This window comes from Besnoitia besnoiti (genome assembly GCF_002563875.1).
Source record: "Besnoitia besnoiti strain Bb-Ger1 chromosome Unknown contig00015, whole genome shotgun sequence".
NCBI lineage: Eukaryota > Apicomplexa > Conoidasida > Eucoccidiorida > Sarcocystidae > Besnoitia > Besnoitia besnoiti.
In genome coordinates, this window is record NW_021703917.1 from 1584697 (window position 1) to 1651921 (window position 67225).

The following is a 67225-nucleotide window of genomic DNA, read 5'->3' on the forward strand; positions in this document are numbered from 1 at the left end:
CACTCTCCAGAACCGCGGGGAAGCAGCCCCAGGGATCGTGCCTCTCCGCGCCGCCCTCCGCCTCCTCTGCGCCCTCCTCCGGCGCCGGCATCGCAATTGGATTCACTCCGCCGACTGCGCTGACGCTCTCGCCCGTTTGAAGATTGTCCGCCGCAGAGACGACCAGCGACGACGGCACCACGCCCGAAAACAGCGGGACTGGAGCCAATGACGCACACAGGGACGGGGCGGCTAGAGGCGGAGACAGGCGCGCCGGCGCCGCCGCGGCGCGCGCATACGGCAAGAGCGACGGCAGGAAAGAATCCGAAGTTGCTGACAACCCGCCGCCCCGAGCTGCGTTGGTCTCCTCGGCACCCCAAACAAGCGACGCGGCCTCCTCTTCCGGCAGCGTGTCTCCAATCGGGAGCCCACACAAGGCTGGAGAAGCGGCTACATCGGAGACCAGGACACTGCCTCCGTGACAGCAGGTTTCCTCCTCTCCTTCCTCTCCCTTCTCCGAAAGACTCACAGCCGCTTCTTCCCTCACGCTCTCGTCATTCTTCCGCCCCTCCGCACTGGGTTCGGTCTCGACGGGTTCGTCAGACCCCTGCGCGACAGTGGCGAGCTCCGCCTCTCCCGTCTCTCGCTCCGCTGGCTCTTCTTTTTCCTCCGCTTCTTGCCCCTCCGCCGCACTCTGCGCAACCGCTGCAGCTTCTACGTCGGCTTCCATGCGTGGCTCAGCGGCACCCAGCAGATTATCCTCTAGACTCGCTGGCAGTCGCTCACTTTCCGCATCTGCCTCTCCCTCTGCGGCTGCGCGCTCTCCAGCGTCCTTCGTCTCCGCGGCGGCGCTCTCGATGCCGGCGGCCTCGACTGCCTGAAACACTGGCGCACACGCAGTCTCCGCCGACTCTGCGAAGAAAAGCGAGGCGCAGGACGACCGCGATGAGGGCAGAAACGACAAACTCGGGGCGCGCGCTACGTCGTCCTCGATGTCCAGCGAACTCTCCACTCCCCCCTGCCCCAGCAGCACAGACGCAAAAGAGATCGTTGCCCCCTGCGCCCGATCGCCCTCACACGCAGGTTCTTGCATATCGCCCGCCGCACTCGACTGCGGCGCTTCTTCCCGCTCGCGCGCTTCTGTCGCCTCTGAAGCCGGGACCGGAGGAGACGACAAGTCAGACTGGGAGATCGCTTGTGCGCTGCCATCCTCCCCTTGCCGAGCTTCGCCGTCATCCACAGCCGTCTGCGCGAGGCCCAACTCTGCTTCGCTCTCCCGTTCTTGCACGACCTCACTAGTCGCTTCTTGTGCGGCAGCTTCACAGGGCACGTCCTCCGCGACCGCGGCTTCGGTCTCAGCTGCCACTTCTTCAGAGATGACGCTCCCCGTCGGCGACGAAACATCACCGCTCACACAAGTAGACGAAGAAGCGGACGCACTCGGAGTCGTGCTCGGACTCGCGAGCCCCTCTTCTGTCTCCGTCTCTTCTTCCGTTTCAGACGTTCCGCTGGCGACCTGCAGCGCTTCCGTTTCCGGGTCGGCCTCTTCCGGCTGAACGCTCGCGTCGACAACTGCGTGCACGGGCTCCACAATCGCCGCGTTCGCGCCAGCCTCCGCCTGATTCGCTTCTTCGCCTTCACTGTCTCCAGCGGGCTCCTCACCGCAGCTGGCGACCGGCAGGGAGACGACCAGCGCCACAGTCTCGATGCACTCGCTGACGGCGCACGCCGCTCTCTCCTCGCACAATAGTTTCTTTTCTTCACCGTCTCTCTCCTCGCCTACCTCCGCCGCGCCCGCGCCGTTGTCCCCACCCACACTCTCTCTGCTCTCGGGAAGCCGCGCATGGGGCTGCTCTGTCGCCGACTCCTCGCGAGGCTGCAGCCGGTGTCCCTTTTCAAGTGCGCCTTCGGCGCAGCCGGCTGCGGCTCCAGAGCCCTTGGCGCCGCTCCGGGCGCCGTCGGCGGAAATGCACAGCCCAATGAAGGCCCAAAGGAGGAGAAGTAGTAGCAGAAGCACAAAGTCGATCGCGATCGGGGCGCGGTACTGCAGACACGCCGAGAGGAGCGACGCGAAGACGACAAACACGAGGAAATTCGGGAAAAACCACTGAATCAAATGTTGAATGCGGCGAGGCAAAAGATTGCGAAAGGCGCGGCGGAGAATGCCGGCGTCCGCGAGGAAGACGAAGAGCTGCTTCTTCTGCTCGGTTGCCATCGCCAAGAACGACGACTCGACTGCGTCTTCCGCGCCGTCGCCTCTCGCGCTCGCTCCGCAGAACTCTCCCTCGCCGCAGACTCTGTCCCCGAGCTCCACCGAAGACGCGCAGGGGACTGCCGAAGAAAACTGGGGGAACAAGGACGCCGAGGGTCGCAGCTCCACCTCTCCACTCTTTGGAGACACGACCCCTGCTCCAGCGGCATGCAGTCCTTTCGACGAATCCTGCGCAACACCCCCCCTTCCACACCCGCCGCTCGCCTTGAGAGCTTGCTCATCATGACTCGCCGCCACACTCCCCCCCCTCTCCAGTCGCACTCCGGTGAACGCGCCCGCGCCACTGTCCCCCCTCACACTCTCTCGGCTCTCAAGCCGTGTGTGGAGCTCCTCTGCACATCTCTCGCTCTGCAGCCTCGTCTCGACCTTCTCCTTCTTAAGCGAGGAGGCGCCTTGCTCCCCGGGAGCGCGCTGCGTCCTTGCGGCGAAGCCCGCAGGGTAGGCGGCCTCCGACTTGACGACGCGCGGCTTCTTGGCGCCGCCCCCTCCCAACTCCGCGTCGGCGCGAATCACACAGGACCTCGGAGCCTGCGAGGGCGAACCCGTTTTGGAGCGGCGCTTGGCGCAGTATGGCGTGAAGAGCGAGCCCGCGGGCGCCGGCGACGGCGCCGACAAGCGCGGGAAGTTGGGCAGGAGCGGGCAGATGTAGTACGGGAGGAGGACGATGGAGAGATGCAGAGAGGAGGTGACGCGGCGCTCCGTCCAGCGACCCGGGAAGCCCTTTGGAGTACTCATCAGCCCCGCGTCAGGGTCGGCGGCTCCCCGGCTCGCGCCCACTGCGCAGTGCGGCGGCGAGACATCGCGCGCGGCACGAAATCCCTTCTTTGCACAGTCTGGCCGCGAAGAGCCCGATCTGCATGCGTCGGGCCCGAGGACCGAGAGGTCCCCGCAGGACTCCCGCCCGCGCGTCGGGCGGCGGCGCAGCCGGCTCCAAAAGTTTTTCCCGTTCTCGAGGAATTTCGAATCCATTCTCCGCGGGCGACACGCGACTCCAGCTTCCGCAGCGGCAGACGCAGCAGCGAGCACCCGAACCGCGGAGCGGCTCACCAACCTACAAAAAACAGGAGACGGCCCCAGCAGAGGCTGGGCGGGGGACGCGCTCGAGCGACTCAGGTTGTTCTGTGTGATTCGCGCTGGGTGCGAAAAACGGCAAGCGACGCGCAACACGAGAGCGTCGACAACAGACGCCGACCGCCATACGAGCCCGGGCGCGCGACGCAGTGGAGGGCGCTGGAACGACCGAAAGAAGGAACAGCCCCCGCCCGTCTGGGTTCTGACAGAGACGGCCAGCGAAAACAGACGAATGGAGACTCGACTTCCAGTGTGGCAGCACAGAGACCCGCGGAGGCCATCCACACACGAACGGCAAGAAGCGGCGCGAATGCGCAATCGTCAGCGTGTTCGGACAGGTTAGTTTCGCTGACGGAAGGGACCATGCAGCCACATGCGTGCTCCCTGGGGACAGGCCGATCCCGCGGAACAGTAAACAGCCTCCGCAGCAAGTTTCGTTTGAAGCGCTGCGCGCGGAAACCGACGCGACCGCGGACTATTCGCTGCCTCTCGAGTTGGCGGGCGACTCCCCGCTGTTGCCATTGAAGCGACCCGCGCGTCCAAACGCGGCGCGTGGAACTCACTCAAAAAGCGTCACGACTTTCTCCTTGTCTCTCTGGAGTTTGTCCGGTCAGGGAGGTTGGGCAAAGTCAAGCGTGCGAACCGGCGCGCAGAAGAACAAAAGAACTCGGTGTTTTTCCCAGGGCACATGTGGTGCGGAAACGCCTGAGCCGAACCCGACAACACGTGCATGGACACACCCGCCCCATGGCGCGGAAGCGGCAACTTGAGCCGAAAGGAAACTCACACGTCGCGTGGAGCGAGGGCACCGTCTTCGCAAAACACGCGCAGCACGCTCCCGCGGAAATGTGTAACGACAGAGGAGAGCCGACAGCGCGGGACAGCCAAACTTTCACGAGTTGCGGGCAGGACCACGAGAGCTGATGTCTGGCTCCACTCGGCAGCAAATGGGGAAGAGGGATGAACGAAAAGAGGCCGTACGCGCGGGCATCGCGCGGCGCAAAAGACCTGAACGCGATATGCAGACACGACGACGATGCCTCGCCAGCAATCGGCTCATCTTCTTGCAAGCTCTGGCAACCGCCCTTTCCTGCATCAGCAACAACGCCTGCCTTTCCGGCAGCGGCACGACTGCGGAACGAGAAAGAGAAGCGACTGCGCGGCAAAAAAAGAGAAAGGCCGTGTGCCAACGAGGATGCCCAAAAAGCCCCTCGACGCTGTGCAACCAGTCGTGCGAAGAAGAAAAGGACCACACGGCTCGGCTGCGTGGAGAACGAAACCCGCGACAGGGCGGAGGGGAAGGCAGCGCGGCGGCGGACGTCTAAGCCGCTGCCGCTGCCGCCTCGGAATGCGCTGGAAACATCACTGCGGGCGGAGGCGACCTTCCTGCTGCTCATGAACCTTGCGTTCTCGCTGCGCGCGACACTGAGGTCGCAGATCCTCCAGATTTTTCTGCTTTCCTTTAGCAAGTCGCGCGACGACTTGAGCGCCACAAGCCCGCCGACACCGGCGTCCACACGCTGCAGTCTCAACGGGGCGCGAAACGCCGACAGCAGCAGCACCGTCGTGGCTACTCTGCTCCACGCCGGCAAAAAAATGTAGCCTACCCCCACAAGGTTGGTGTTGCGGCCGCATGCCTCTAACGGCTTCGGCACACCTGGGGGTTGCCGCTGCGGGCCTTTTATAAACCCCGCTAGCTTACGAAAAAAAAAAACGCACAATTACAGCCGCCGCAGTTGATTCTCCTTGCTGCCGAGCACACGGCCTCGCCTATATTTACCAGCGCGCTAGAAATCCTTGACGCAAGAACCTCCGGCGCCAGGAAGGACGCCACCACGAACGCCGCAGCCTGGCCTCACGACGATATGGGCAGCCCGTTGGGTCTGGACATAAGCGGAAGCTGCCCTCGAGGTTTCCGTAGACACAGTCTTCTCAAAGAGAATGGATCTTTGCCAGGCACAAACATGAACGCGTTTATCAGGGAGAGGCCTCCACACGGCACACGCGCGGCCGGGCGGGGGCGTATTATACGGGCTCAACGAGTCAGGTCCAGGCCTTCAGTTTCCCCGGTGCGTGGCGGATTCCGCATTTGTAACCGTTGAGGACTCCACGTGAGGACGTTCGTGCGGGCTCGACAGAGGACGGAGAGGGCAATCAGGAACACACACGAAACGCGACGCGCCGGATGCAACAGTCAGGCCCTACTACCTTTGTTCGCGTTTTCAGGGCATGGCAGACACTAGACCCGCACAGCCGAGGTCAGCTGGGTGGCGCGCTCGTGGTAACCGCCCGTTGGGCTGCGGAAGCTTCCGGGATGATGCAGAATCTGCAGATTCAGGTTGGCTTCAGCAGCTTGTCTTCGCAGAGCTGCCCAAGACAGGGCTCGCTAACAAACTGGAACTCGCCGTCACTCACTAGGCGACAACACAAGTCCTGTCACAAGGCGGGGCGGATCGCACCTTGAACCCAACCTCGACTTTAGAGGTACCCCTCCTCTAGATGGCAGGGAGTCCCTGCCCTGCACACAGGCCGCGCGAACAGCGGACACACTCTTCAGTTTCTCGTGTGCGTCTCACTCGAGGAGATGATGCCGCTGTAGTATCAAACTGGAGGCGACTACGTAGGCGGCGGGTACAGGCACTTTCGCCGCGGTAAAAACTGGTACGCACAAAGCTCAGGAGCACCATTGCACCGACTTTTTCCGGGAAACTCAGACTCCTCCAGCCGCTCCGGCATGGGAGGGTTTAACAGACTGACCGGTCCCCACTAGCGCCTTCCGCGGGGAAGGAGCGGGATGGGAGGGAGGGGAGCAGGCCATTGTACTTGCGCCCCCTTGCGTCCGCAGTCTGCTACTGAACCATCTTCTTGCCACGCGAATCCGCTGGCCAAATGGCACACAGCCACAGCATTCGGCGACGTTGGTGACATGCAGACAGGAGCGAAGGAGAGGGCGCAGCAGCGTGAACGCATCTTTATACTCTTTCCCCACGGGGAGAGAAGAGACCGCCCGATTTCGCGCAGGGTATCCACAGGACTCCTCTTCCCCGAAATGAGACACACCACCACGTTTCCCACGGCGCCACAAAGTCTTGCATGAAGAACGACAACGAAACATACTTTTTCCCGTGTCCTTCATGACGCGCGCACGACCAGTTTCGTTTCTGCAATCCTATGCGGAATGAAACGACATCGTCTTCCCGTGTGCCTAGTGGAGGCGCGTCAGTGTCTTTCCAACGGTTCCTGCGCGGACACTTTCGCATCTGTTCTCGCCAGCTGTCCTTTCCAACACGTAACTCTTCCCTGAGCTCTATGTGTAGTCGTAGACCAGCTTGAATACCTTCCCCCACCAGCACTGCGCCGCAGCAGGCTGTCTGCCAACAGATCAGAGGCGCCCTGAATCTTGTGTTCTGGCCGCATACCCCCGTGTCTTTAGGGCAGCTAGATGTATCAGTTGACGCATTGCCACGGAGATGGCATGTGGCTACGGGGGCTTAACTCTCGTCCACTATGGTCGATTAGACCGTGACAGAACTGTTCACAGCAAGTGGAGGGGGCTGCCTGAGGATTTGGGACATGAAGGCCTCCCAACGTATGCATCGCTCTCCGCAAAAGGCTCCTCACGCCGACAACCGGGGCTCGCCCACAAGTGCACACTGGGCGGGCCCTTTGTAGATTGCCTGCTGAATGGCCAAACTGAGGAGAGCCGACAGCATGCTTAATCGCTCCCGAAGAAACTGCACGACCCTAGAGAGCTTGGGCTGTTGATGACTTGCCGTTGAGGTTGAGGTCGACTGTCGGCACAAAAGGGCTGCAAACTAGCGCCCTTCCGCAAGGAAATCCAACACCGCGGACAGCCACTGCAATCTCTGCTTTCCGTAGTTTCTGGGACGTCTGCAGGAGCGTCTCCCGTTGCAACGCCTTCCGCGGCGATGCATGCCTCACTTTCAGAGAAGTTGAGCGCCGCTGGAGGATTGGCGACATCGTACCGCGGCTCGCTTGTCGTAAACGAACTGGATATCGATCACTGGCAGAAGAGGGGAAATAGATAGTTTGTCATCAAGTACACTTCACGCTTCTTGCTTACTTTGTAAGAACTGCGTCTGGTATACCGGTCTGTTCCTCATGAGTCTCCCGTCTAAGCCATGATGTGCTGAGCAGTAGCGCATTTCTTTGAGCCGAGTACAGCCACGTGCCACGGCAGTGACCCCACGACGGGAAGGATGAACGATTCATGAACTCAATGCATATGCGCCATGCGAACTTGAACGCCACGCGGTACGTTCCTAGATGACGCGCCCGTGCAAAAAGACCTCTTAACGAGACGACATCCAATCCGTGCCGGATTTCCTCATGCATGCTCATCTTTCTTCGGTGGGAAGGATTCGTGTGCAGCTGATACTTTCTTGTACGTTCGCAGGTTCACCAACGTGGTAGAAACATGACCCGTCTTCACGCACATCGAATATGCAGTTATGCTGCGTCACTCCTGCTGTAGCATATAATTGGTGTTTCTCAGCAGGATCTCTGACGTTTGGTTACTGCGCATAGCCAATCTGTCCGCGACCCTGATCTGAAGAATGAGGAAACCAGTCGCGGGGCACGACGCCTTCCGTTTTCTGTGGTCTCCGTGCCACGCGAGCTGGTCAGACCTATCAAGGGCAACGATTGTGTTTCTAAACGCACAGGTGGTGGCCTCCGGACAAGCCGGCCGAAATGGCTGAATACGGAGACTCCTCACTGGCGAAAGCATTTCGTTCCACTCGCTGACTGATTCTGCATACGGGAAGACTCTGGACAGCGTCAGACCAGTTGATGTGCAAGTTGCACAGAGCCTGTTCCTGCGCTATATTTTCTCCTCTCGTGTATCTTCCTCAGTGGTTTCTCTGGTACGCCAGCGTACCGTCTCTAGGTGATGACTCCTTGCTTGCACAAGCACTGGGCAGACGGTTGTCTGCCCAGTGCTTGCGCCATGTGCGACTTCTGTGTGATGCATGCAGCATTGTGCCTGAGTACGTAGAGACTACCGATGCGGATGCGTTCTCAGAACCCAACCTCCGTCTCTTTTTCTTCCGCGTTTGACTTTTGCCGAGTGTGAAATATTTGCTCCCTTCGGCATGTCTTTCCGGAACGCGGCGATGTGGATGACATGCGAGTGTGCCTGCTGCACGCTCGATTCATGCGCTTCTTCGCTATCGTAAAGGTGTGTACCTTTACGATAGCAATTGCTGATAGACGGTTCTCGTCTCGTGATGCGCACTGAAGAGAGTAAAAGTTTTTTTGCCGCGTACTGCTCGCCTTTGCATTTTTTCCGGATGCGAGGCGTGGAACTCTCCGTTTTTTCTGGATTCTCGTTGAGAGGAAACAGGTTGCAGACACCAGCCTTCGAATCTGCGCTTTGCGCCATCATATGTGGTTAAACGACCTTTCCGGGAAAGAAGGGATAACCAGTGAAAAGTCGATGCAGAGCTAAAAACGATCTAGCGCATCTTTTGTACCACAACTTTTTGTTTTTTTTCGTGAATTTTTGCCCTCAACAACTGCGTGTCTCGACTCTTCTGTCTTTGCGTTTCCGTCATGCCTTGATTCACCTTCGTGTGTTGCGTTCCACGTGGAGCATCGTTGACAGTTCGTCTTCGATCCTCCCGGTTCTTGCATCTTTCTCAAATTCTCGTTCACATTTTGCTTCCAAAGCAGAGGTACGCCGCGTTTTCCCGCCCTCGCTTCCATTCTACGTCGACATACTCCTGTAGTGTCACACGTGGAGGGTCACCTTCGCTGCATGAAACGTTTCCTGCTCTTCTCTCGCTGCATACCTGCGCGTTGCAAGTTCTTCCCAAGCCCTTTTTCACATGAATCCTGTGCTCTGGCGTGGCTTTTCGACGTGCGGAATACGCCTTTCTTCTTGGTTTCTCCTGATCTCGCCTTTCGACGCGCGTTTTTCGTTCACTCGGCGGGGGACGTTGCGGCGAAGTTTCACCAGCGCCCTTCCTTTTTCCTACCCTTTTTCGGGCATTTTTCGCGTGTTTGTCGTCCCTCCGCGTGATTGTCGTCCGTCCGCTCCTCCGTGTCGCCGTTTCGCCTTCCCCTGTGCTCTTTGAAAACCCATGGAGCCTCAGCAGACCGCGGGAGCCGCCGCGCCCCGCCGCTGTCACCTCGCCTGTCGCGCGTGGAGCGGGTTGAAGCAGGAAAAGCTCTCGAACTGGATGGTAAGCGACACGGCACTGAACGCGGAAACCGCACTGAGCCGGAGACCGACACTTCTCTCTACTTCCTTGAGCAACGTCTTTTTCGGTGTGTCTGCGCCGCAAAGAACCCAGAGCACACGCCCCTTACTAGGTCATTGCTGTTCGAGGCAACGGACAGCGTGGCATCCACAGCGTTGTCTTCCGCAGCCTAGTCATCCTTCGCGCTCCCATTCTGCCTTTGGCATCTAAGTAGCGCTCCAGGCTGCGTTTTTTGAGGTATTTTGCTAACTTTTGGGGATTCCAACAGGAAGCGCGAACAGATATGAGACGCTGTGTTTCTGTATCTCTTTGCTCAGAGAGGAAGCTTTTTTTTCTCAGTTCGGTGGCGAACTCGAATGGGGTGTCGCCGGATGCATTGCACGTCTGTTCCGGTGGAGGCTTTGAGGTTTTCGAGTGTGAGCTCAGCGCGATCTCTCTGTACATCCAGAGGCGGCCTGAGCATGCATGCGTTCCCTGTCACGGTTCTCTTGTTCGTCGCAGATTCAGGAGAATTTGCCTTTCCTTCAACTCGACAAGAAGCATCAGGCGGCCTGGGCATTCATGTGAGCTCTTCTAAAGAGGCGCCGCCACGCAGAACTGGTCTCGAAGTCAAATGAGGCAGACAAGACGGACGCGTCGATGTATCGGCGCACTAGGCACCGGCGGTGGCGTTTCCTGTCCGTGTATGAGTATACATGCATGCAGAGACAAACGCATACAGACGCCTCTGTCGCTATTTCCGCATCAGCGTACGGACTCGCCAGCGCCCTTACGGGTACCGGCGCATGTCATCGTACAGTATCCAATTGAGAGACGTTGACTCGATGCGGAGTGGTGCATCGCGTCCATGGGGCGCGTATTTGGATATCGCGTTCCGCGCAGCAGCTGCCCTTTCCTCCTTCCGCTCTGCGAGCCTCGGTTGCTGCGGTTGGGCGGGCGCCTGTCGCGTGCCCATTCTGTCGTGTGCCTGTTGTTCGCCACGTCGCTCACGCTCTGCCGGCGCGCCTCGCCTTTCGCGTGTCTCTCCCCTCCTCTTTGTTTCCTCAGCGACTTCGCCTCGAAGGAACAAGAAGACGCCTTCACCCAGAGGCTGGCAAGCGTCGCGTTCAAAGGTGAGATGATTCACATCCATCCCGCTCTCCCGCGGCCTTCGGCTCGGCCGGGCGCGTTCCTCGCGCCGGCGGAGACAGTCCCCACGGCGGCGGGGACCGCAGCCGGCGCCGCCGGCTCGCCCGCCGGGGGCGCCAGGGGGCGCGGCGGCTGGAAGCGCGGCGGGGCGCGAGGCGACGGGTCAGACGAAGACGACGACGAGGGAGAGGGGCGGTACCAGACGAAGCGCAGAAGACGCGGAGCGAGAGGACGATCTGCTGCGCGCGTTCAACAAGACGAGGCCGTGGCGCAGGCAGTCGGGACCCCCGGGGGCGGGGCGGAGTCTGCGCCTTCAGGGCATGTAGACGAGCCGCACGAGTGCGGCTGGAAGCCGGGGAGCCCGAAGCAGCCGCTGCCGTCGCTGTTTGACATTCAGAAGAAGAAACACGCGACGCGCTTCGCCTCAGGGGTGCACTGGTCTGGAGGCGAAGATCTAGACGACGACGAGGGCGCCGAGGGCGTGGTGCAGAGGACAGCCCCTCTGATGCGGTGAGGCAGGAGCAGACAAGGAATGCTGGGGCCTTCCCCAGAGGCTTTTCTAGTCCTCCACGCGTCGTGGGGCTTGCTGGTTTCGCGGACGCGTGTTTTTGGAGAGACCGAGGCATGGCGGCACGAAGCTCTCTGGGGACGCTGAGGATGTGCAGGGGGGTTCATTCCCTGATGCAGGCCTCGAATACCCGAGGATACTCGAGGCTTGCCACAGCGAGGCTGCCCCCCGCTTGCGTCCTTTCTCGGTGTTTCAGGCCGTCCACGAGGGTGTCCTTTCATCACAGTTTTTTTTGCTTATGAAACAGACTTATAATCCTAAAATCATTTCAAAAGTGGGAAACAGGTGTTTGCTCTGGTCTCCCTGCTTCCGCAGGTTCTCCTACCCCGACCAACTCGAGATGAAGCGAAAATATTTACGCGTAAGCCTTCTGGGCGTTGTCGATCAACGTTCTTTGTTTGTATTTCGTGTCTTTGGCGTATAGGGACGTCCCTTTCGTGTTTTTTCGTCGCCGTCTTTCCTGCCTCTCGTCCCCCTCAGACCTCTTTCTTCTGTGCGTTACGTGAGCACCTCCAGCCCCGTTTTTTTTTTAAATCGCAGCTCAGGGTAACTTCCCTGCGTCAGCGCATGTGTCGGCGGATTCTCTTTTAGCCTGTGCACCCTCTGGCCTCGCAGTGCCGGCCTCGTGGAGTTTTCCTCGTATTCCTCCTCAGGAAACTGCGGGTTTTGTGCAGCAGCCCTTTTTCCGGCGTGCCTGCGGACGCGTGGCTGCCTGCGTACCTAAGAGCCTGCAGCACGTCTAGTTGCGCTCTATGGATCGTCCTGTCCCTCCATTTTGTGTGTGTCTACGCTCTGCTTCGATTCGCCTCTGTCCTCTTCGACCTCTGCGGGCCGATTCCTTTCCGTTGCCCTGTCGGTCTCTGACGGGATATTTTCCGCGCTTTTCCTTTTCTGTTTCACCAGACCAACATTCGCCAGCTGACGAAGGCCGTGTACGCCGCGGCGGCCGAGGTGGGCTACGCAGGGCTGCCGCCGGTGCACGCCGCGCGCGAGTTGTCTTTCTCGCTCGACACCGAGGAGACAGCTGAAGACGCGAAGGAGAACGACCGCACAGAGACTCCCGCGGAGACCGGCGCGGCGCCGCCGGCGGAGACAGGAGACGCAGAAGACAAGAAGATTGGAGAGACGGAGAAGGGCGCGCCGCTGCCGTGGTTCCATCCGCATGTCGCGAGACGTTGGGACGGGTGTCCGGTGAGTTTTCAAAATCTCCCTCATGCGAATTTTAATGCGCCTGCTTGAATCTGTCTCCGCGCGCATGCAGACCGTTCTGCACGCGCACACCGCCCCGAGCCTCGTTCGTGGACTGCCTTCACCTTCGGATCCATTCTTGTTGCTCTCTCCGCGGGTCTCCTATCGAAGTCCGGCGCCGCGCACATGCCCAGCTTCTCTGCTTCTCGCCTTTTTTATCCTTTTTATTTTCTTCCTGCTATTCATTCGTTTTTTCTGCGCATCGTACGCAGGTTCTGCCGACAGTCGCCTCGCCGCCGGAGGGTCGCCTGGGCTACCGCAACAAATGCGAGTTCACAATTGGCTACACGCACGAAGTCGCGGACGTGTACGACGAGAAGCTGCATCAGCTGATTCGCGTGCTCGAGGAGCGGAAGCGAACGCAAGCGTCTCAGCCGCGAGTCGAGTTCTGCGACGCCGACGACGACGCGCCCGCTTGCACAGTCCTGCAGCATCGGCCGCGGCATTGCCTCATCTCCGTTCCTTCGCATTTGTCTGGCGCCGGCGCCGCCGCCAAGAAGGAGCAGGAGGGCAGCGACCGCCGCGGCGCCCGCGGAGGAGGCGCGAGCGAGACGCCCGTGGGTCGGTGGCGACTCTCTGAAGAAGACTACCAGAAGTACGTCGAAAACCGCGCGCGCGTCTGCGTCGGATTCGTCAAGCGCGTGCGCGAGCAGCAGCCGCTCGTCGCGCCCGCCTCTGGAAGTCTTCTCGTGAGCCACGCCATGCAAGAAGTCTGCCATGAACTCCAGGTATGCAAAAACCAGCGCAGTTGCAGTGTGATTCAATTCCTGCGTGGGTGTCTGCTCGACGATCTAGTTCATGTCGACGTACTAGAGCCACGGTTGCCCTCGGGTGTGGACCCCCGGGCGGAGAGATCAGTTCCGAGGGTGCTCCATTCATGAGAGACACCTCCTTTCTCCCCGGAGAGCTCGCTAGCCGTCTGCGTCTGCTCCGCGGCTGTAGGGAATTCGCGAAGAGCGAATCGTTTTGCCGACTCGCTGGCTGTCCCTTGCTGGCTGTCTGCGCTTCAGGCCATCATCCATCGATCGCCCTTCCCGGTGTACAACCGCCGAACGCAGAGAGGTGCGTCGCGCTGAGTCTCGAGTCTTTCTCTGCGCAGAATGTCCCTTATTGGTGCCTCGTGGACGTCTTTGTGTCCCATAGCTGTGACATTTTTGGATAGAAATAAAGGTGTCATACTGATCGATCGTTGAGTAGGCATGATATCTTTACATTTGTCCAAAGGTGTGACGGCTGTGGCGTGTATCGTTGCAGCCCATTCCACGAAGCACTTTTTTTTTGTGCGGAGTCGCTACCCTGGTAGAAAGGGAGTCCTCTCTCTCGACTGGAGCAGCTCGCAGGAGCTGCGCGAGCTTCTTGAGTTTCTTCGGCAGCCTCCCTTTTTTGCTGCTGCGTCTCTCCGCGGCTCTCAGTAGGCAGGAGGGGGCGTCCTCTCTTTCTGGAGGTCACTGGCGAGCGTGTGTGCGGCTGCGTCTTCAGGCGTTTGGCGTCTACTCATGGTTCGCTCGTCTGGGCGCTACAGAGAGCTTTTAATTCTCGTGCAGGTGAAGTCTTTCTCCTCTCCAAACAACCGCCACCTCCGCTGTGGCCTCGCCTGTGCGCGCGCCGCGCTGGAGGGGCGACAAGCAGCGGAGAAGATCGCGAGCTGCGAGGCAGCGCATACTTTCCCCCCGCCCGCGGAGTGTGCGCCAGGCGCGACACGCAACAAGGGGGGCGCCGCCGACTGCGGCGGCCGCGAGGCGAGACAGAACGGCGAGGAGACCGCGAAGGCGACCCGTGTCTCGTCCTGCAACGGCGCCTGCTGCAGACAGGCGTGTATCGAGGCGCTCATCGAAGGCCTCGCGAATAAGGACTTCGACGGGTATACGGTTCGCTCTATCTTCCTCCAAGAAGTGCGTCTCAAGAGCTCCGCGCGGCGTCTGCGCGGCGCGTATCCCGCTTGCGCTTCGATGACGACGAGTCACACTCAGGCTGCAAGGCGCGCGGCGGCGCTTTTCTTCTCTGCTTCGCTCCTCCTCCCCTACATACCTGCCCACGCACACGTGTTGAAAGCTTCACTGAATTCGCTGCCTCGCGATATTCACAAGAACCCTGGCGCAGATGCAAAATACGCAAACGCGTTGCAATCACATGCCCGCGCCGCCCCACGCGCATGCTGCAGCAGAGCTTACTAATTCATATATGATGTAGTATGTGCATAAATACATATATGTATATGAGTATCTATTTTATGCGCATATGCATACAAAAAAATGTTATATATATATCCATTTACGCCTATATCAATAAAAATAAAATATATACGCCCCTGCGAGAGTGATGCCTACGTGTAGGCAGTCAAGCCTCCTCCAACTTCGATTTCTGTGTGTATTTAATCGCGCAACTGTCTAGGCCGTGAGGACGCACCGTGGGCTTGATTTCCGCTTGCGTGTTTTTCAGAGCGACGCCGCCTCAGACTGCATTGACCCCGGGCACCGCACGGAGAAGGTAAAGCGCGCGCAGTTGCCTCTCTTTCTAGCTAGACTTTCATCAGTTTTTGCGCACTGTTTCGACTTGCTACTCGCTGGAATCTAGAGGTCGGGCGTCTTTCTAACCTCACTGTGAGCTAGGAGGCTGCGCGTCGCTGTCTTTTCCGCGCATGCCTGGGTGCAGAAAGCTCTTTGTTTTCCGGAGTGCTTAAAAACGCGTCTCTGCGGCTCGGAATCCGTGCCTATACACACGTGCTTACATATATATTTAAATCTGTTCAAGCATACGCATATGTGTATATGTATGTGCAGCTTGGGAGTGCCTGTGTGCGAACGCGCTGCAGGAAGAGCGTGCTTCAGTGCTTTTTGATCTTCCGTGCTTCACCAGTTCACCTCACGCGTTTTCTGTCGCCCGTGCAGATCTGGGGCAAGGCGTTCATCCAGCAGAGCCTCCTCGGCCTCGACTTCCGCGTTGGGCCTCTCTCCTTCTTCCAGGTGAGCCGCGGCGCGCGCGAACGACATGCAGCGCGGGAAAGAGAGTTCAGCGCCAACATGGCAGCAAACAACATATGCACATATATATTCATATATATGTGCATATGTGCATGCATGTGTGTGCTGAAGCGCACGTGTAGATGCGCGCACATTTACATGCTTCCTCGGCTTCGCAGGATTTTTCACAGGTGAACCTTGGCGTGCGAGACCCCTTTCGTTTCTAGAAGTCTGAAGGTGACGTCGGTTACGAGATCTAGACAACTTAGTTCTTTCCGGTTGCAGCACTCCGCCTGAGAGGCGGATTTTGCGCGTGCGTGGCTGCCCGCAACCTTTCAGGCGGCGGTTGACTCCTGTGCGCGCCAGAGAGAGTCCCAACACACACGTGTGTATCTCTATATATTTATACACCTCGGTGCATGTGCATGAAGGTCTGCTTGTTCGCGCTTCGGCATGCGGGCGTTTTGCAGACGAATATACTCACCTGCGAGCTGCTGTATCAGACAGCGTTGGACTTCTTGCTGCCGCTCCCGCGCGGCACGCCGCTCGTTGACGTCTGCTCGGGCGCCGGCACAATCACACTCTGCGCCGCTGCAGCCGTTGCGCGTCTCGAGGCGAAGGAAGAAGAGAAAGGGAAAAGCCAAGAGCCGACTGCGAACTGCCGCGTCCCCGCCGCCGGCGCAGCAGACGCGGAGAAAGACGCCGCAAAAGACGTAAAGAAAGAAAACGTAGAAAAGACAGAGATGGGAGGAGAGGGCGAAAGAGAGGGAGAGGAGAAGGGCGGAAGCAGAGAATCGCTGCCTCGCGTTGTCGGGATTGAGCTCGTCGAGGAGGCAGTGCGCCTTGCTGAGGAAAACGCTGCGACAAATCACCTCTCAAAGGACGTGGACTTCATCTGCGGTAGGTCTGCTTTCCGGTTCGGACCCCACTTTTTCGCACTCTTTTCTTCTCCGTAGATCCGCGGCTCGACCTCCTCGCTGTCTCTGTGAGCCTCGCAAGTTGGGTTATCTTCTGTTGCGCGCCGGCCTACTCGTTTCGCCGTGACGCTCTCTGCTTCTGTGTGTGAATTCACGCGCGGTGTCAGTCGCTCGTGAATTTGTGGATCTGTCTCTATGCACCTCTCTTGACATTACTCTCTCCGTATGTATGCCTGCTTTCCGTATCTGTCCTTGAAGACGTGTAGCCTGAGTATTTGTTGATGTTTACATATACATGTTTACATATACCTCTCCCTTTACATTTATATTCTACAATTCTCTATGTGTGTCTGCTTCTCCGTATCTGCGCATCTGTCAGCCTGCTATATCTCAGGTTTTCCGTCGGTTTTTTCCTGTTTTTAGGGAAGGCAGAGGACGTTTTTCCGCGACTTCTTCAGGAACGCTACACGGGCTGCTCGGAGCTGGCCGCGATCGTGGATCCGCCGCGCGCTGGACTGCGTAGGAGCAGCACCCGATGTCGTTTTTCGTCTCTTCCGCGTCTCCACGACGTCGTTTTTGCCTCTGCGGGCGTTGCCACGTAGTCGCTCACGCGTCTTCATGCGTCGGCATGTGTAGCAACGAGAGTAGTTGTAGTAGTACGAGTAGTAGGAGTAGAAATAGTAGCAGTAGAAATAGGAGGGAAGAAATAGGAGTAGAAATAGAAGTTGTAGAAGTCGGAGCATGAGTATGAGGAGTGGGATAGAGTAGCAAGCGTAGTTAGGAGCAGGAGCGGGAGGAGGACCAGGAGTAGTGGCGGGGGCAGTTAGGAATACGTTGTCGTAGGAGTAGGAGTGGTAACGAAGTAGTAAGAACGAGTAGATTTAGTAGATGCCTGTGGCGGTTGGCCTCCAGTGGAAGTGGTCCGCCCTGCAGAGGCAGGCTTGCCAGAGCCATCAAAGCCGGCCTTTCAACACAGACACACGCGATAGACTGAAGAGACAGACGCACGCGCGGAGGCGGCAACAAAGAGTTTGCTGCGACGTGCGGAGATGCCAGAGAGCCTCGCCTCGAGCCACACGCCGAGACTTTCCAGGCTGTGTCTGCTGTGCGTGTGCTGACAGATACGCGCGTCTTGGAGGCAATCTTAGACTTCAAGCCGATCAGTAAGTGAAGAGTTTTTTTTCTCAATATCCTTCCTCCGCCCGCCGCCTTTTCTCCTCGCGTCGCTTTCATACCTTCACAGCGGAGTTATCGCGACGCATTCTTCTCGTCAAGAGAGAGTTTTGCGTATTTATCGATCTTTATATACATAAATATCTATATGTGTGTAAATATGCCTCTCTTTCGTATTTCTATCTATGTCTAGGTTTGTTTGTCTGCACCTGTGAATCTGTCTCCATAGATATATAGTCTGCGCACGCTGCAAAGTCTGCGCAGCTTCACTCGCATCTGATCTCTGCTGTTTCGCTCTCGCTGCCTGCCTTCCTGAAAGTCCCGCCGCGTATACCAAGGATGTGGTTTCTCCTCGTTCTGTGCACACCGATAGGTGCCGCAGTTTTCTCTGTTTTTTCCCCCATAGAGTCGCATTTTCTGTGTTTTTTGTCTTTTTCGCAGAACGGCTCGTCTACGTCTCGTGCAACGCCGCCTCCATGGTGGCAAATTGCGTCAAGTGTGTCTTCAGCTTTTCCTCTCTCGCTCAATCCCTTTTTCAATGCAGTGCATCGCCTCTTTCCGTCGCTCTTCCTCGCGGCCCTGTCTCCGCAGCCTTGAAACTGCTGGCCTCCGAAACGCCGCCTCTGCATGCGCCACGTTTCACTCAAACATCTCCGCATCTTCATACATAAAAGTGCATATGTATATGTCCCTATGTGTGTATATATCTGTATCTATAGTTCTAGGTGCCCTCGTGGACGCGTATTTGCTGCGCGTGCGCTGCTGCGTATGGACGCGTAACCCGACTACAACGAGCCAAGCCGGTATCTCCTTGCCTTGTAATCAGCAGCGGCGTTGTCGGCGGGTATCGGATGTCCTTCGTGTCATGTCTACATGTTGAAGTGACGCACGCAGACTAGTCGTATACACGCCGCACGCCACATAACAAATATAAAACTGTAGATCTTTTATGTCAGCAGCTGCTGTTCGCTTTGGGATTGTTTTCTTTGCAGGCTGTGCACGCCGTCGCCGTCGAATCGCGACCCGTTTGTGCCGATGCGCGCGGTACCTGTGGACATGTTTCCCCACACACTCCACTGCGAGGCCGTGCTGCTGCTTTGCCGCGCCTCAGACGTCGCGGCGTGTGCGGCGGAGCTTGCTGGCAAGACGCATTCGCGCTTCATTTCGCTGCCGCAGAGCGGCGCGACGCATCTCGCAGATGGGGACGGGGCGGGAGAGGCGGAGTCGCGTGGAGGCAGCACCAGGCGGCGACGCGCGAGCGCAACCGAGAGGAGCGACGACGCACGCGACGCACCGAACGAAGCCGCGCAGCGAGAAGTCGAGACCGAGGGCCTGCGACGGGGGACACGAGGCAGAAGAGGCCGCGGGGGGCGCAGCGAGCGCGGCGCCCGAGTCGCGAAGGCCCAACGAGGAGACGCTGCTGGAAGGAGCGGCGGTCAGGGCACAGCGGAGCCCGCAGCGTTGGCGCTTCCCCCGGAGGCGAGTAATCCGCTGATGCAAGGCTGAGACACGCTGGCGCGCGCGTAGAGAGAGACTTGGTCCCAGTTTGGCTCCGCGCTCGTTTCCTGCCGGGGCGCGATGCTTGACAGGGAAGGGAGAGAGGCGGTAGGCATGCGTGACCTCTGCACTTTGGCTTAGCCCTCAGGGTCGTTCGCTTGCGGTTGCGCATGTGCCTTAACCGGATGTTTGGGATGTGCATGGAACTCCCAAACTTTTCTCCCGCACACGGCAACAGGTTAGACTAGGGAGGCGCATCGTCGACTCAGCAGCAGGGAAACGCCTGCTTCCATGCGAGCGCGCGACGCGTCACAGCTGATTCGTCGGCATCCGTTCAGCGCTTCGGCGCTGTTGTGCGTCTCCCGCCGGCAGCGAAGCCTGCTTCTAAGCAAAGCGGAAGCGCCTTTTGCAGATGAAAAAAACTCCTAGCCTCTCTGTGTGAACACCTGAGAGGCTGTCGCGATGTATGTGACCGCACGAAAGGCAGCCGCCTCATTCGTACTAGAAATGCGACTCTGGCTGCATTAGAAAAGATTCAGATTTCAGAGTGTGACAATCTGTAGAAGGTATTTGGTTTCGGCAGCGTAGTCTCTATGCATGTGCTGGATCTCACGCGGAACGGATACATGGCCGTACAGCATTGTTTCTGAAGTTTCTCAGCACGATATGCGCCAGGAATGTTTTTACAAATACAGAAAACTCCTCTTGCGCGCCCACAACTCGCGATGCAAACAACAGCGTTGTTTTAGTTCCTCTCGCTGTCTGCGGTTAGTGTTGCGGACCCCGATTGCCTCGAACTTTCACAGCAGGCCTCGCGCCGTCGGCAGAGGGTTTGCGGAAGCTGCGATCACATGCGTAGACCTGCTGTACGGCCGCAATGAGAGATTACACGGAAGCCTCAAATCATGAGAGGATGCCGCTTTGGCGCTGCCAGCTGGCTGCCTCTCGCACGCATGTCCCTACCGCTCGCGCAGAAATCCTCTAACTCTGCTTCGATGCCGCTGGGAATCTGAATTTCACGCCGCCTACGCCTCCTGGTGACTCGCGCTACTGCCACCAGGATTAAAGAGCCTCACTCTGCACGTTCATCAGAGTCGCGTATCTTGCACAGAGTGCCTCACCGCGCGACGGCGCGACCTGCGCTCCAGCGAAAGGCCGCCGAATTGAACACGTCGCACGTTTTCAGTGGAAACAAGAAATGCACAGCGGACCGGATCTGCTGCCACCAGAATCACCAGTTGCGCGCCTGTGTAAGATTGCTGAGCTTTTTCTCTGCGAGAAACGACGCAGCGGAACCTGAGCTGACCACGACCCGAGACAGCTACCTGCGTTGGAGATGCTTTCGTCAGCTCGAGCGCTTTCTTGCGCATTCTCTCTGATCGTCGTCTGAGAAAAAAAACCTGCTTCCCGTCTTCCGCTACCGCGGTTCTCGCGAAAAGAAAGGGATGGCTGGCCGTTGCAGAGACTTCCACATCCTTGTCTCGAGCGCATGCAACCAGCCGCCGGCTGCCGAAAAGACATGTCACTAGGGAAGACAACCAGCACTTTTCTCGCGCCCTCAACCGTGTAAACGTGGTCATCCGAGACTCTGTCTGAAGTCGCATATTGATACGCTTGCTTTCTGCTCGTCCGTGCTCAACTTTCGTTTTCCTTTTCTCTGTTTCCGCTGGAAACTCGCCCGCCAGGTGGCCGTATATACACTCGAGGTGTCAGCGTCCAGGCTCGCGGTGGCATTTTTCGATCCTTCGCCTGGACTTCCGCGTCCGTTTGCTTTGGAAATTAGGACATCCCAGTTCTTGATCTACACAGACGGGGCGAATGAACGCGTTCTTCTGCGGACGAGGCGCGTCCTGCGGGCTCCTCTTCCGGTCCTGTGCGTCATGGCGCTTGCGAGGCGACAAACTGAGCTGTCGCAGCGCCAAGCCACGTGATAGAGGAATCCCCACCTGCGTTTGTGAGTCGCTTACGAGGCTTTCTTTTACGTCTTCGTCGTGTTTCGCACGCATCGCAGCTGCTTCAGTCTGAATCCTCTCTGCTCGTGACCAGCGCAACTGCCCACATGGGCGGGCTGGCCTTGTTTTTAAGGTGGCATTTGACTCGCTTCTTCCTCGCGGCTTCGCCTTTGCGGCAGAATTCTGAGCACTTCACTGGGACGCCCGCGTGCCTCTCGAAGTTCTGCTTTTCGGCGGACGCCCGCCGCCTCTGTCTTGCTGCGAGCCCTGTGTACTGACACAGCGACACGTCGCCCGATATCTGTTCGTTTTGCGAGCTCTTCTGTTAAGCTTATCGTTTTTCCCAGTTAATTTTTCTTTCGCCTCCCCGTCGCCCTCCGCCTTACACTTTTCTCCACAATGGCGACGCGTCCTCAAGGTAATAACAGAAGTACTGCTTCAGCAATTTCGTTTCGCTGGCGCAGGTGTGTGAGAGCGTGTCTGACGGTTGGCTGTCGCTCGTTCCTGCGCCTCTTCTCCTCTGCCAGGTGTGATGCGAGAAGGGAAAACAGAAAACTTCATCGGGAATCACGGTTCCAGCGGTCTCAAACGGCACTCTGTGTCTCCTCCTCTGCCTATGTCTAGCAGACCGTGTAGTTCTTTCGTAGTCGCACTCGCTGCGTCACTGCTTTGCCAGTCAAGTTTGCGACTCTTTTGAGCGTCAGGAACGCACCAGACTATCAGTACTTAAGAATTTCAACTATTTCTTATTCATTGTTACAAGTATCAGGTTCTCCGACAGGAGCGAGCCCTCGGCTTTCTCACCTCTTTCTCAGAGCGACTCTCGATCCCTGCGTCTTTTTTTTGTGCCCGTCATCAAGACGCGTGCTGGTTGATACATAGGCAGCACACACTTCTCGACACATGGATTTGTATATGTGTATGTGTATGTATATGCATGTCTGTCGACGCGCCTCCGCGTATCTTTTCTGCTCCAATTCGTGCGAAGAGATGTCTCTTTTTCGTGAAAAACGCGCGTCTTTTGTCTGCGTTTGCGCAACAGGGCAACTGAGCGGCGCGGCAGATCCGAACGCGTTGGAGTCGGGCCGCCCCTTCCTCGGGGCGACGCTCGATGAGCCAGTTCGGGAGACCGTTGTACGCGAAATTCCTTGTTTATTTGGAACACCCCCTTTTAACTCGAAACGCACACGCCTTGCGTATCTGCAGACACTCTAGACTCGCACAAGAGGCCGTCGACGCAACCGCTGGCCTTCTGCTTCTTTCTTGCCCCCGCAACAGAATCACACATATATGTACATATTCATGTATATGCGTGGATGCAGATGGATGTATATACGTAGCCGTATGCACATATGTATGTATATATATGAATATATGTAGATGTATATATGTTCATATATGTAGACATAAATATGTGTATGTATTTGTAGGTGCGGATGCATAGTCACGGGGCATGTGGATGCACGCGTACATCTTTTCCGTCGCCACAGTCAGCGATGCGATTCGTGTCGCGGAGCCTGTCCGGTGCAGAGAGCAGAGACGCAGACTTTTGTTCGTGCAGCGTCTTGAGACTCCATTGTTTTGCTTTGTATGCAGATGCGCGACTTGAGGAATATCGGAAACAAACTCCTCTACGTGTTGAAGCCTTCTCACATGCGAAACACCGCGGGCGCGGCGCAAGCTGGACTCAGGCAGTGTATGTTCCTTCGTTTGCCTCCTTTTCTCGTTTTTTTGCCTGTCTTTCGCGCTGGGCCATCTGGCGCGGATCTCCTCACTGGAAACCTTCTGGCAAACCTTCCTCGTGCTCTACACACACACCATATATATATTAATATATAAATATAAATGTATGTATACATATATATTTACATATTTATATGTATGTGTGGGCGCGTGCCGTTTCATCCGTGCTTGAATACAAAGCCGGTTGCATGTGATGTGCACACAATCCTATCTGTTTGTGTATCTATCTCTATACCTGTATTCCTATGTCTACATATCTTTATGTATGTCTATGTGCATATCTCTATGTACGTATCTATATCTACACCAGCATATCTATTTCTGTATTTACGTATCTTCACGCAGCTATATCGACGCGTGTGTCTATCTCTATATATCTATCTATGCCTGCCTTGCATAGGCAGCCATACAGAAGGCCGCTGTACCTGTATAGACATATCTGCGTGTCTCTGAGGAAGCACGAATTTTCATCGAGCTTTGCTGAACAGCTCTCTGTCTGCGTGCGCACGATGCGCGTAGCGAAATGCATTCAGAGAGAAGGCGGTGCGAACGAAGAGCGGAGGGAGAGGAAGACTTTGTTTGGTGGTTCCTCAACCAACGGTTTTTTTCTTTTCTTTCTGCGCACCTGCAGGGGATCTTTTGGGCCCGCTTTTTCTCTGTCTCTTCCTCTCTGTGTAAGTCGCTTGCGCGCGAGGCAACAAGAGAGAGAGAGATAGCAGGTCTTTGTTGCTTTCAACATCTCTGCAGTCGCTCTTCAGCATCTCTGCTTCACACAGCCGTCCTCTCAGCTGCCGCTGTTTTCTTATCTTCTTCGCTTCTTTTCTGTGCGTGTCTCCGCTGAAAGGACTTGTTGCCTGCACCTGACGTCACTCTACCTTTCGATTGAGCCTTCCTCTGCTTTTCTGCGTGTCCGTCGGCAAACTGTTTCCGGATGTTTGTAGGTTTAATATCTGCCACCCTTTGCCTTGCCCACCCTTTGCCTTGCGATCGTTCCGTCGGTTCTGCGGCTGCGGCGCTGCGTATTTCTCAGTCTGCAGGCTCGCTCCGTTGAACGTGTGCCGCTCTGCGCTCTGTTCGCGACTCTTGATTCAGTGTATGCAGGCATTCTTTCTCTGCTGCCTGTGGGCGGTTTTTTCGCGTTTTTTTATAGAATTTTGTATGTTCAGGCGTCGTGGGCTCCGCTCCCCGGCACGTCTGAATCTGCGCCGTCGTCTTCCACGCAGCTCGCCCTGCGGCGGGAGCGCCAGCGCGTCGCCTTTTCGCTCGTTTACGTCTTCGTCTCCCTCGGCGCCAGCATCGTGACTGTCAACGCAAAACTCCTGGGAAGCAAACTGTCAGTCGCCTTCGATACAACAGGAGCTTTTTCTTCACGCGGGCTACCAGGGGGGGGCTGAAACTTGCATCTTTTCTTCCTTGAGTGGACGCACACAAGAGGCCTTTTTGTCAATTCAGCTCGGGATCGATAGCTCCTTGCCCCGTGGGCTAGCGAGATTCGCCCGGCGGGCAAACAGACACAGAGTTTTAGAGAGAGACGGACGTGAGAAAGCTTGAATTTCACTTTTTCGCGGCCTCCTAACTAGAGTTTGACCTTTCTCTGTCGAAGCAGACCCGCGGCTATCCGTCTGCAGGGAAAACTGCTCTTGCGCTATCTCCAGCCTCCTTGGGGTTCGAGGACGAGGCTCTGTCCTCTGCATCGTTTGCACGGAGGATTCGATTACCGCGAAGAGACGCATTGCGGCTTTCGAAAATCCCACCATTTTTCTTAACTTTTGTCGCCGGAGTCGTGTCCTTGGCAGGTGATGCCTTCTTGTCCACGGTCACGGTGTCTTTCTTTAGGTCTTTCTTCCAGAGCGTATGCGTGCTGGGATACTGCCTCTTCCCACTCGACATTGCTGCGCTTTTGAATATCTTTGTCTCGCGCTCCTTTACCTTTCTCAAGCTCCTCATCGCCTTCACTGCGCTTCGCTGGTCAGCTGGAGGTACGCTAAAAAACTTAACTCGCAACCCGAGAGGGAAAACGCCGCGCTGCCTGAGGTCTAACCGGCGTGTCTCTGAATCGTCGGCTTCTCTTTGTGCCGCAGCTCCCAGAGTCGCACAGCTGCCCTTCAGGCGGCATTTTTCTTCTCTATGCACGTCCCAGGGCGCTGTGTTTACGCCGTCCGTTAACAGTGCAAGTCTACATATGCATGACTCGCAAGCGTGTGCATCTGTGTCTTCTCCTCTGTCATTTTTTTCCCTTTATTGCAGTGCCGCGTCTGTACCGTGCCTCTGTATGTTGTAGCGCCCGGATGGCGTCGCCACATACGGCGTGGACACTTTCGAATTTTTTCGATTTTTCTTTATTTCGAATTTTTTTGGGGGTCCTTACGTTCTCGCGCGGGGCGCCGCGACCTGCTTGATCTCTCTTTCGCGTGCTTTGCGGGCGTGTCTCAGCCTCCGTGGCGTTCATGGCGGAGATGCTTCCCGAGGAGAAACGCGCCCTCGGCGTCTTCCCAGTATGGCTCTTCTACGCCGGCATGGCGTGGATCATCTGCTCTGTATGACGTCATCAGCCCGTGTGCATCGGAGCGCCGATTCGAAAGTGACGTCGCCGCAGCGAGCCGGCGAAGCCCAAGAAGCGCACGTCGTCGTGACCGAGCGACGGCGCGACTCGGCAGCGGAGAAACCCGCGCGGGACCGCGAAATATATACATATAATATTATATATATTTAGGGGAGAGAGATGTGAATCTCGATGGTTTGACGGTGACTTACGCATGCGTGCATGTGCGTCGATGTTCATTCCTCTGGCACATGTGTGTGTGCTGGGGTGAAGGACAAGCTTTTTCTGTTTTCATGGGGAGTCGGGCTTGGGGATTGGCGCGCACTTTCTTCGCGCTCGCTTCTGTCACCCCGAGAGTCTTCTCCGTTCTCTCTCAATACGCCCACACTGGGCGTTATATGCATGCGTCTGTCGATCTCCGCATGCAGACGTACATGTTCGACGCCTTTGCATGCGGTGCGCAGTCTCTCAACTTTACAGCCCAGTTTTTGGTTCTTTTTTCAAAAAGACGCTTTTCAGACTCGCAGGCTATGCGCGTGGGAAGTGTCTCCGCGTCGGCAAGCAGACCGCACATGTTCTCTTGTATATTATACTATATTGTAATATACTATACTATATTATACTATGTGGTAGTATACTATACTATTATGTGACACTACACTGAATTAGGCTATCCTAAAGTATACCATAATATACTATAATATATTTTATTATATTATACTGTACTATACTAGACTTATCCTATACTCGTGCTAGACTAGTACTAGACTATACTAGTACGATACTATACTAACACTATACTAGTACTGGACTAATACGAGACTATACTGATACTATAATACACTATGCACGTATATATACATGTGTAGATACACCCACATGCATTTTGATCGGCTATAGGAAGCGGCTTCGTGATGCAACGCGCGGAGATCGTGCGTGAGGTCGGCATTCCGCTGAAGTTAAGCGAACTCCATTTGTAAAGAGGATGCGCCCACAAAGACTCAGGCTGTCATGCAGAGACAATTCTTCGCCAGTCGCCCCTGAAGAATGACGACTCGAGCGAGTGCAAATGCGCGCAGAGAGCGCCGCGAAGCACCCGTTTTTCGAAGAGGAAAATACAGAATCATTACGTGTTTCGGCGCACGCGCTGGCGCGAGCAGAAGCACCACAGCATCGATGTTTGAAAAGAGCAAAAGAAAGCGGGTCGCACACATTTTGGACATGACAAACCTTCCAGACATAGAAAAGATAAAGCGAAGCGCGCACAGAGTGTGCCGTTGCGAGAAGCTGCGAGATGCGGTCGTGTAGACCTGAGCAGAGACGCCTCACGCCGCACATCTCCAGAGAAAGAAGACGAGTCAAATAAAACCTAATGAGATGCGAGAAGCGACGCGTGCTCTGTGCAGAGAGCAAACATAGCACTGAGACGAGCAACGAAGGCAGCAGGTAGTCTTTACATTCACGAGGAAGGCGAAAAAGCGCGGACGCCGGGACAAATCTCCACGACGTCAGCGAAAAAATTCGAAGAAATCCCGTCAGCCCCCCTAGAGGCTGTTCTCCGCGACACGCGAATTACGCAATCTTCCAGATCTTCGTGTTGATCTTCTCGCGCATGTTGCCATATTGATTCTTCTTTGCATACAGACTGAATGCAGCGACAAAAACAACGCGGGATCTCTGCATTCTGAATGAACGAACAATCTCTTTGACACCCCAGACACCGGATCTGGGGAGAGACAAAGAGAGTTTCGCCTGTCGCTCAGGAAGTTCTGAAGCAAACAGGCTCCACGACGGAATCACTCGCACCTTTGCACTTTGGCCTGCCGGCACCAGAGACATTTCTGAAACACCGCCACTTTTTTTTGGTTTCAACGAAGAAGTCCTTTCATTCCCCTTCACGTGTGCTACAATTGCAAAACGTTCTGAGGCGGCGTGACGCGTAGAGTGGATGAAACGCGGAACTTACCCTTCAATTTTCTTGAGGTTTGACAGCTCGAAGGCGCTGAGAACACGCACAGAAGATGCAGGACACAGTCGTGCGTGCGGGCGACTCAGCGGCCTCGACGTTGTCACACGAGAATTCGATTTGCAGGAAGCCTCTCCCTCTGAGTCCGCCGAACGGACGCCAAAAAACGCGGCTTTGGCCTCACTCCTGCATGCCGAAATCTCCGCTTGCCGCTGCCTCTTCTCCGCTGCGTCCCGCTCGAATGCGGCGCTACTCCGCTGTAATTTTTGCTGACATTTTCAAGTTTGGCACACGAACGCATGCTTTGGCCTCGCGGGCTTCACCTAACACGCCGATCCCTGCGCCTCGCCTCTTACCCTCAACAGGCCAGCCCATCCGTATGTGTGTTTTCATATACATACATATGTATGAGTATATATATGTATGAGTAGAGAAGCGCGCTCCTATTTACAATATTTTGGAGTTCTTTCTTCGGTTACCCTCACCACATGTGCTGCATGATGTCATCAAAGTGGCCGCCGGCAGTCCAGAGCTCCTGAACCACGTCCTCGACGCAAAGCATGCCGTAGGCACCTAGGTGCGCTTCGACTTTGGCGTTGTCTGTCAAATCCGTGGACTCCTCCTCGCTGACTCGTAGCCGGCCCCTGAAGAAAAACGCCGCGCGTCGCCGCTCAGATCGCAACAGCGACCGCCACAGCAAGCCCCGAACCCGCTTCCGCCAGCGTGACATCCAATTCATATACATACATACATACATACATACATACATACATACATACATACATACATACATACATACATACATACATACATACATACATACATACATACATACATACATACATACATACATACATACATACATACATACATATATATAGATTTGTATATGAATACAAATCATCTGAAGCTTGGCCATCAGATCAAGCAAGAACATGCACATGCATGCAGATGAAAGTATGCATTTTAATGCACGAGGCACGAAGCGAGCAGACGCCAAGATGAGACCTACCGATGAAGTGCCAGACGCTCTCTACTGCGCAGGCCGCGTCCGCCCTCGAACGCTAAACGGCAACGTTACTTCCCCCCCCCCCCCCGCCCCCATCCCTCGCGGCGTTGAGGCCTTTACCTCGTGAGGAACATTCTCCGCACGGTGGCGAGCGTCGGGTAGCCGTAAAAAACGAAAGGATTCAACAGACGCATCTGCTGCATCGCAGCTTCGTCGTTTCGCAAAAGAGTCCCCCAGAACGGCTTCCTCAGCCCTAGTTTCTGCGGAAAAACATACACACAGGCAACTCGCCATGGAATGCCCTTCAAAACATAAATACAGATATATTAGCCTAAATAAAGAAAAAAATACATTTATACATTTATATACCCTAAGCTTGAGTAGGAAACCATAGGTTACTAATACAAAAGACTACTGCATTCGAAAAATCGAATTTACTTTTGAATGGGTATTATTTTTTAAATCCCCAATATATATATATATATATATATATATCCGTGCGTGTCGAAAGGCATATGAGCCGCGTCTGGCCGGCTTACCTTCAGCGCAACTTGGACCTCGGGGCTCCCTCCTTCGCGGCCGTTGCGGACGACAAGAATGAGCGGTCGGCGATCCTGCTGCCGCGGTTTCTTCGCGGGAGTCTTCTTCGCGAAAATGACCCTGAAAATCAGGAGAGAGAGACACACACACACCGGATGAAGACGCATGCATGCTCACGCAGAGAAGGGTTTCGCGGCGATTCAAAAATGCCTAGAAGACAGATTAGCACCCAGAGTCAAGACGCACACGAGAATGGAAGGGGCGAGGCTTCCGCGAATACAACGTTTTTTTCGGTCGCTGCAGGCTCGCAGACGACGACAACCACATACACGGGTCGCCGCTATCCGTTCCGCTCCTCTCGCGACGGAGACGGGTGCGCTATCTGTAGAGGTTTCGGCTTGCATCTCATCTTTGCCCGCGCGCTCAGTTTACTTTTTCCATCGCCTCCAAAACACCCTCTTGCGCCCCTCTCGCCCCAGTCCCGCGCGCGTTTGCTTCCCGTCCCGCAGCCGTTTTTTCTACTCCGCATATTTCACAGTCTTCTTCGTCATTCCATTCCAGCTCCACTCTCCTCTCCCCTCTCTTCTCCCCCCCCTCCCTCCCCCCTTTCCCCCCCGCCGCTCTCGCCGCAGGCACTTGCATCTGTTAGCGACCCGAAGGCACGCAGCCAGCGAGAGGCCTCGAGGAAGCCGATGAGAAACAGCGACACACCTTTTGTTGTCAACTGAGCGCAGCTGTGCGCGCTTCACGAAGTACTGCGCCGATTTGATGACTTGCTTGTGACAGTCGCGGTCCCTTCTCTGCAAGAGCACAGAGAGAAAAAGGCGTAATAGGGATTTGAACGTGTGCGTTCCCGAGAGTGGAGCTGAAAAAACGGGAAGATTTCACAGAAGCGCGCCAGATTTCCTCCGTGCGTATCAGACAGGAGAGACTGCACGACAGAAAGACACAGTTCAGTGAACTGAAACGGCCGTGCGACGAAGCTTCATTACACTAAACACTGCAGCAGCTCTTCGTGCCGGCATCCTCCCATACAGGATAACTGGGGGTCGCGCGCATCCGCGCGAGACGCCTGACAGGCGTAAGGCAGCCAGCTGCGAGGCCTTTAGCCTCGTCGTCTATCCTTGCGTTAGGAAGCGTTTCTGGGAGAGAATGAGACGTCATTTACGTTGGACTGCACAGGTGCCGAATTAGAACAAGTTGCGAGTCGAGCCCCGCACGCCTCGAAGTTCATCTTACGCGTTTCATCCCCCGGATTTTCTTCGCACGCGCCGCCTTTTCCTCCAGATTCTGCTCTCGTCTGCGCAAGACGGTCTGCGCGACTTTGAGAGCTTCGCCGGGGTTCCGCGGACGGAGTTGAAGTTTGGCGCCTCCCTCCACCTGGAGGGCGGACGTATCGACGTTGGACTCTGCGTTCTTCACCATCTTGACGACAAAGAGTACGGAGTTTGTGCGAAAAACGAAGCGCAACGAATCCTTGCGGAAGAAACAGGGGCCTTTGCCAGGGTGCCTGCTGCCTCTGAGCTTGTCGCGTCTCTCCACACTCGAAAAAAATGCAACGGATCGACGTGGGACAGTCACGGGAAGGACGGCACACAGTGGCCTGCGGAAACGTCAGACGACTTCACTAGGAGGAACTTCCACAAACCCTGTTCAAAATTACGGGGAACACGAGAAACAAGTCGAGAGGACTGCCGCTTCACCGGCGATTTGCTATGGAAAACGGTAGTCTGCTGGACTCTTTCGCATGACCCAATGTACATACATGCATGCAATTGGAACAGCATGACCTAGCGTTCGCGACACGAAACCCGCAGCCACAGTGCCAGCTGGCAAGAAAAGACAGAACGGCTTTCCAGATTCAAGGCAAAGCGACTTTTTCCAGTTCCGTCAAAGAGTTCCCTGGTCTAGAAAACGGAATTCACACTGCCCCACTCTCGCGGCTCCTACATGCGTGCCGTACGCACGACGACGTGTTCTGGGCTGAGCCTGTGCACAACGATCGAGGCGAGCCGAAACCTCGACCCGGCACCTCGGATATGCAGTTCTGGTTCAGAAACGTCCAGCAGATAGCATTGTTTGACCTTTTTTCGCTGGGAGACAGACAGCCACCGCAGCACCTGTGCGTGTGTTGCCGTGAAGCAAACGCGCGGGCACCTTTCGTTGCGCGCGGCAGCTCGACCGGGCGCTGTGAATTAGAAAATCCGGTTTTCGCCTGCAGTCCTGCTGCGTCATAGAATGACCGGAAGACGCTGTGGAGGGCGGCTCGCCAGCTCTCTCCAGTGGCGAATGCCAGCGATCCTCTCTGTCCAGCGCGATTTTCTGATGATCTACGACTGTCGCGCAGGCTGCGGCACGTCTGGTTTCTATTGCGTATCGCGCAGAACAGGAACTATGAGCGATGTGGAATGAGGGAAGACCTGCTGAATGCGAGGGCCGCTTCCTGACGTATGCGGCATTTGCGTGCGCAGCAGCGCAGACGTAACGTGGACAGTGACACCACATTGAAAAACGAGTCTGACCTGTTCACCAGCGTGCTGCGAGCTAATGAGGAGACAATGAAAAGGGGATCTTTCCGCCTCGTCAGCGCTTCAGTAGCCTTTACAGAGTGACGAAGTACGCTCCAAGATCGTGCAGCACTCGGTGCCGTTACGGGTAGGCTCGTGGGGCCGCTTCTGAGGTTGACCAACACCCATGCTTCGTTGTTAATGCAGCGTGTGCCGAGAAGTTACTGCCAACTCAAAAAAGCAACTAAAAGGGCAGGTACACTGGCTCGACAAAGCGTCTGAGTCCTCCAAAGCCACAGGCGGCAAGGACTGGCCGTCTATAAGGTTTTCTACGCCTTACCGTGACAGAGCATCAATCGCGCGCTGCAAACGCAGTGGATTTACTACCGGCGTAGCAAAGATGCATGCTCAGTTGCTGCCTGAGGCAGTTTACTAAGCACGCGTCTCTCAAAACAGCGGTGAACGTGGAAGGGACTGGCAGACAGATCTTCCCAAGCACTGTGAACCCCTAGCATCTTCTAGCTCAGCTTGCTCGAAAGCACCTGAACCCTCGCTTTGTGGCTGCCGCGTGCCGTTGATAACTAAGAATGTAAAACGAGCAAGCCGCACAGTAGCGTGGGCACTGCCCAGGGGCGTTGATGAAGACCTCTTTGTTTGGTGTAGATGGGTCTGGCAGTCCACTGTAATGCTCCAACCTGAAGACGGCGTTTGTTCCTGGAAGAGTGACTCGGAATTGCCTATCACATTGTGGCACACGAAGTGCGCCGGCAGTCCAATGAGCCACAGTTGCCACAGCCTCGTGTATACAAGGAAGCTAATCGAATACGCGCCACCCTGCCGCGGCAACTGCTGCTGTACAGACTTGTCGGGTCATACAGAGAGTTTCCACGGACAACATTACCCCGTCCCGTCCTGAGGTCATGGCGTTTCTCGTTCATGTCTTTCCTGCTTTGTCAAACTTCTTCCTCCAACAAGCCTTTTTGTTTCGCTTGCAGGCTGAAGGAACACTGCTGTCGCTGTTTCGAGCGTAGCGTCAACTCAATTGAAAAGAGGGCCGACCGCGTTCGGGGACCCACACACTTGCCCAGCTCAACTGGACAGTTGACTGGCCAGGCAAATGCTCAAAGTGGAAAGCAGAAATCTCTTGATCGCCTGTGCGAGAGGCAAACTTCGGTTTTACCACAGGGTGATTCCTTATCGAAAAGCCTGCTTCTTCCACTGCGGCAAACAGCATCGTAATCCTTCAGCCAAGCGAAATGACTCCTTATGTTGCCTAGTCTGTCGGCAAATTTGGTTACTCCAGCCAAAGATTTCTCGTTCTACTCCTGCTGCGCTTACCTCATTCTGGCAACTATTACGTATTGATATTTAGGGATCTATCTCGGAGCGTAGCGCTGGCAGGAATGGGCAACTAGAAGTCCAACAACCGAATTGTGCTCGCTTGGTTCAGCCATTTGCTGTCTCCAGTGAGTGACAACACCTTCCACTTGCGAGCGCTTCGCTAACCCCATCCTTCGCGAGAAGGCAAGCGATGGGACGTAAAGAAAATCGCGCGCCTTCTGCGCCTGAGATGAGGCCATCGATGCGCACAGGCTGTCCCACTTCGTTCTGAGCTGAGTCTAGTTCACTGCCTGCCCTCACACACCACCTGCATACTCCTCCCTCGTACGCAAAAAACCTCTGTTTTCTGGATCTCCTTCCTGCGTCGATCATGCTGTTGCCAGCCCAACGGCTTTTTCTCAATATTCTATCGCTCAAGACGGCAAGCCGCGACGAACTGTCCCACAATGCCTCCTTCCTCTGACTTTTGCGGTTCGAGGCTCCTTTCGGCAGCCCGCCACAGAGTGAAGAGCGAGTCAACCTTCTCCCTTCTGAATGTAGGAGGCGTGAAACGTCCGAGCACGTCCGTTGGCCGGATTTTCTCCCCTGCGTCTCCAGGACCGCGTGCCGCTTTTTCGCCTCCCGAGCACCACGCCTTCTCTCGAGGCCTGGTCCGAGCACAGCCTCGCTGCGACGCAGATGCAGACGATCGCGAGTTTCAGTCGGCAGCGGGTGTAAAGGGACGGCTCTCAGCTTCTCTGCTCACCTCGCATTCCAGACCCCTGACGGCTGTCGGGGGTGACCAAGGGGTATTTCCACAGGCACGAAGTGGTACGAAATAAGCAAGACGGGAGAAGGGTTGCGCCATTTGTAAATGAACAATAAACACAGAGAACCGCGCGAATTGTCGCGGTATGCAAATGCGATGCTTACCATGTGCTTCAGAGTGTGTGTTGGTCCACACGGACACAGACAGGAGTGAAGCTGCAGGGAGGACTGCAGCAGCGGACACAAGGCCCGGATCGCACTCCGCTTTGCCGGATTGCTTGCCACTCAAAGGTGGAGTATCGGCATCAAAGGAGCAGAACCCCCTCTGTTTTTTCTCCGTTCCATGCGCCGATTCAATTCACCTATCTCTGGATTCTGGCTCTCTGCACCGGAGCCCTCTGAAGATGCTTTGCTCTTTGTCCTCCTTCTCGCGTGGACTTTCGTTGCAGTTCCCTCGGTTCCTCCGCCGTCGTCGGAGCGGCCGGTCGCCGGCTACCGCGGAGGCCTCGCTCGACCCGAGGCCTTGAATCTGCAAGTATGGGGCATAGGCGGGCGGCGCCGGCGGCCTTCTCTACGGCAAGTCGCCGACCAAACTTACTTCCTGGTCCTGCTGCAGGAGGAACGTCGCAACCTGAAGCGCGAGATCGGCAAGCTCCAAGCCCAGATGGAGGTGCTCAACCGCGAGGCTGAGCAGCTGCCGGGGATGAGAAGCAGAAAGGCCGAACTCGAGAGTCAAGTCGAAGACCTGCAAGAGGAAATCATCGTCATCAATGCAGCAATGGCGCACGCCAGAGGCACCCGGCGCCCTCAAGACATTGCCCGTGCTGCTCAGGAACTCAAAAAAAAAAAACGAGGAAAAGGTACAGAAGGGAGAGAGCCTCACACGCGGCAGGCACCGCTAGTGTGCGCAGGATGTGCAAGGGCCTTCGGCAGCTGGAAGGAAAGGAGATTAGCGCTTTACTTTTCTCAGCGAAGCACTGTTTGTGTCTCGCCATTCGTCTGCTCCCTTCCCGCAAACCTCTGCAGCGCGCTCTCTTAGATGAGTTCTACCTTTCCAACCGAAGTCGAGCCGAGCAGCTCTCTGCGCTCCAGGCCGAGTTGGCGCTTCTGACTGAAGACAGCGAGGCAAAGCTGCTCGCTTCCTCGCCTGAGGCCAGACAAACCTACGAAGACCTTCAACTGAAACTTGCGCAGCATCAAGCAGGTGCAGCTTCGCAAGTTCCGCTGGATGGGATCACAATTCCGATACTTTGAGGGATGCGTTTGAGCGTGCCCTCGCTCGCTTTCGCCTCTCTGCGCCGCTGTCCGAACAGCCGTGACCGCAGTGAAGAACGCGTCGTCTTCTTTCTCTGGAAAAGATGAACATCTCAACATCGTTGACATTTCTGTTCTACGAGTGCGTTCGCCTGTTGTGACCGTACCAAGCGGCTGCCTTCCCGTTCTACTCTCGCGGCTCAACTAGCACCTACGACTGCCCCCCCCTTCCCCCGTTTCCAGGAATCTTTCTTGTCTGCGCCTCTGTTCTGTGCCGCATCGCAGAAACCCATCAAGCCCACCAGGAAATGGACACTCTCACAGAGCAGCTGTCCGTTGCGGAGGCCACGGTGCAGAGCGACCCCGCTCGCGCGCAGCTGCTTCAACTGCTTGAAAGGCGGGAATCTCTGCTGAAGCGCCAGCAAGAGACTTCGCAGACGTGGCGGGCCTGTCAAGGCCAGGCGTTCGCCGAGCAGCGCGCGCATATTCTTCAAGAGATCGAAAGGCGCAGAGGAGAGGTTGCCGCTCTAGCAAAAAGGACCGAGAAGGCAGCCGACCTGAAGAGCAGTCAAGCGGAGCGTGAGGCCGAGATCCGAGCGGCGCTTGCCAACAGGGCGACTGAAGCGGCGGAGCAGCAGGCAAGTGAAAAACAGTAGTCCACGCAAAGTTGAAAGCCCGGTGAACCCCCTAACGGCCCGAAACACACACACTCCGCTGAGGATCCTATTCGCGCCTTCAATCACAACCAGGTCTGGAGCCTCTGAAATCAGGCCGCAGCGGCTGCCTTTCAGTGTGGCACGAGGCGGCAGGGTCTGGAATCTCATTTGCGTATTCGACCCTCAGATGTGAAACCGCCTGCTTTCCTTGTAGAAGCTGCGCCTGCTTGCCGAGAAAGATGCGGAAATATCGGCCTTCATCGAGCGATACAGTGAAGCGAGCCGGAAGCGCACGGCTGCGCAAGCTGATGCAAACGCCGACCTGCAAGAAGCAGAGAAGACCCACAGACTTCTCGAGCGACAGCTCCGCGCCATTCCGACAGCCGCACAAGCCGAATCATTGGCGCAGAGAGTGGCGGAGACGACTGCGGCTTTGAGCGAAGTTGAGCAGACTCTGCATGAGGCGAAAGCGCAGCTGGAAGAGCGGAAGAAGGAACTGCACAGAGAGGAAAACCTCGAACAAATAAGTCGAGGTAAAGCACTCAGGATATTGCTAGCCACGGGTGACGCGGTATTGTACGGTGACTTAACGCCGAGAACAGCGCATTCTCTCCATCCTTAACGATGCCTGCGAGTGGGGCGCCAGCCCGAAGGGGCGACCAATAGGCGCTTCCGCTTTTTTGAGGGTGATTGAGAGTGGGCTTGACAAAACGGAGGGGAGAAAGGACGAAGACAATAGACGCACTCTGGTTCGCATTTGGGCGCACACCTCTGATGGTAGTCTCATATCGAGGAGGCGCATGAACCTTGTGCGCGGATTCCAATTTGCAGAGGAGCTGCGCGTGAGTCGCCAGCATCTGGAGGCCATGAAGGCGGAGATCCACGATAAATTCGATAGAAAAGATGACCTTCGCGTGGCCGTTGAAGAGGAGAGAAAGCACCTGATCGAACGCGGAAAAGTGAGTCCTGTTCTCGCGATTTTTCCTTGCTTGGGGCCTCAAAATCCAGGTCACAGAGCAGAGCGCGGACACCTCCTTTAGCTGTAACGACCCACTGCGGACATAGTTCTAATTGATGTGGAACAGGTTGGAAATCGTTCCTCGAATAGTGAACTCTGTGAGGGCACAAAGGATTCGACACGTACGGGCTATGCACGCCGGCGTCCATTCCCACTCTGACTTGCTTTTTGGTATCCTAGTTTCCACTCTGCAGCGTCTCCGGGGTGAGCTTGAGGCCGCTCGCACAGAGGTCGAGACTGCGAATCGAGAGACGGACGAGGCTCTGAGGCGACTCCAGGAGAGCGACATCCATCATCACCTCAAAGAGCTGGAGGCGGAGCTCGAGCGAAACCGGCAGACCGTGGCAGAGCTGCAGACAACCGTTGATCTGCAAAAGAAGTCAGATCCTAGTGCGGCAGTCGCTGCTTGCATGGTGCTTGTGGGAAAAATCAATGAGGCAGTGACCACACAGACACGATGGTGCGAGTCTCACCGATGCTAAAACACTGCACAGAATCACTTACATTGGCAGAACTGGGCCTCTTCCCCTCACGGCGCCGCTGGAAAACTAAAGAGGAAACAGAAATCAGAGTCGTCTGGGCGACGCGCCGGGGTCGCATCTGTTTTAGACTTGTAACTATGAGGTCCACGGCTCAGACGCCTCTTCAAGGCCATTGTGGCGTTCAGCCCTTACTCTTGTGAGCACTGGCGCCTCGAGACAAGGGCGACACCCTAGAGGGCCGTCGCATTCGTCTTGCCGCCTTCTGTAACGGCGCGCCTGCTGACCGTTTCTTCGACGGCAGTGCGGCAAGGGATACGAGCGCCATATCCACGATAGGTTTCACCTTACTATACTCTCCCCGACCCTCTCCCTCCCCTGACCATCACGGGCCGCTTTTGTAGAGCCTAGCTGTTGTCTGGAATCCCGCGGGAAAGCGATGGGCGATAGCCTATTTCCTCGGAGCCGCTGGGCACTGCTGCCTTTTTTCGCTCTTACATGGGATGGGTGTGTCCGGGTAACAGAGGCCGGTGTGGACGGTACGAAGTGGCGGACGAATATGAAACACAATCGGGATGTATCACCATTACCAGATTTCGGTGAGGTAGAACTTAGAGATTCTCCGGGCTTCGATGAGGCTAGAGCGACAGACTCGACTACGAGCTCGAGCTGTGAAGTGCTGTGACTGTCCGCGCTGCGGGATAGAGGCTGGGCGACTCGACGCGGAACGTATCACTAACGACAATCACGGAAACTAAACGTATAAATGTATTCATACTGGGAAGTAAAAGATGCAGCTGCGCACCATTTGTCGTTCTATCACAATTTGGCATGACTCCACTTCCGTCGGAACTGGGCAGCTGTGCTCGTTTATACTCGCGCGTGAACCTAGCCGGACGCGCCGAATCGCCCCGCTCAATATGCTTGTGCGGATGATTCTTTTGTGTTCTGTTCACGACCGCTCCACAACTTCCAGCTGCCTTGCTGAATCTACGAAGCTACGATCCCGGATGCCTTGATCGTGCATACAACAGGTTTCACCTCGACATATCTGGTGTACCAGATAAAACCTCGTGAAATGGCCAAGCTGGTAGGCGGTAGGGGAAACCGCGAATGCCCTAGCGGCATCTCCTTCTGAGACGTCTTGGGTAATAGTCCTGCACACTACCGACATGCACGTCGTGCGACTCTAAGAGCCCAACGCCGCCGCAGTGTGCGTGAGGCTACCTGCTGCTTCAGCGTGATTCTCGTGCTTCGCGGCGTCTTTGTTTTCCATGCACTGACGGTGTGTGAGACAATGCATCCAACCTGCGCGTCTTTTCGGCGCTTTACTCGGTATGCGACGTCAGCTCGAAATCCAAGAGATCGCTCCCTCCGTATGCCGAGATATTTACGCACATGGAACGTGCGGAAGACTTTTTTTACGAGGTAACAACGGAACGGGGGGGCTGCCTCATGGCAGCGTAAATCTGCCGCAGTGGTAGGGGGTCACCGAAGCTTCATGCGGAATTCGCGAAACAGGTTGATGCCTTCCGCGCGGAGCTCGTGCGATAAGCCACGCGAGGATGAGCAGAGTAGCAACGCTGCTTTGCAGAGTTTCCGCGTGTCGTTGCAAAGACGCTCGACTGTGCATGTCTTTGACCTCGCGAAATCTTTGCCGCGGTTGCTCGGTCGCTTTCCTTTCTCGCAACTTCTGTCGGAAGTCCTGAGTCGAACTGGCGCGTGGGTGCTTTTCGGCCCTGGGCGGAATTAAGACGCCACTGCGACAACGGGCAAAATCTGCCGCGTGCATAGTTTGTTGACTAGACCATCGGCAGAAGTTTCTCGAGATCTATTGTTGGGGAGGGCAAACACCCTCGCTGGCGCTCTGCCGTGGTTTTCCGTCTATTTTGAGTTTTGTGCCTTCCGTGGCGCTTTAGTTGTTCACTGTGGGACGTTTGTGGCTCGGTGCAGAAGTCTTGTTGCTCGGGTGTGCGACGCAAACTCCAGAGGAGCGGCGGACTGTGCCGCCATCCGTGCGTGATTCAGTCTTTTTCCCAAATCAGAGCGACTCTCCGCAGTGAAACACAAAACTGGAGTTTCTATCGGTATCAAACTTCCGTACTCCTGCTGCTTGCGGGCTTCCGCGGACTGCGGACGTGGAGGTTTCTTAACTTTCTCGCCGGAGCGTGGTTCTTCGTCGTCATCCTCTGCTCCCTTTCGCCAGCGGCCCTCCCCCGTCGCGTCTCCGGGAGGCCGTTTTTCCACGGGTTTTCGTCTGTGCTTGGACTTTCGAAGGACTGAAGCAACGCCTTCCTGTCGTGTCTCAACGTGTATCGCCGCGGGGCTGCCCGCTGGCGCGCCTTCGCCGCGGTTTTTGCGACTCGAAAACTCCTCTCCAGGCGGCCGCCGCAAGCAAGATGCTGGCAGCCGGCCTGGGGGCAGGTCTTCCCCCGCCAGGCTTTCCGCCTGGTTGTGCGTATGCGCCTGAGGCCGCCGTGCTTCGCTCAGGGGCACCGCAACAGGAATTTCACTCCGGCGCGGCTCGCGTAGCCCGTGAGCTCCCTTCTGCCTCCCCCGCCGCGTGCCTGCATAGTCTCGTGAGGCCGCTGCTTCACTCGCGCTGCCTCAGCGACCCCCCGCCGCGCTCGCCGCCGCCGCCCTACTGCCCTGTGCCGCCTCCCTGTTCTCTCGGGTCGCCGCCGCACTCGCCCAGCTTCTTCCTGCTTCCCCCGCCCTTCGCTTCGCCCTGGCTGGGCGACTACGGGGGAGACGCTGTCGACGCTCGCGAACCTTTCTCGACGACGTGGGGGGGTTACCCGTGCGAGAGCGCTGCCGCCAGCGCTACCTCGTCGCTCGCGCCCGTGCCCCGCTGCCTCCTTTCGGGGTCAGCCGCGGCCTCGGCGCGCCCGCCGCGCACCGCCATGGATCTCTTCGCGAAGGGATGCGTCGGCGCAGCGAGGCCGCTGGAGAGCTTCTCCGCTGAGAGCTGCCTCTCGACTCGGCCTGCGTGCAGCCGCGGCCTCGAAGGGGGGCGTGCGCCCGCGGAGGGAGGTAGGGGCGGCCGGGGCGGCAGCGACCCGATGGAGCCCTTTCGGACGGCGACCGCGAAGCATTTGAGCGTCGTCGCCAAGCACCTCTCGACGCAGGGCAAGCGGACATCGCGGACTGCGACGCCGACCGATTCCCCGAGTTCTTCTGCCTCATACTCCTCGACTTCCGCCTCCGCGTCGTGCACGCCATGCCTCTCGTTCTCGCTCAGTGCGTGCTCAGCAGGCCCCCCTGCCGCAGACGCCGCCGCTGCCGCCGCCTCGCTGCTGCGGAGTGGATCTCCCGCGGCCGCCAAGCGGCGCGGCGTGATGAGAGACCTCGCTGAGTCGCCGCTTCGCAGCGCAGCCGCTGAAGCATGGCCCTCCGCGCAGGTTCAAAGTCTCGTGGCGCTCGCAGAGAAGCTCTCCGCTCTGCAGCGCGCCGTCAACGGGCTCGTGCGAGGTCTACAGGGCGGCACGTGCAGCAATGGGCTCTGCAGCGGCCCCCGAGGAGACGGGGCGACGCCGCAATCACATCTGTTCTCTCGCGCTTTTTCTTCGCTTCCCTCCCGCCCCCCGCCCTTTGGCGCCCCGTCGTTTCCAGCGAGCCTTGCCTCCTCGGGCTCTCCTGAGGAAACAGCGCAGCTGGTCAGTGACGTCTCCGTCGCGGTGTCTCGGCTTCTCGCGCACCTTGAAGGCCTGGCGGCCGCTTCCTGGATAGGCACAGGCGACGCAGCAGAGTCCTCGCTTCGGGACCTTTCTGCCCCCGCGACGCGCGTGTCTTCTTTCCACGGCAGGACGGCGAAGACGGCGGCCGCGCAGGCGAGCAGCGATGAGCCTGTCGCTCTATGGCCAGGAGACTGCGGCGCTCCCTCGCTTGAGGGCGGCGTGGATGCACTCTGGCCGCCGCCGCCGGAGGATCGCCTGCACTCGGTGGAACGCCTGGTGACGCCTGCCTCATCCTCTTCGTGGAGCCGCTTTGACTCCGCCGCAGGCCGCGGCAAGTCGCTCGCGAGTGCGTCTCGCGCAGAGGCGCTGCGGCCTGCAGGGGTGGAGTCCGGCGGCGCCGTCGCGAGCCGCGGGCGCCCGCGCCACCGGCTCGCTGGCCGCCGCGCGCCGACCGCGCCCGGGGGCCTGTCGCTTGCGTCTCGAGAGGCGCTGCGAGAGGCGGAGGACGCGCAGCTGGGCAGCCGGAAAAGGGAGGCCAGAGGAGACTCAGGGAGACGCAGAGAGCGAAGAGGATACAGTGAAGCGGGCGGCAGCGACGCAGAGATGAACGCGTCTCTCGAGGCAGGCGAGGATCGCTCCGAGGGGGGGGGCGTGGCAGCCCAAGAGAGAGGCGAAGAGGAAGCGTGCTGCGACGAAGAGGACGCGCAAAGCGGGGGGCGAGCGGAGGAAGAAAGTGAGCAAACGATTCAAACGGAGACATTCCTGCGGGCCCTCGCGCTCTGCCTCCCGTATCTCTCTCTTCAGGACCGCGTCGGAGGTGAGCTTATCAAGGCTTTACATTTGGGGGCCTCGCGCGCGCTTGGCAGTTCGAGGCACTCTCGTCTCGTTCTCGCACGTGCCTGACTTTTCGCGGCCCATCGAGCGTGCGTGTCTGGATCTCCGCTCTCTCTTGTTCGAGATGTGTGCCTGGATGTGCATCTGTTCCTTCTCTGCATCTTTGCAGGCGTCGCGCTGGCGAGCAAGGCGTGCCTGCAGGTGGTGTGGAGCGCGCCGATTCACTCGGCCGACTTCTGCGCCTCGGGGCGGAAGACGCATCTGCAGCGCCGCCCGACAACGACGCACTCGCCTCCAGTTGCCTCACGCTTCTCGTCTTCTGCTTCGCTTCCGCGCCTCGCTCAGCCTGCCTCTGCGTGCGCGCCTTCGGTTTCCGACGGCGGGGGGGCTGCGCCCGGCTCTGTGCAGGGCCCGCAGGGGGTCGGGGGCCCTGCCGCTCGGCGCTCGGATCTCGGCGGCGCGAGTGCGCGCCCTTCCTCCTCGTCCTCCGTCTCCACGCGCAGCGACCGCTCGGCCGCGCAGCCACCGCAGGCCCCTTGCCCTGCGCCGCGCGCCTGCCTGCGGCAAGATCGCCTCGACTCCGCAAGCCGCGCCTGGTCGTCGTCGTCGAGCGGCTCTCAGGAAGGCGAGACCGGAGGGCGCGGGGCGTGGGCAGGCGCGGGGCCAGCTGCTCCTCTTGTGGAGCCGCTGCCTCACCTGCTTCACGAGATCGACGGCGAGCAGCTCCTCATGCTACCGCTCTTTGCGCGCCGCCTCGCGCCGCGGCTGACCCGGCTCCAGTCGCTCTCCGCGTGCGCGGCCTCCGTGCCGCTGATCAGCTGCCTGGGCGCCACACTGCGCCGCCTCACCGTGGACAAAGCGCAGCCCGCGCAGCAACTGCACATCCTCCACGCGTGGATTTGCGCAGCGAGTGAGTCCGTCGCGGCCTGCTGCGACGCCTCAAAGAAGCCTGCCGGCTGACAAGCGAAGGCCAAGGGAGAGCACCTTCGTGGCGCAGGCTGGGGCGCCGCGCCTGTGTGAAGCTTTTCGGTCAAACAGGCGAAGCACGGAGGACGAAGCGCAAGGCCTTCGTGCTGCGGAGGTTTGCAGCGGCAGGCGGAGTCGCGGGGGATATGTGTCTTAGCCAGGCTGGTCAGCGAGAGGTGGCATTGACATGCGTATCTGTTTCTGCGTGCATGTGAGGAGAGCGTCTCATCCTCGGCTGCTTGCCCTTCTCTTCTCCGAAGCGTCGCGTCTCCGTAGAGTTCCCTGCTTTGGGATCGAGCCTTGCACGAATCTTTTTGTGCTTGGTGCCTCTGGCGTGCGCTGTCTCCTCAGGTCGCCGATGCCCTCGTCTCGCGTCGCTTTCGCTCTTCTGCGACGCGACCGTCGGCTCGCCTTGCATTTTGGCTCCTTCCGCCTCTCGCGCGTCCCTCTGCTGCTTCTGCTGCAGCTGCTTTTGCCCGGGCGGCGGCGCGGGCCCGTCGGGCTCGCGGCTGGGCGCGGACGCTGTGACCGCGGTCGCGCGGGCCCTTCCGGCGCCACCGGGCCCAACTAGCGGTCGCACGGCCCGCGACCTAGGGCGCGACGGGGACCGGGCGCCGTCGGAGGACGCCGGCAGGGAGAGGGACACGCGGCGGGGCGTGCGAGGCGAGGAGAGACGCAGTCCGCCGCCAGGACGAGACGCAGTTAGTCTTCTTCGAAGTCGCGGAAGGCGATTGTGCGCGTTGAAGGAGCTGAGGCTGGAAAGCGTCAGCGCAGTCGACGTTTTGCACCTTATCAGTGAGGTAAGGGCGCCTAGTTTTCGCGGAGGATAGTGTTTGGACTCAGGGATGGGGCCGGCGAAGTTCTAGGCCGCGCGTTGTTTCGCATCTGGAGCGACCTCCCACCCTTTGTGCACAAGAGCAGTAGGGCCCTTCCGACGGGTTTCGGCGTCGCAGCGGCGAGTCGTCTTTTGGCCCCCCGGGCTTCATTCGCGGGAGCAGAGAAGGAGCTGCGCTTGTTGACCCGCGGCCTTTCGCTGCGCCGGCGAATGATTCTTCACTCTGCATGCGTCATAGTCTCTCGCGCTTCCTCCTTTTCTCTCTGTGTGCCTCTCCTCAGTGCACGATGCCCTCGCTGTACCGGCTGGTGGTGAGCACGACTTCGCTTCTTTCTGCCTCGGACTTTATCAACTTCCTCGACGCGCTCCACCTGCGGATTCTGAGAGACGCCGGGGCCGACGTGGGGCTCCAGTCGTCTTCCTCTCTGCCTGCGCTCTTGCCAGAGGTCTCCCTCTCCTCGTCTTTCTCTTCTTCGTCCTCTATGTCCTCTTTTTCGCCTGCTTCTGCGTCTTCTTCCTCCTCTTCGGCTTCCACGTCTGCGCTAGCGGTGGCGCAGCCCGCGGGGGTTGCAGGGGAGGGCGCATGGGCTCGCGGTCCCTCGCGACGGCTGTCGCTGGGCTCCTATTCGACGTCGTCCTCTGCGTCGCCACGCCTCCAGCCGGCCGCCTCCGCGGACGCCTGGACGCGGTACGAAGTCGCACGCGACCACGCCCGGGGCGTCGCCAGGGCCTTCGCGACCGCGGAGACAGCTGCCGGAGACAGGAGAGTGTGGGGCGATGGCGGCCACGCGGTCGACGAGGAGGAGCTGGCTGAGATGCGCGAAGCAGGCGAGGGCGCATGCAGCCTACGCGAGCTTCGGCTGAAATACGGGAACAACCTCTGCTGGACGTCGGTAAGCGAGGAAGGCGAACGCGAAAATGGCGCCGGAGAGACACGTGTGCAGAGGCAAGAGGGGGGTTTAGGGTTCTCATGGTGGTTCCTGAATCCGAGGAGACAGCTGTGGCTGTCTGTGGGGGTTGGGCTGTGGAAACGAAGATCAGACCGGCTTAGGAACACTCACGTGCCTCAGCTGTGTGTCGTGAGCTGAGGCCGAGGCGCTGTGTGGAGGGCTGTGTGCCCGCTGGAGCGCAGGGCGCCGAAGTTTTGGTTTTGAACTTGTCTCTCGTGCCTTGTTCGACTTGCCTGGTGTTTTATTTCCTTGTGCCGTATCCCTCCTTGGCTTTCGCCTCCTGCCTGTCTGTGCGTTCCCCTCGCTCTGGGCGCTCTGGGCGCTTTCCGCCTCGACTTGTGCCTCGTTCTGCCGCCTCCGTCTGCGTGTGTCTGCAGCTCCTCACGTCGCTGTCGGCGTTTTGCAGTTTGCGGCTGCTTGATTTGTCTTCGGCCTCGTCGACGTTTGGCACGGGGACGCGGTTTTTTCACCCGTCGGTCGCCTTCGCGTCACTGCCGGTTCATGAGGATCTCTCGTGGACGTTGCTCGCGCCGAATCTCCGCGTCCTTCGCCTCACATCCTCGCGCGGCAGCCTCTCTTCGCCGGCGACCTCCGACGTGAAAAAACTTCTGCGGCGCCTCGGTGAACAGCTGACGGGCCTCGCGGCCCGCGCGCCCAAGCTTCGTCTGGTGTACGTCCACCTGGCTGTCGACGCCTCAGGGTCGTGCCCTGCTTCGCCGTTCGGCGCGGCCTGCGAGTCTGCTTCGGGCGCGTGCCCGTCAGACAGAGAAAACATGACGACCGAGGCGTCCGCGGAGCCTGATGCGGCGGTTCAGGGCGCCGAGGGCGCTCTCGCGGCGCCTGCCTCCGCGCCTGCGGCGGACGTCTCGTTTCGCCTGTTCTTGGAGAGCCAGCGCCGACAACTCGCGCGCGATGCGCAGGAACTCCGCCGCCAGCTGCGTAGCGAGGAAGCGAAGTGGGATCTCGCCGCCGCGCATCCTCGCAGGCGCTTCAGCTTCTGCGTGTGCGTGAGCTGCCAAGCCGTGGAGCCCCTGCTGGAGGGCAACCTTCTGCCGATGAGCGCGCTGCTGCAGAGTGGATCGCTCCCTGTGGGGCGGCAGGCGACCCCGGGCACCGCGACACGAAGAAACGCTCAGGACAGCGGAGAGTGCGCCTCGCCTGCGTCGATGGCTAGGGGGGGCGGCGCTCTGGGGGGAGGCGAAGAGACAGTCTCCGCGACCGCGGCCGAGAAGCAGAGCGAGCAGGGGCTCGGTGACGCACCGGATCCCCGCGCCTCAGGAGAAGTCGCAGCGGCCGCCCTTCAGGGAGGCACGCAGCAGCTGGACAGCGCGGAGCGCGAGGAGAGAGAGACGCCGACGTTCTTGGAGCTGTTCCCCGCCGCAGACGAGACGGAAGAAGAAGACGTCCGAGATCTGTTTCTGCGAGACGAAGGGACCGACGGCGCCGCAGAAGACGACGGCGACATTGTCGCCCGCGTCCGCACCTTCGCGCTGGCGGATTGGCGCCGGCTGAAGGCCGCCTTCGAGGCGCTGCCTCCGCCCGACGCGGGCACAGAGAACGTTCATCTGGTAAGAGGGCGGAGAGCGAAGGACCTCTATGCACTCTGGAGAATCTTCTAGACCGACTCGCCTCTGCGAACTCTCACATCGACGAGGGGGGATGTGCTGATTCCTTAGCGCCTTGTCGCGATGCCGCCAAACGCGTGGTTCAGCCGCGCATTCGCTCTCTTTCAGTGCGTAGTGCTACCCCCTCCGCCCCCCCCCCCCCCCTGTGCCCATAAGGAGAAGCGGAGTCTCTGGTTTCGGTCGGCGCTTCGCATTTTTTCCGCTTTCTCTCGGGGTTTTGTTTTTGTTCGCGGCGCTGAGTGGAAGACGGGCGCCGGGCTGCGTGTCGCGCGAACGCTTGACCAGGCGACACGCCAGTTTGAGGGAAGTCTCTAAAAGGACGTAGGGTAGTCGGCGTCGAGGCGTCTTTATGTGAAGACTTTGCCTGAAGCGGTGAAAGCCAAAGGATTTGCGCGCGCGCCACGCATCGTCCCTTTGGCGCTTCGGTGCACATTCCACGCGCGTCGGCGGCGTGTGCGTCTGACTCTTCCACTCCGGCCGCGTTTGAGGCCTTTTGAGGCTCACGGAGATACGGTCTGAGTAAACGAGGTCGCTTGGTTGGCGGGTGAAGACAGGCAGCGAGTCTGAAAGGAGGGCGCTCGCTTCCGCGTGTCTTGACTTTTCTTGTTGAAAGGCGGCTCGCCAGACGAAGAGAGCCTTTCTTGTCTACAGGTTTCCCGTTTCTTCGCCGGTGTTCCTTGACTGCGGGTGGATCCGCCGCTCGGCGGATTCGGTGCCGCGGAGGTGTTGTGCGCCTGTTTGGTGTGAAGCGCGAAAAATGGAATTCAAAAGGGGAGGGAACGGCGCCGTCGCGTGCGCGCCGAGGCTACGTGAAAGAGACTACGTTTCTCAACTTTTGAAGGGTTTAAACGCGCAGACGTCTCGTCGCGCGCGGAGGAGCTCTTGCGGGTGAATGACACAGTCATTTTCGGGAATGGAAACTCGTCGCAGCGCCATCAGCCCAGTAGAAGATTCATCTACCTACCACACACTCGGTCTAAAGCTCGTTACGCGGCGTAGTCGCACGGTTTGCGGCACTTCGAGAAGGAAAGCATGCTCCAAAGGACAGGGATCCTCAGCAGGCAGTCAGTGTAGTACATATACATACATAAAATATATGGGATTATATACATATATATCTATATATATATGATTATATGGCCGCGAGTCTCAAACTAGGGGAATAGGTTGACATGCGCCACGGTCACGTTATCCGTTTCTGGATGTTTCCTGCCAAAGCCCGGGTGCGTGGCGTGTACACCGTTTCGCGAGGTAGCTCCTGTTCAGTTGACAACTTTTCTCGAACGAAGGCATCGCCAGCGCCTTGCTGCGGCGCGCTCGCGCCAGGGGTCGCCTCTCGCTGACTGCCGGCGCGCCAGGTGTGCAAAACGGGACATATGCAGCTTCGCCGCTCGCTTGAGCGGCCGCGAGACTTGTGCCTGGGAACCCCAGCAGTGCCAGTCTGAGCGACGTCGGCCGAGGCAGAGATCCGCGGTCTTGGGGTAATTGCAGCAGCTCCGCACGCCTTCCTTAGTACACTCGTCGAGGAATTGGCGTTCACTCGGCGCGTTTCAGTGTCTGAGACATGCGAGTCACGCGTGAGTAGTTTCCGCGGAGCCCGGCGCCTGCGGGAGGCTGTCCCGCGGCGACTGGAAGCGGGAGTAGTGTTCCGACGGCGCAGACATTCGTCTGTTGGCAGTCCTGCGCTCGATCCTAGCAAGCAAGAAGCCTTCGGAATGTATGGAAAACAGGGGAGGGTGCTAAAACGGGGGGGAAGCAAAGATGTGTGTGCAGGGCAGAAAGCGAGTTTAAGGCGATCCTGGAGAGCCGCATGTCTCCCCGCGGAGACGGTGTGCGGGCGTGGTGCATGCAGGCAAAAGCTTTTCGAGACTCGGCGCGTATCTGAATCCAAGAAGCAGACGGAGATGGTCATGCAACATGCTTCTGCTATCTGTTCGCACTTCTTTCGATCTCTCGCTATTCGATTCTCTGCACTGGCGTCTTCTTGAATACTCCGGCGTCACCCGCGAGACACAACACACAACTGTGTCTGCGTGCGCAGACACTTCATCCGAGCCGCCGTCGCTCTGTATCTAGCCACATTCCTCACGTGTCGTTCCTCCGGATATCTCCTCGTTAACGGAGCCGTTCCTGTTGGATTCTTCCCGCCCAAACAGAAACTCCGCTCCAGCAGAGGCGCGTCCCCCGGGTTCCCCAGTGTCTTCACTCCTGGCGCGGCTCTTCAGCTGCCGGCAACTTTCGCGAACCGCGTTATCTTTGGCATCTGTCCTGCCCTCCTACCTCGTTGTCCTTCTTTCTGCTTCTGGAACTTGCGTAATCGGGTGAAACAGACAGCTCAGATGAGGTCGAAATGGGTAGGCGCTCTCAGCGAGCACGCGGATCAAGGTTCCTGTTGTGCGATACGAGGGCGCGCCGCAGTCCCATCTGCGTCTCTCTTCTTCCCGTCTAGGTCACTTTTCCAGCGCACACACGGCGTGTATTCCATCAGTCTGCGTCCATGACTCCGCACTGCGGTCATCTCAGCTTTCTGCAGAAAAACTTCTGAGGGAGCGACCGACTCCGTCAGTCTGTGCATGTATCCACCCCCCACAGTGATTGGCGCGGTTAGGGAGCAGCACCGGATCCCTCCGCGCTGGAGAGCGGAAACAATGATGTAGCCTTCAGTTTTGATAATGTCGTCATTTGGGCCGTCCCCTCGCGTCTCTCCCCTTTCGAGTGGAGCCCAGGAAACTGAGAAAGAGAACTTCCCTGCCGCCACGCAAGTCCGCCCTGCTGGGGCTACGCGCGAGCCAACTCCGGTATTCACGCAGGCCGACAGAAAGCTCTCCGCCATGAGCGCAGCCCAGGAGGGTGACGAACTCTGCGTCTCGATATATGTGGACCGTGAAGAGGAAGCACAGGCCGCCTCGCAGGCCCTAAACGGCAGACAGCAGCGCGCGCCGCGAGCGCGTGCGGGGCCTCGTGGGCTCAAACCCAGGTGCCTCCCGAAGATGCCGTGCTACCCATCCAGCGTGAAGGCAGGCGTCACCAGCTCTTCGCCCGCCAGCAGGGGAGGGGAGAACGGCAGAGAGTCGCAGGGAGTAACCGCGTCGCTTCCCCTGAGTGCACCAAACCCCGCACCCCCCCGTGGCGTGCTGACGCCTGCCGCCTTCCTCAACGGCGCGAGGGCCCAGAAAGAGACCGACTCGCCGTCGTCGCAGTCGTTCGAGCCTCGGCTGCGAGATTCTCTCTCGCCGAGCGATGGAGGGGCCGGCGGAAAAGAGAATATTTCGGCAAAGGCAGCAGACGCCTCGGCGTCGGCGCACGGGCGTGCGCCACACGCAGTTACGGCCGCAGGAGGAGGTGGAGGTGGGGTGGAGGCCCCCGCGGCAGGTCAGGAAGTTCAAGGCGTTCTGCAGGCACTGAGGACGCAGGAAGAAGGGCGGCTCGCGCCCCCGCAGCCCAACACTCCCGCCGTGAGCAGTCTTCCGACAGAGGGAAAAAGCGGCGGACCCTCGCCAGCCGACAGTGCGTCTGTCCGCGAGCATGTCGCCGCTGTGCTTCCACTCCACCTCGGCAGAGAGAAGCAGCTGACTTCTCCTTTTGCCGGCGACGCCAAGGCGCTCTCAGACGCCGCCAGCGCGCGGCCGCCGCCAGAGATGCCGCCCCCTTCAGCTGCTGACCCTGCGACTGGAACAGTTGGAGGAGAAAACTTTCTTCTCCACGCCGCATCTGAGGATCCGAGGCCTCCAGAGCCGAGCGCGGAAGTCGCCCCAGGGGCTAGGGAGGCTGCAACAGCCAGGGAAACGCCGTCGAGCGCAGGAGGCACGAACCACGAACAAGCGGAACCGACAGGAACGCAGGCGCCGCGGCAGCGAGGAGCCTTCCCCGTCGAAGAGGAAGAGGAGGACGACGACGTTCCTGATCTGTTCATGCGCGCCACGTCAACGGTAGGATCTCGCTTCCCATCTCGCGCGCCTCCGCGCCTCTGTCAGGATTTCAGTATGCCTTCCTACACTGCGTAGAAGACACTTCGAATCTGACTCTCAGCGCTTGCGAAAAAGCAGCTTGTAGGCCTTCACTGCCGTACACGCGTGTCGCTCGCTAGCCCTCTCGCTGTCGAGATGAGTGAACACAGAAACCCGTTCATTAACCCGTTCATTACACACACACATCTGAGGGTGCCGCTGTTTTTTCGATGTTCCTCCTGCAGGTCGCGCGCAGACGCCAGGGATGGCCTTCTCACCTCTCGCTCCAAGAGAAGCTGCGTCACCTGCTGGCGGCGGCTGCTGCAGGCGGCAGTTTCCGTCGCGTTCTAGCAGGCTCGTTTGTATCCAGTGCCTTGCCGTCTTCAACAGCCGCAGCGCCTGCCTCACCCTCCTCCCCTTCTGCCTCTCCTTCCGCTGCTCCGCCCCCCTGCGACGGCGCCGCGGTCGCTCACGCGCCGAAGCCCGCGAAGGCGAAGCGCCGAAGAAGCGCCGCGCCCAAACCGCGCGCGCCGCAGTTTGCCGAGGTGGCGGACTTTTCAAATTCTGCGGCGGAGGCGGCGCGCCCCTCGGGCGCTGAGGGCGAGGCCTTCGAAGCGAGGAAGCGAAGGAGAGAAGACAGCGAAGGGCCTGGAGGCCGCCCCCTGCGCCACCCAGAGCCGAACATGGACATCCCGCGCTCAGATTTTTCTGCAGAGGCCTCGAACGCCCTGCCTATCGTGGAGGGCGGGGAGGAGGAGGCGGACGGCGGAGGCGCGAGGGGAGACGACGACGAGAGCGGAGATGGAGTCGAGGACGAACCGCGCGACGTAGGGAACGACATTTGCCAACCGACCGCGTGCGAGCCTCGCCGCCGCGCTGGCGGGGAGGTGGAGGAGCGCGAAGAGGGCGACGAGGATAAGTGTTTTTCTCTCGAGGACTGCTTTGACGAATACACCAGCGTGTCGCTCGCCGCCGTGAGACGCGACGCCGACCGCATCGCAAAGTACCAGGAGGCCCTAAGGTACGGGCAACGCCTACAGGGCGGGGCGCCACACACAGAGTGCAGAGCGACTGCGAAACACCAAGGCAGGCGTGCGACGGAGACGCCGAGCAGGGAGGGGTCTCGCAGCATGAAAAAGAGGAGGACCGGCGAAGGACGAGCGAAAGCGCAAAGGCGGGTTTTCGTGCGAGAAGTGCCTGTCGGACTTGGGGTGTCTCCGCGCTCGGTGGCTCCAAAGACGAATGGCGGCCGAACCTCTCGCAGCCCGTCGCTTTTTTCTCCTTTTCTGCGAGGCGCCTGCCTGTGTCACCTCGTCGCTTGGGTTGAGCGTCTCTTCTGTCCTTGGCGCGCGAGCCTAGCCGTGAGTTTGTGTGCGGCTGCAGAGGCCGCTGCTCGCTTTTTCTCTTTGTATTTTTGTTTTTAGGCGCATTCTCGTCTCTCCCACAGCGTCGTTCCCCTCGGCCGCCGCGCGTGTTCGCCGCGGTTGAGCAGCCTCGCGGATCTTCGGCGATGCAGGCAGAGTGGACCTTTGTCTTGCCGCTCGCAGAGCTCAGTTCGCCGGTTGCAGGGGTCAGCTGTCGCGTCCTCTCTTTCGCCGGTGCCTCCGCCGCTTCATCAGCTGTGTGACTCTTCCTCGCATTCTCCCCCGCACCCGTTTTTCGGAGGGCGATGCTCATCTCTTGCGCCGCGGCGCTCTCCCCCGCCTCCTCCCTCTTCGCTGCTCGCTCGTTCGGCTTGTGCTTTTTCTCCCTCGTCGTTTTCTTCCTCTGCTGCTTCGTCACTGGGCTCGGCGTGCTGGGGTGAAGCGGAGGCCGGTGTGGAGGCGCTGCGCGCGAGGCTCCAGCGGCGCCTGGAGAGCTTGCGGAGGAAAAAGACCTTTCTCTCTCACGCTGTCGTCTTCTCGGAGGACACGGTGCTGCGGCTGCCGCTGACTCTGACCTCGCTCGGCGTGCAAAACATCCACCTGGTCGCGGTAAGTTGTATGCGCAGGGCGTGTGTGCCCTGAAGCAGCTGAGAAACGAGTTGCAGACTACGGAGGCCGCGAGGCGCAGCAAACGGACCGCCGGCGCGAAGGCGATGAAGGACGGGTATCGCAGAGAAGGCGGAGAGCAAGGAGGGGAGAGGACTTCGGGTCGGGATTGCCTCCTTTCTTCTGGCTGCCAAAAGCCTCCCCGTGCTGCTGTGACGTTGATTCTCAGGTCGACGCAGACGCCGCCGAGCATGCGAAGCGCCTGGCGGCGACCTTCTCCGTCGACTCGCACATTGAGGTTTTTTCCGGGTTAGAGGCTCTCTACACGCACTGGACTGACCTCCGGGCGAAGTGTTTCGCCTTTTACTTGGGCGAGGAGGATCGCGAAGAAGCCGCCGTTTGCTCAGTCCTGCCCGCGTCCCCCTCCGCGGGGGGTCCGCCGCCTTCTGCTTTCGAGGCGTCGTCGCCTTCGGCCCGCGTGCCCTCTGCGCAGACGTCTCCCCGCTCCCCGTCTTCGGCGTCGTCTTCTGGAGGGTCGTCTGAGGAGGTGGAGGCGCGAGCCTGGAGGGCGTGGGCGATGCGGCGCCTCGTCGAGGAGTTCTGGGTGTACGTGCACCTCCACAGATACCGAGTCGCCGTCATCGACGACGGCAGCCACCTCGCGCACATTGCGTCTGCGAAGGGCGTGGAGTTGCTTAGCTCGTTCGTCAGGCGGAACTCTTGGTGAGGGAACGCAACGCGACTTGATCGACTCTTCCCCTGCCTGCAGCATCGCGAGACAGAAACACACAATCCACCAGCGCGGAGTTTGCGCCCGGGGCCACGCGCCTCGCACGGTGTGTAGGGGCTGAGCGCGCGCCAGGAGAGATCTGTTTTTTTGATCACCTGTGTTAGAAAAAGTTGCGCAAGAGAGAGGTTGCACGGCACAAGCCGCCCAACAGATCGCCAACTTCCCCTTCTCTGTCGCTAAGTGAATGCGCGCACGCATGTAGCTGCGCATGCGCTATGTGTTTAGGGTTGAAAGAAACAGGCAGTGTTTGCTCTCTGATGGCACACACCTACGCTGATAAGTAGGCATCAGTCTACTTCCGAACTTTGGGGTATCGATTCTTCGTCCTTTTCTTCGTTTCATCGTTTTTTCAGTCCGTCTTGCACCTGCATTCTGCCTCGTCGCGTTCGGACGTGGGTGACGCTGTCCTGTTTCCCTCCTCCGCATCTGCTGCTCTCCGCGGCCGCGACGCCGTCTGCGTCGCTCTCCTTGCCCGGGAAGCTCTTCCCTCCTCCGCTGTCTCCGCCCTCGGCTGCTTCTTCGTCCTCTTCGTCTCTCGTCGCGCGAGACGCGCCCACACGGAAGGAGAAAGCCGGGCGGCGCGGCCGCTCCTCTCCGGAGCCGCAGGCCCTGGTGGAGGAGAGGCAGCTGCAGCCTGCGGACGTCTCGGTGCCGTCTGGGGGGGCGGCGGCGAGCGCGTTTGTGAGCTCGGCCGCTCACCAGGCCTCTTCGCTCTCGTGCTCGCCGGCACAGAGACTCCTCTTTTCGCCGCTGCTCACGGCGGAGGCGCTTTCGCTCTCCAACACCTGGGGTCTCGCGGAAAATCTTTGCCTGCGGCATGCCGCGCGGCGCCGCGCCGAGACTCCAGGCGCGACTGCCAACAAGGAAGTGGGTTTGGCAGAGAAGGGGCACGTCGCCTCCCCTGGGGAAGACTGCGCCGTCACCAAGTCGAGTCCGAGTTCGACTCGCCACGCACACGCGGCCCTGGAGGGCGTCAGGGAGGCGCAAAACTGGGCGGAAGGAGGCGAGCTGCAGCTATCGGGGGCGCAGAGGCATGGGGAAAGGGAGGCGAACGCGCATCCCAATGCGCAAGGCGGAGGCGCGGCGGAAGACGCCTCCCCGAGCACAGAAGGCGACGACGCGGAGAGAGAGCGAGTCGCCGCAGCGAGGACCGAGGAACACGCACTGGACGCAAGCGAAGACCTCGTTTTCCACGTGGAGGAAAACAATCAGCTCGCGGGCTTGCTCATAACGACGCAAGTCGTTTTGGATCAGGTACGCTGAATGCGGGTCCCTCCGTCGTGAGAAATCTGCTACCAAACTCCAGCCGACGCAGAGCCTCCTCTTGCGCGGCCGCGATAAAAACTGAAAGCGCAGCCTGCCTGGTGGGCATGGATCCGCGTGCTGCCCCACCAGGGCGACCCTTACGCAGAAAAACATCTACACGTATAGATGTAACTGTATAAATATATATTATTGATTTGTAGAAATGTATACGTGAATGTTTATAAATTTATCTATATGGCTGTATATGCGCTCCGAGACAAATCCACACCTGTGAAGTTACGCACGAGCATGCAGACGTTATATGTAAGTATATATATGTATATATTCCTGCGCGGTGGAAGATGCTGTTCAACCGAAAATGTTTCGCTACGTTGCTGTCTATTTAGGTATTGGTAATTGTCGTCTTCCGATACTGGAGCGTCGCGTTTCGACTCTTTGGGTTAGGTGCGTAGGGCAGGTGTCTGGGCTCTCCAGTTCGTGCGTCGTGTGGCTGGGGAGAGAGCTGGATGTGTGCCCATGCGTGTGCGTTGGCGTAAAAACACTCCTTTTTTTCTTTTGGTCTCTTTCTGCTTGTAGGGCGTTTCGTTCGGGTCGTTCCGCAACACTGGGCCCAGCAGCGCGTTGGAGGCGCTGTCGCCGGCGTTGCTGCTGCTGCAGGAGGAGATTCCTCTCCACGAAGGAGACATCGTGTCGCTCCGCGTGCGGCGCACTCTCGGGTCGGTCGCGCCCAGCGAAGGGGACAAGGAGGAGGGCCTCGGAAAGAGAGCAAGTGACGCGCGCCTCGGAGTCACAGAGGAGCCGCAGGCGGCAACTCCGTCGGCCCGCGACGATGGAGAGATCTCGCCTCAGGACCTTCAAGTCGCCGAGCGCAGCGGCGGCGAAAGGCGCCTAGAGGAATCGGGAGCCGCGGGGGCCAGCGGCGCGGCGAAGAACGCGATCCTTGAGCGGCTCACGGCCTCTTCTCTTCAGAGTGCTCCATCCAGCGCGTCTGCGACGCCCCCCCCCCTCGCGTCCTCTTTGTGTACCTCTTCGCCCCACGCCTCGTTTTTTGAGCGCTTCTCGCGCGCGCTGCCCGCACTGCCTGCTGTCCCCGCGCCTCCAGCCTCGTTCGCCTCGCTACGGTTGACTTACGAAGTGTCGGGCTCGATTCGCCGCGCGGTTCCGGCCGAGCTCGCGGCCGCGAGTCCTCGCTCGTTCTCTTCTCTCGGCGGGGGCCGCGTCGCCGGCGCGTCTGCCGCAGCTTCCACGCGGTCGCTTGGCGCCCGCGACGCGCACCCTCTCGCGCAAGCGCCCGCCGCGCCTGCAAAGAGTTCCTCCGCTGCGGCGGCGGTCGCTAAAGGCGCTGGGAGGCCTGCCGCCTCTGAAGACGCTTTCGGCGTCAGCGTGAGTCTGCGGCACCTGCACATCAAGTGCTCGGCGTCGGAGGCCGCGATGTCCGCGTGTAGCGCGAACGGAGGTGTCTCCGCGGTCGTCGCAGTCGCGGCGGATGGCCTGGCGATAGCGGCCGCGGCTGGGGCCTCCGGGCGCGCCCGGCGACACTCGTCCCGCCGGCGAGAACTCGAAAAGGCCCTCTGGCCTTCGCTCGGGGGCGCGTCCTCGAGTCTGCCTTCGCCGGGCTCGCCTCCCTCAGGGCCTTCTGTCCCCTCGGGCGCGGCGGCGTCGCCGGCTCACGCCTCCAGGGCCAGGCGCCGTCGCGACCGCGCGGGCGCGGGGAAGACTGGCGGCGGCCTGGACGGAGAGGCGCGAAAGCGAGCCGCGAGCGAAAGACGCGCCGCCGAAGAGATCGCGGCGCCGCCGCGCAGAAGCAGAAAAATGCACGCCGCCGCCTGCGAGACGCAGGAAGAAAACGCAGCGTGGCGCAGACGCAAGGAGACGGGCCCGAAAGAAGAGACGGCGACAGCGAGGATCCGGTCTTCTTCGGAGAAGAGCGGCATCCAGACGCAGAGAGCGTCTTCGCGGGCACGCAGCAGAGGCGTCAACGCGCAGAGGAACGGCGAAAGCGAGGACGCGCCCTCGAGCTCCGCGGGCTCAGCGAGCTCGGGGAGGCTTTCTCAGGCGTCTCGCGAGAGGCATGCCTCTGGAGCGTCGTTTCGCCACGCAGCTTGCGACGACGATGCGCCTCTTTCGATGTCGCAGTCTGTCTCTCTGCTCGCTGCGGCGACCTGGGCGCGGCCTACTCTCCCTCCCCGGTCGCGGGTCCCCGTGTCTGCATTTTCCGCTCGCGCCAGCCGCCGGCCCGACGCGGGCGCCGTGCCGCTCGCGCCGTCTGGCCTGGCGGAAGGCGCTCAGGCTCGCGCAAAGAGGAGGAAGGTCCGCGGGACCGTAGTTGGCGCGGAGTGGGCGCGAGCGCGCAATGCGGCCGCGGTGGAAGAGCGCGGGAGAGCGGGGGCTTCCAGGTCCACCTTGTGCGTTGGAACACGCGCAGGCCGTGGGCGGGGAGGGGGGAGCGGGGAGGAGAGTGGTGAGCCGCCAGAAGAGACAACCGAGCGAGGCGGGACGGAGACTCCGCAGCAGCGGGTTCCTCAGCAGGTGGGACGAGGCGGGCTCGAAACTGCTGTGAGGCAGAAACGATCATCGATCTCGAGACGCCCACACGTGCCTGCTGCTGATGCGGCTGACCCTCCTGGGGCGTGTATACCCTAAACCCTCCCTCGCGGAGGGACTCAGAGGTCACCTCTTCGTTTCGTCTCCTCGCCTCTGTGTTTTCTTTTCTCCTCTGCGGCGCGGCGCGTGGGCGCGCTGTCGCCCGTGGGACTATGCAGCGGGCGTCGCTCTTGCATGCGTGCATTTCGCGTGTATTCCTTCCTCAGCTGGCGTGCGCCATTCGCGGTGCAGAGTCTGCCTAAATCGATGTAGGGGACATTTTTCGTTCTTCCTGGTACAGACGCCGTCTCTCTTCGAGACGCACGCGCGGAACCTATCGTTCCTTGGCAGCTGCTGAAGCCCTCTGCAAACTTACGAACCTGTGCTCCCTCAAAGTGTGACTCTACTCTGCGCGCTTTCTCATGAAAACCCTGTTGTTTCAGTTCTCCCTCGGCGTGGGCGAGTGAGGCTGTGGGTGCGACGCGCCTGGCGCTGGGCGGCGAATCTCTCCGTCCGCCAAGCAGGGAAATTGAAAGGCTGAATTCGCCAGAAAGAATTACATTGTATGCGAACATGCGCAATTGTTCAATATCTTCGTAGACAATACAAACACAAATGCATATATATATATATATATATATATATATATATATATATATGTATAGGTATGGACGCATGAGTGCGGTAGTCCCTCTGTATGTGCGTACGCAGTAAAGCCGCACGCCTGGGGACGCCTGTAGGCCCTGCGGTGTGGCGAGCGGAATGGTAAGCAGTTTTTTTGCAAAAATGAGGTCGCAGTGCTGCGCGCATATCTAAGCCTGCTGCCCCCGAGCATTTCCTATCTAACAAACCAACGTCTCACCGCGCAACCCGCGTGCGGCCCCCCCCCCCCCTCCCCCCCCGCTGATCCTTGTCCTGAGGCCCTTGTCCTCACTCGTGGCCTACGGCCTCCGCGCTACCCAACCGCGGTGACAAACTGCGGCATTCCCACACCTCCTCCGCACAGTGAAGACGGCGTGCAGAACGCACTGACGCAGTGTAGACATTCAAGCGCGGTGTGCATCGCGCGACGAAACACACTCGCGGCGCGCAGCCTTGCTAGGCGCCGCAGCGTCGATGTCTGCGCCAATGCAGGGGCGTGGCCTCTGTAGCGACAGCCGCTGCGGAGGGGCTCCTCCACTGTGAACTCTCAGCCAGGTATCCCTCGTGTGCATGCGATTCGCAAGTGAGATCAGCCTGCATGAAGCCCTGTCCTCTCCTTTCACCCCTACCTCCGGCGGCAGGGCGGCCGCCTCCAGCTGCCGCGAGGCACGCGACCCTGAATGCGAGAAGTTTAGGGTTTACCGCTGCATTTAGCGAACTTCTCTCCGCACACTTGAGAACAAGACGAGTTCCCGCCTCTATGCCCCTCCCGAGAGCCACACGACGCATCCGTCGCGGCAGGGGAGGCGGCGGTGCGGCATCCTACGGGCGTCGCCAGGCAGCGAGAGCGGCCTGCAGTTCCGCAGGAGCTTCGGCCCCCCCGCCCTTCCCATTTGTGCCTTTTCTGTCAGTTGCAGAAGTCCTCCACCAGGCGCCACTTGTGCCGTGGCTTTCGGAGCCGGTCGCGCCGAGCAGCTCCGCCGGAGCCCTTGTGCGGCCATTGCCCGCGGAGACACCCCACGGCGCACTCGTCCGGGGCTGAGGCTTCAGACCTAGAGGCTCACGACTCCTGCAGGAGGAGAGTCGCCGCCCCTCCTCCAGGCCTGCGTGAAGCACAGGACACCACAAGAGCTGGCGTGTGCCGCGTCACCCCAGCGGCGTCAGGCGGCCTCTCGGCTTAGGAGCGATCGCAGGCGTCTGCTGCGTGTCGGCTGCCGCGGCTACGGCGTTGGCGCTCGCGCTCTAGGCGCGTTTTTCTCCGCGGCCGAGTCTCGCTGTTTGAACGCAGAGAACGCGGCGGACCCCGAGAGCGTGAGCGCCACGCCGGCGACGGCCTCCGGCGTGATTTTCTCGTGAAAAACCACGAAGCCCAGACACGTCTGCACGCAGGCCTTGACGTAGCCCAGGACGTTGAAGGCCAGCGGCGACGTCAGGCCGACGATCCAGAAGGACGACATGCTGAGAAACAACGCGACGACGCCTGCGCGCACGAAACCCAGCGGACCCCACACAAGAACATCGAATCAGGCGGCACAGGGATGCCTACAAACCCCCTCTGCCCCCGGCGAGCGCCCTCGGTGTTCGCGGGCAGAACCGCAGCTGGCCAAGGCGCAGGATTCGCTGCAGACACACAGTGCTCAGCGCGAAGCCATGCGGCTGCGTGGCTGTCAGGGCGGCCGCCACAGTGCGGCCTACAGAGAGCTGAGTTTTCCCCACACGCGCTGGCTGCGCCGGACAAGATGCCAACTTTGAAACTCAGCACTGGGGAAGATCGACATCCGCCGCGCCAGCCGGCAAAAAAGAGCAGGTTCCGCGCTGCATCTGTGCTGCCGGCGCGACTGCGCAAAGGCGAAGGCCGAGAGGAGCGACGAGCCCGGGCCGCACAGGCGCTTGCCCTGCCCACTCTCCCTACGCAGAAGCGCTGCGTCTCCTACATTGGCATGCACGCTCTCGTCTTATGCAGATATCCATACGCAGATACACGTGCGCACACCGGTCTACAGAAAGATGTGAGTCCCTCTCCGCCTCGCAGAGGCCGACACCAGCGCGAGTTTCTGTTGATCGGTTTTGCTGTTTTCGACGCACCCGAGACTGTCGCGAGGATAAAAATCCACAAGCACTTCCAGAAAGCCGCGGCTCCGCCGTGTGCGAGGGCGGCGCCGTCGCCCGCGAAAAACGAGGCCTCGGCAAGTCCGCGCAGCTCGCCGGAGAACCAGATGAGCGGCGGGAAGAGTGAGACTGCGTTGAGCATGTTGTAGAGCATAACGGCCGCGTGCGCGCCGCCGAGGGAGTCCAGCGTCTTGCGGATGTAGACTGTGTAGACGGCCTGAAAGAGCGAGGAGGTCGCGCCGGTCAGCGCGCCGGCGAGCGACAGCGTGGAGCCGTCTAAGGATCCGATCGTGAAGCCCAGGCAGACGACGCCGCACGAGAGCACCGCGCCCAGCGAGACGTGCATGCCCAGCAATAGCCGCTGCAAGACCATGTTGAACAGCAGCGTCAACGAGCGCGCAACCTGGTAGGTCGACAGCTGCACATGCTTCAGGCAGGTGTTGGAGAAGCCGATCATGCCCACAAAGGCGAGTGAGAGCGGCAGCACGCGCCGCAGCGTGCGCAGAGTCACCGAGACCGGCGGAAAAAACGTTGCAACGCTCGCGGCGGCCGGGCTGCGCAGAGAGGCTGTCAACGTGCGGCGCAGAAAGAGGCTCGGCTGACGCGCCAGCGACGGAGAAGCCAGCTGCGACGGGCAGGACGCGTTCCGCGCCTCCTCCTCATGCAGCGCAGCCGCGCGCGTGGCGCGCCCGAACGCGGACAAAAACATGTAAAGCAGCACACCAATGAGCTGCTGGAACCAGGACAGCGTCACGGGGAAGGGAAACAGATCGGCGACAAGCATGCGGTTCAAAAATACCGTCGCGAGGGACGCGAAAAAGTAAACGGCGCACGCGCAGAAGCAGGTCACCGTTGTCGGCGAGATATCAGGCAACAGCGCGCGGAAAACCCGACCGAAAGACGACTCCTGCGAGATGCCTCGCCCGCGGCTCGGGGGCGGAGACAGAGCTGCAGAAGCCGCCGAGAGACTCACAGTCTCCCTCGAAGCCGCTGCGCGTTTCATGCTAGCGCTGCGCAGAAGACCAAGATCGGCGGAGAGCGGAAGAAAAACGGACGCTGCCAGCAACTGGCTCTCTCGGCGTTCAGAGTCAGTCCTATAGCTGCAGGCCAAAGTCCATTCCGGCGCTTGAAGACTGGCGCGATCAAAGCCGCGGAGAAGACTCCCGAGCTGGATAGAACAGCAGCAACGCAGCGCGCCGATCTGCGGAGATAATTGTGTGCGGACTGCGGGGGAGTCGACGGCTGTGACCAGCGGAATGGACGATCCACGTGGAAACTGCACCCTCCAGAGGCCTGAAAAGGAGAGTCATCGACGCGGGTGTTAGGTTCTCATCTCTCTGAAAAAAAAATCGGACGGCTGTTCGGAATCCCAGCGGCGGGCTGAGCCACTTCGGCGGGAGACAGGGGTGTTGCAACAGCATCGACACACACCTGGATCTGGTGCCGGAGGGTGAACAGGGAACTCCCTCACTATCTTGTTTGGACGAAGAACCTGAGGATGTCGCTCTTTTCAGGCCTTTTCTGTGGCGTGTGACGCTCGTCTTTGCACGCCGAGCCACGCTAGCGCCACACACTCTGGTTGAATCAGGTGCAGAAATGAGACCTCTTGCTGCCTAGCTGCATGCGCGTCTGGCGAACGCCGCGGCCGCCAGTCCGCCCCATTGTGTGCGACGGAAACGTCGTGCCAGAACACTTCGCGGACGTCAGAGTTCGTCGTTGAACGAAATTCGCATAGCAGAGAAAGTTCCCAGGATCCCCGAAGAAGTCGGGGAGACTCCCCGTTTCGCGCCTCCCTAGGGCCGGTCGGGAGCGTCAGCTGTATAGTCGCTCTTGTTGTTTGTGCGGAAAACGACGCCCCGATGGTGTAAAGGAATTCAAGAACTTGGTAGTGTCGCCAGTCTGACCCTCCGCAGTCGCCGGAAAAGATCCTGAGTCCGCTTGCGCCAGAAGAACCATGCGGGCCGTCGCACCCTGAAATGTCTGGACGTCGAGCAACAGATACAGATGAGGCAAGAAGCAGCTTTTGAAAATGGCGTATCGTAGGCGACCTGCAAGTGACGACGCCGCCATAGACTTTTTCGCCGCTAGACAGTGCTGTCTCGTATGGCCGCACCAACACGGATTTGTTGAACTGCCGCGGCTTCTTGCCTGGACACTTAATCGCTGAGTAGTTGCTGCTTGCGTTTTGAGTTGTCGTCTTCGCCCGTTCGTGGCTCATTTAATTACGCTGAGAGTGTTGCGTCGACACGAGCGCCTGGGCACCAGAACGTGCAGAAACGCAGTAGAAACTGAACAGCGTCTGCAGAAAGGATTCTGTGCGCGGCCTCGACCGCGCGTTAGTGAACTCTACCGGGGAGAACACCTCTAAAAAGAGCACACCAGCCCACTTTCCAGCTTGTTTTCGCCTGCGGTAGTCGTCGGAGACAATCTCAAATGCTCAGCACAACCCGTGCAGAGGCCGCATCCGAAAAGATCTTCCTCTAGCATCGTGTGCAGCAGTTTAGATGATTCTCTGTTAGGGGCCTCACTGACTTCTGAGTCAGTGAGGCCCCTAACAGAGAATCATCTGCCGCATAAAAGAATAACTCAGATCCAAGATGCAGAACACCGCGGTGAGATGCATGGTGCAACATTTGGGTGTGCATGAATTCGTTCTGTTTCTATCTTCGCTCTCTACGTGACCTCACAGGCGCTCACGGGTGACAGCAGGTTCCCCATCCAGTAGGAAGCTACAACGCACTGCGGCACGCGCGTGCTAGCAACGCTTCTTTTTTGAGACGAACTCCCACAGTGTAGACGTACTCCTGTTTCTCGGCTCCGCGTGAAGGCCGTTTCTGTTTCTCCACGAAAAGTTTTCACTGCAACTTCGGCGCCGCAGCTGCTGGAGCGGGCTGGAAGCATTGTGCCCGCCGTGCCCCGCGTTCGTAGCAGATATTCGTGAATTCAAAGAGACACCCTATCAGAGAGACACAACACCAGAAGAAATATATGGTTCTCATCTCAGCTACTAAGCCACTGCGTGACTGACGCCTCTTTGACGCCGCACCGCAGGAGTTGGAAGGCTACCTGCCGTGGAGCTCTTTGCCGGCTGACGGGCGTTGCGTCCCGCTGTCCGCCGGGTTCCCGAGTCACTCTGTGAAGTGAAACTTTGTTTCCCCTGTGCTAAGTAGAACCGAAAACTGCGTCTGCATCGTTTGAGGTTCGTGAGAGAGGTAACAAAGCAATGTCCACCTGAAGGTCCCGTCGTTACTCGAACCCAAAGTACCCCTATTAGCACCCCTGACTCCTGGCCCCGTACCCACAAAAAACGCACGCACTGAAGCGCGTACCAGTTCAGGGTGGTGCTGATTTCGCGTTTTGTGGCTGAATTTCATATTACACGCCGTCGAATAGGCGATTCGCCACACACACGGATTTGGTTGTATCAGCGCCCGACGCTCGGGAAGCGGAGCACACCTGTGTGCGCAGTCAAGTACTGTCTCGTTAGTGCAGTTGCGAGTGCTGCGCGAAGAAGAACCTTTCGGTAAAATTAGAGTACGAACGGTGCCGAAGCAGGGTATACTACTAGAGAACTAAATCCGCTCCGTGCCGTGACCCGCGTGAAGACAGCCAGCAGGTCTGCATGCTCTGTCTCAACATGGTGTGTACCCCAAACTATGTGTGTAGCTGTGAACACGGGAACGAGGAAAGGCGTGCTGGTTATCCCCAGAGGACTTCCGAGCATGTGGACAGTGTGCTGGGCGAAAAAATAATCGATCGGGTGCAGTTGCCGGCAACCGTGGCATGAGCGCAGGCGGCCTAGCATGCCGCGGTCGGCGTTTGATATTCACAGGCGCGGGAGAGCCGTTTTAGACGGCTTTCAAGCAGCGTCCAGCACGGGGAAATACTGTCAGGTTTTTGCCTTCCAGAATCTAGTACCAACAAAACTGGTATCAGCCTGAGTGGAAAAATACAACTCGACTGGTGTTGGACCTGCCTCTTGCATGCACGCATTGAGCGGCCGCTGGCCACCGCAGGCAACAGTGCGCATGCGTACAGCATAGAAGTTCGCGTAAATTTTTTCCTTCTCTTTTCTCGATTTCAGCGTCTGTGCTTCCATTGGTTCAGCCGTGTCTGCGCCACCCGGACTAGGAGATAACGCGCGCTTTTTGCCGCCGCATGCGGCCACAGTCCGCGCGACAGGCGAAGGGTGGCGGCGCTCGGCAGTGTGACACCGCGCACACCGCAGACTGTGACTGGCGACGGAAGACGACAAACGGCGCGCTAACATCGCGTGCGTGAAGGCTTAGAGCGATGACGAGCAGTGAAACGCTGGAGGAGGAGGGCGCAGATAGCCCCGCTCGAGTGCCTGCCGATTCTTTGAAGCCTCCACCGCCAGCAAAGCGCCGCCGCGTAAGCGAGTCTGCAGGCCCCGAAGCCGACAATCAAAAGCCTCAGCGGCACAGCACAAGCGATGAATCCTCGGCGAACGCCGCAGGTGGTAGAGATGAAGACGACCCAGTTGTGTCAGAACAGCTCGTGCTTCTCGACTTCCCTGAACTCGCGCACACGCGGTTCTTCGCTTCCGCGTATGACAGTCAGGACATCATTGCGCCACTCCCTTTCCCCCGCATTCCCCTTTCGCGCCCTGCGCCCGTCGCCGCATCTGGACAGGGCTTTCCCAGCAGCGAAAGCGACCCAGCGAGTGGCGCCGTCTCACTCCCGGCTTCGTCCGCTGCGGACGACGCACAGGCCGTCTCGCCGCTGAGAAGCGCTCGACCAGAAGAAGCCGTGGAGCGCGCAGAAGTTCCGTGTGCCGCCGTGGCAGCTGCAGCCACGGTGCGCTCACTCCACAGGCGGGGGCGCTCGAGGCCAGATCCCCAAGCCCGCGATGCCTCGTCGGCTGCGAAGAATGGCGTGAGCCAGTTGGGTCGCACGCCGTCGGCCCCCTGCCCTGGCTCGGCAACTCACGCTGCTTCGTCTAGCACTGGCTGCCCTCCAACTGCATGCACAGTACGCCTTTTCGGCCTGACGAGGGAGCAGCCTCTCGCTTTAGTCGGCGACTGTTTTTCTTTCGTGGGCCGCCATGTGCAGGACCCTCTGGAGACGGTTGTTCTTCTAGAAAAACCAACTGAGAGCAAGCCGCCGGGCGGCACGCCACAGACGCCAGTTGCGCAGCGGCAGCCTGCCTTGGTTATGCATGCCGGAGGCGGAGGAGGCGATGGAGGCGCAAGAGGCATCGCAGTAGATCGCGCAGCGACAAGCGCAGAAGTGCACGGGAGGAAGAGCGGAAGACCGCAAAGCTGTGAAACCGATGTTGTGGCGGGACTTGTTGGACGAAGCGTGGAGTTTGTAGTGGACATACAGGCTTCTGCAGGTACTGCTGCTGCACTGAGTAGCTCACGCAAGGGAATGTAGCTGGGTGTTTTTCAAGTCTTCTTGGCACGTCTGTGTCAACTTTTCTTGGCCAGGAATACGAATTTCAATTTGTTCATCACGAGCGCCATGCAGCGGGATGTCCTGCCGCACCGAGCAGGGGCTACTGCAGCGGAGAGCGCATTCGGTTCTTTGTCTATCCTAAATCGACGCTTATAATGGCTTCAAGCAATAAGCAAACACGACCACTGTGCTACTGAAATGCACAACTTTTGGCTGTCTCATCCAGTCCAGACGAGGGTGTGTGTTGCTGCCGTACAGACGACGCTGCTGAATCGCTCGCGGTGCTTGTGACAACCCCTGCGGGCATCGACAGTGTTAACATATATTTACCTGTGTGCCAGTTTCCGAGGAACCCGTAGCCAGACGCTGAGCGTACGCGAGCTCGCGGCTCGCCTCTTCCAGTACCTCATCCACTCGAAAAGCAGCTTCTGAGCACGTCTCGCCACAAGTGGGCTCGAGCATAGCAAAGTAAAGGGATTGATCTACTAGTAAGCAGCGTTCGGCCTGACGAAGATAGTTGTATTTGTCTCGCGGGCGTATCTCCACCGTTTGCTTTCACGCGCCTCCACAGCGAACGTTGTCAGTGACTGTTTATGAAGCACTAACTCGTTTCCACGGCAGCCACGCTGAGGCGTGCGCATTTTTAGCGAGGCACGCTGCCTCCAAAAATGCCAGTCCGCATCACTCAAGCACTTTCTTCACACACTGCCTCTCTCTGGTCTCCTAAGGAGCTTTCTGCTGTCGGTGTGCCGAAGCGGAATATCGGCGGTGGCTTTCTGCAACTCAAACTGCCTCTTCCAAAGTGCGCTGCGCACGCGGATGCACGTTCTGAACTGCAGTCAATGACAGTGGGCTGGGTTCCGATCCTGGGACGCAACCACAGGCTCGTTTCCACTGCAGCGACTTGTCTAGCTGCCCTATCAATCCCCGCACTCCACACCTTTCCGTTGTGGAGCGCTCGCAGTTATCCACGGGGCTCCACTACCCCTCCCATGATGCACAGCGGGTGTCAGGCTTGGTCGTCGATAGGAGTGAGCCGTGCACGGAGGACGGCTGCCTGTGGCGGCCGAAATGCTCAGGCAGATCCGATGTGCGTATTCTGACTCGAGCCCCGTCTCTGGGATCCGCGGAGGCGCAGAGGACACGGCTGCAGATCGTCAGCGACGACGCCTGAAGCCCCGTGTGGCGTCCGTTTCGCGATTCCGGTCGTCAGGGGCACCCCATGTTGCCAATGTCTCGTTCCACTTCACATTCTTCTCTCCACGCTGTCCGTGAGGGCAGTGATACACGGAAAGAGAGGATGTGCCTTCAGCTCAAGAAACTCGCAGACGCCGGGCGCCGGCAGACGGCCACCCCGTCGAGCGTTGGTAGGCGGCCTCCTTTGTTCCCCGTGAAGATACGGGGCGAAGCGTCACTTCCTGTCGCGCCACTTTTCCTTATTTTGGAGAGGGGCTTCACCGCTGCAGAACGGCCGGGCCGGGAAGCGCCCTCTGGCGAACATCACATCCAGAGGACCACGACGCCGACAGTGCCTGCCCGGGCGGTCGCCTGGCTTGTTTCTTTCTGTTTCAGTCAAGCACAAGTTCAGGTTTGAACGGCTCGGTTTTGCCGTGATTCTCTCTCTGGGTCCCGGCGCAAACAGACGTGAGTCTCTGCAGACGCCAGTGGTTGCTTAACTTGTGCCATTTCATCAATGCGCCGCCCGAAGCGCCAGATCTAGCGGACGTCCCTAGGCTATTCGCTCCGAGAATCCATACAGAAGTATTGCGATCGCCTGTGGTTCGCACTGCGTGAGCGGAAACCGGGTTTCTGACCCTGGTCACGTCCGTTCCAGCGCCGGCTCGTCGCGAGATTCTTCTGAGACCTCCGGCAGGGGAGAGGATCTCTGTTCCCAAAGTGTGTTGAATTACAGACTGAGCAAATCTGTTAACATACCGAGCCACAGGCATCGGCATTGGAGACGTTGTTCGCATTGGGAGCAAAAGGGAGGGAAGGACTACGTTGTCCCCCTCTGTCCTCCCGTGGCGCGCGACCTAGCGTTTGCGCGCCTTGTGTCACCTACTGTGAAGTCTTTTTTAGTTTCCAGCAACAGCGAGGGGAAGCAAACAAGTGCGTGATTTCGTGAGTAAGAGGCCACAGCCGAAGAGAATCTGCTGTGAAGCCTGAGGACAGCCGGCTTGGAAAGCCGTTGCCCCTGGTAGACTATACAGCGCCCCGTTTCTGTTCCGTGCCCTTCTTCCCGTACAGTTCGTCAACGGCGTTCTACTTCTTGCGCTGTCTCTACCGAGTTTTAATCGATTTTTTCCGCCGATGGTGAGTGAGAACGGCGAAAGCGGTAAAAAAGCTCTGGCGCGGGAAGAAGCGACCTCGCTTCCTTCACCGGCCGCCAAAGTAGGCACACTTTCCACGCGAACTTCGCACGGTGACTCGTCGCGGGATGTGTAGGGAGCTGAGCGTCGCACGCCGAAGCAAAGTCCTTCCGCCCGCCTTCCCAGTAGCGAGCGACTAAAGGACTAATGATATCGACTTTCAGGGGCACTTTCAGTAATTTCTTGCGGGTTTTTCGGATTTCCTAACCGCCAGCCATTGTCATGATCGCATTCTTTGTCCTTGTATGGCCTCTGTCGTACTTTTTGTGCTGCGCAAGCCGAAAACTGGCACCCTCACTGCAGTTTTTCCAACCGCATGTTGCCAGCATTTTTCTGTTCCCAGTTCACCGTGTTTGTTTTTTGATCAGCTCTGCATATCCACTCCTGTCTCGTATAAAAAACACTCGTGGAGGCGACGTTTTGTTCTTTTTACTTGGCCCCCCGCTCAGTGCG

General features: G+C 58.8%; 10 protein-coding genes across 10 annotated transcripts in view; 7 read left to right on the forward strand and 3 right to left on the reverse strand.

Annotated features, from left to right (window-relative positions):
• BESB_029320 (pentatricopeptide repeat domain-containing protein) overlaps window positions 1-2986 on the reverse strand; it is a gene marked incomplete at both ends in the record, with an annotated part of 7243 nt that extends 4257 nt beyond the window's left edge. The window contains one exon of the mRNA XM_029361606.1: window positions 1-2986. This exon is cut by the window's left edge and continues 666 nt beyond it. Coding sequence (XP_029215506.1) covers window positions 1-2986 — 2986 coding nt within the window.
• Window positions 2987-4282: 1296 nt separating this feature from the next.
• On the forward strand, window positions 4283-4924 carry BESB_029330 (uncharacterized protein; the record flags this gene model as incomplete). The annotated part of the gene is made up of 1 exon (XM_029361607.1): window positions 4283-4924. One exon carries the CDS (start codon window positions 4283-4285, stop codon window positions 4922-4924), a length of 642 nt encoding a protein of 213 aa, XP_029215507.1.
• A 4502-nt stretch (window positions 4925-9426) lies between these two features.
• Window positions 9427-19046, forward strand: BESB_029340 (uncharacterized protein; the record flags this gene model as incomplete). The annotated part of the gene is made up of 15 exons (XM_029361608.1): window positions 9427-9528; window positions 10048-10109; window positions 10594-11184; window positions 11558-11603; window positions 12146-12433; window positions 12703-13218; window positions 13501-13552; window positions 13970-14382; window positions 14930-14977; window positions 15379-15453; window positions 15921-16350; window positions 16791-16886; window positions 17489-17530; window positions 17982-18036; window positions 18533-19046. 15 exons carry the CDS (start codon window positions 9427-9429, stop codon window positions 19044-19046), a joined length of 3330 nt encoding a protein of 1109 aa, XP_029215508.1.
• A 2933-nt stretch (window positions 19047-21979) lies between these two features.
• BESB_029350 (Yip1 domain-containing protein) lies at window positions 21980-25275 on the forward strand (the record flags this gene model as incomplete). The annotated part of the gene is made up of 6 exons (XM_029361609.1): window positions 21980-22123; window positions 22586-22685; window positions 23364-23406; window positions 23883-24065; window positions 24569-24711; window positions 25166-25275. The coding sequence occupies 6 exons, from the start codon at window positions 21980-21982 to the stop codon at window positions 25273-25275; spliced, it is 723 nt and encodes a 240-aa protein (XP_029215509.1).
• A 1571-nt stretch (window positions 25276-26846) lies between these two features.
• BESB_029360 (putative 60S ribosomal protein L7-B) lies at window positions 26847-30214 on the reverse strand (the record flags this gene model as incomplete). The annotated part of the gene is made up of 7 exons (XM_029361610.1): window positions 26847-26919; window positions 27241-27276; window positions 27726-27884; window positions 28370-28509; window positions 28789-28909; window positions 29501-29589; window positions 30029-30214. 7 exons carry the CDS (start codon window positions 30212-30214, stop codon window positions 26847-26849), a joined length of 804 nt encoding a protein of 267 aa, XP_029215510.1.
• Window positions 30215-33727: 3513 nt separating this feature from the next.
• BESB_029370 (uncharacterized protein) lies at window positions 33728-36794 on the forward strand (the record flags this gene model as incomplete). Its single annotated transcript, XM_029361611.1, has 6 exons — window positions 33728-34244; window positions 34355-34588; window positions 34924-35234; window positions 35509-35827; window positions 36126-36253; window positions 36507-36794. The coding sequence occupies 6 exons, from the start codon at window positions 33728-33730 to the stop codon at window positions 36792-36794; spliced, it is 1797 nt and encodes a 598-aa protein (XP_029215511.1).
• A 2396-nt stretch (window positions 36795-39190) lies between these two features.
• BESB_029380 (uncharacterized protein) lies at window positions 39191-45672 on the forward strand (the record flags this gene model as incomplete). Its single annotated transcript, XM_029361612.1, has 5 exons — window positions 39191-41285; window positions 41472-42212; window positions 42620-43068; window positions 43385-43996; window positions 44431-45672. The coding sequence occupies 5 exons, from the start codon at window positions 39191-39193 to the stop codon at window positions 45670-45672; spliced, it is 5139 nt and encodes a 1712-aa protein (XP_029215512.1).
• A 2678-nt stretch (window positions 45673-48350) lies between these two features.
• Window positions 48351-56497, forward strand: BESB_029390 (uncharacterized protein; the record flags this gene model as incomplete). Its single annotated transcript, XM_029361613.1, has 7 exons — window positions 48351-49607; window positions 49871-50646; window positions 51073-51598; window positions 51825-52318; window positions 52739-53639; window positions 54228-56180; window positions 56462-56497. 7 exons carry the CDS (start codon window positions 48351-48353, stop codon window positions 56495-56497), a joined length of 5943 nt encoding a protein of 1980 aa, XP_029215513.1.
• Window positions 56498-57698: 1201 nt separating this feature from the next.
• On the reverse strand, window positions 57699-59988 carry BESB_029400 (uncharacterized protein; the record flags this gene model as incomplete). Its single annotated transcript, XM_029361614.1, has 3 exons — window positions 57699-57945; window positions 58179-58356; window positions 58962-59988. 3 exons carry the CDS (start codon window positions 59986-59988, stop codon window positions 57699-57701), a joined length of 1452 nt encoding a protein of 483 aa, XP_029215514.1.
• Window positions 59989-63278: 3290 nt separating this feature from the next.
• On the forward strand, window positions 63279-64382 carry BESB_029410 (uncharacterized protein; the record flags this gene model as incomplete). The annotated part of the gene is made up of 1 exon (XM_029361615.1): window positions 63279-64382. The coding sequence occupies one exon, from the start codon at window positions 63279-63281 to the stop codon at window positions 64380-64382; it is 1104 nt and encodes a 367-aa protein (XP_029215515.1).
• Between the last annotated feature and the right edge of the window lie 2843 nt (window positions 64383-67225).